At 45.6% G+C, this 72,089-nt stretch overlaps 2 protein-coding genes across 8 annotated transcripts in view; both read right to left on the bottom strand.

Annotated features, from left to right (window-relative positions):
• LOC138788986 (beta-1,3-galactosyltransferase 2-like) overlaps positions 1-15,419 on the bottom strand; it is a 25,526-nt gene extending 10,107 nt beyond the window's left edge. The window contains exon 1 of one of the 2 annotated variants that reach the window (XM_069967456.1): positions 15,400-15,419. The gene's annotated coding sequence lies outside the window, so the exon portion shown is untranslated. Of the gene's footprint in view, positions 1-799; positions 910-15,399 lie in introns of those variants that run through there. The other variant, XM_069967455.1, reaches the window with a different exon arrangement.
• An 11,793-nt stretch (positions 15,420-27,212) lies between these two features.
• LOC138788985 (beta-1,3-galactosyltransferase 2-like) lies at positions 27,213-53,799 on the bottom strand. Of its 6 annotated transcripts, none has more exons than XM_069967450.1 (3): positions 53,707-53,799; positions 44,253-44,360; positions 27,213-28,367 (listed from the first exon to the last, which is right to left on the bottom strand). In XM_069967450.1, the coding sequence occupies exon 3, from the start codon at positions 28,313-28,315 to the stop codon at positions 27,227-27,229; it is 1,089 nt and encodes a 362-aa protein (XP_069823551.1). In that variant the 5' UTR covers positions 28,316-28,367; positions 44,253-44,360; positions 53,707-53,799; the 3' UTR covers positions 27,213-27,226. The 6 variants fall into 6 exon arrangements, 5 of the variants coding, with proteins under 5 accessions (XP_069823551.1, XP_069823553.1, XP_069823555.1 ...); XM_069967452.1 differs by lacking the exon at positions 53,707-53,799 and adding an exon at positions 53,550-53,669; XM_069967454.1 differs by lacking the exon at positions 53,707-53,799 and adding an exon at positions 53,555-53,669.
• Positions 53,800-72,089: the final 18,290 nt, after the last annotated feature.

Below are 72,089 nucleotides of genomic sequence, written 5' to 3'. Positions count from 1 at the left end.
CACTGTATAAGTCGGCATACTACTGTATATAATGCCTAAATAAAATGATATGCTGTATAAGTCGCCATACTATATAGTGCCCAAATAATATGATATGCTGTATAAGTCGCCTTACTATATAGTGCCCAAATAATATAATACACTGTATAAGTCATCATAATATATATATATATATATATATATATATATAATTCATTCACCTTTATGTATGAAAATACAAATGTGTAATACAAAACTTATTTTTTTATCTTTTTATTGTATCAATTTTTGTTCCATATTTTGTCATACTGTACTTTGTTCCATAAATCTGTAGACAGAACACAAACTGAACTGTTACAGAGTCCATAGGTTCTATTGTAATTTTTTTTATAAGAATTCTGTACAGAGTTCCCAGCAGTAATTCTCCTACAAATTCACCATTTGCACATCCAGCAAAATCTGCATCTACATGTTACTAAATTTAAAAGTTCACCAATTTTCCTTTTCTACCTGCTCTGTAGATGTTTACCGTACATATGATCTGCGTTATTAGGTTACATAGATTGTGTCTGTAATTGTGACTTGTATAACAGGTCACATTTTATCAGTAATCAATGCGAATATCTAGCTAATTCACCCAGACTCAGGTATACAGATATCTTTTGTACATCTTGAAAAGTCAATAGTGTTTATAGGCTCACCTGTATACAGCCCTATACATCTATTAAGTCTATGCTCATATGAAGTGTATACAGTCTCCGTCATTCCTCCTAATCAGCAGAAGTATGATCATATAAAGAATATACTAAAGTTCACTTACCAGGATCTGAGCACTGCTCATACATTGAGCCAAAGTGAGTAAGACAGCAGGTAAGCCGAAATATAATAAGTGATGAAGGAACAGGAAGGTGGAGTTGTAACACCTGGAGCTGGTTAACAATTATTGTCAGCTCAGGAGATATTTAAAGTGTACTTGTCATATAAAAAACACCAGCAGATATATAGGAAATGCTTGCCTTATGTATGCTGTCTGATTTTAATAATACAGCTCCAGTGTCCCGTAGTGCTGCTCATGCTTCTGCTTGTCCCTTTAAGCTGGTGGGCCGAGCCTTTTTTTATAAATGACATTTGCCTTAAGCCAGAAGATCAGTTAGTTTATTCAGCTGCAGCAGTGCGCAGGGGCGTGTACAGGGGCGTGTACGGCTGCTGGCCAATCAGCATTCATCTACAATAGGCCCGCCTGTGCAGAGCAGAGGACAACTGACATCACTTCCTGCATTAAAGTGACACTGTTACATGCTCATCTGAACAGGCCCCTCTTTATCCAGAGCTAAGAGGGGGTTTCCTGTGCAAGGTCCATCAGTAATAACCAAATCATCAAATAAAAGTGAACGACATTCATTACTAGGTCCTGTTTGTTGTCTTCCACAGACTTCCAGACTCCCTTATTTGTTAGGGGAAAAAAATGACGTTTAAGTCTTGCAAATCTGTTAATATCCATTAATGTTTCAAGTAAATCAATTTTATTTTTAGGAACGAAACTTAGTCCTCTGGAAATTACATTGAAATGTTCTTTGATCAAGGGCAAAGAGGATAAATTAACACCGCTGTCACTTTGTGGCAGATTTACCAGGCTATTGTCTTTGGAGTTTGTTTGATCTAATTGTTTGATTTCCTTTTCATATAATTGTTCCCATAATTGTGGACAAGCACAGTGTGGTGTTTGTGCTTACACTTAGGCCTTTTTCCACACGTTCTGTGTTTCATAGACAATACGGATTTGGAAGGCCTGTAGTCGAATTTCCCCCCTGTTTCTCTGCTCCAAGCCAGTGGCGTAGCTACCATAGAGGCAGGGAAGGCGGTTGCTATGGGGCCCATGGAGGGAGGGGGCCCAGGGAAGATAAGAGCCTCCTTGTTTACTGCAGTCTGTAAGTGGCCCAGTGTTCTCTAACATGCTGCAAAACAAAAAAAGGGTTAATACAGAAGACAATTAGCTCTTTGCCTGACTACTCTGATAACCTCTGACCTCTCTTCTCTGAGTTCCTGCAGAGGTCAGGGGTTATCAGTGCAGGAGTAGCAAGAAGAGAGCTAATTGTCTTCTATATTAACCCTCTTTTGTGTTGCAGCATGTAAGAGAACACTGGATCACTTACACACTGCAGTAAATAAAGGGTTAAGCAAAAGGTAGTCTGCTCCTGCACCTATTATATAACCATAGGATTCTCCCTCCACAAGAGAATTTTTTTTTGCCCACATCACCGAGTATGTGTGTGTGTGTGTATATATATATATATATATATATATATATATATATATATATATATATATACACACACACACACACACACACACACACACGTGTGTAGGGCAGGGGGGGGGGGCATACAGTTTTTTGCGATAGGGCCCCATGAATCCTAGCTACGCCCCTGCTCCAAGCATTATTTTGGAGATGCTGCCGTGTGCAGGGGGAAGGGGGCAGGATTCCACTACAGGCCTTCCACATCTGTGTTTTACGTGAAAAGACGTACACTTACAGTACCCACACTAGTACAACCCAAATGCATGATTTAACCTCACATTATTTACATCCCTGAGCTGCAAACTATAACACGTGGGCTGCACCTTTACATACATTGAGGGTGCCTTCACACACACCGGATCCGCAGCAGATTTCACACTGCAAATTCCATGCTGCAAATTTGCAGCGAAATCCACTGCAGACCCAGTGCCTGTTCATCCCTATGGGAATACATACTCGCAGGGGAAATGACATCCGGCCTGAGCATACATCACCTGCTCCCTGCTCCAGCTTGCTCTGGGGGTTCTCAGCTGGACGTCCCGCTCAGCCAATCTGTGTCTGCGGTGGGGCAGTGCACTGATTGGCCGAGCAGAACGAGAAGATGCCAGGAACCCCCGAAGCAAGCCGGAGCAGGGAACAGGTGATGTATGCGCCGGCCGGTGGGAGGTTAACTTACATGTGGTGTACCCACCGTGCGGTATGATATCGGTGGGACGGACGGTCACTTGCTAGGTGTTGTAGTGTGACACCACTCCGGTGGTGGATGACCGAGATACAGACGGACTTTATTATGTTGTCACGTGACGCCAGTGCCTGGTGGGCACACAGGTGTGGTGGCACGCCTGCTTTTAGTTGATAAGGCCGGGTGTACCCTTTTCCCCTGTGGTCAGTGGCGCCGCAATGATGAGGCGACCTGAGTCGTCTGCCTCAGGCGGCGCCACCAGCTGTCTTCATGGGGGCGGCATGCAGTGGCAGATTATAATATGGGCGGTTCGGGCGGCCGCCCACATTATAATCCGCCACTGATTGTACCATGTACTGGAGACCCCCGCGACCGGACAGCATCTGTAATTAGATGCTGGGAGCGGGGGAGACTGTATTCATAAGCGCCGCGCTGTAATGAATCAGCCGCGCGGTGCTGTTACTACAGCGCGGTGCTTATGAATACAGTCTCCCCCGCTCCCAGCATCTAATTACAGATGCTGTCCGGGCGCGGGGGTCTCCGAAACCGGCATTCCACGTCCGTGATCCGTCAGGATCACGGAACGTGGGAATGTAGCCTTAGTCCCCCGGCTGATGTGCGGCTGCCGGGGGTGTCCCACCCTGTCCCCGGCAGAGCGCGCATCAGAGAGCTCCCCATGCGCCGGAAGTCACAGCCACAGGCGCACGGGGAGCTCTCTGATGCGCGCGCTGCCGGGGACAGGATGGGACACCCCCAGCAGCCGCACATCAGCCGGGACCAGACCAGAGAGGCTCGACAGGGGAACGGAGGGTAGGTGAGTTATGTGCTGTTTTTTGTTTTATCTGCTGTGCAGGGGGGGGGGGGGGGGGGGGGAACCATCTATAAGGGAGGGGGGAGAGGGAAGAGGGGGACCATCTATAAGGGAGGGGGGAGAGGGGGACCATCTATAAGGGGGGGGAAGAGGGGGACCATCTATAAGGGGGGGAAGAGGGGGACCATCTATAAGGGAGGGGGGAGAGGGGGACCATCTATAAGGGGGGTAAAGAGGGGGACCATCTATAAGGGAGGGGGGAAAGAGGGGGACCATCTATAAGGGGGGGACCATCTATAAGGGAGGGGGAAGAGGGGGACCATCTATAAGGGGGGGGAGAAGAGGGGGACCATCTATAAGGGGGGGGGGGGGAGAGGAGGACCATCTATAAGGGAGGGGGGAAAGAGGGGGACCATCTATAAGGGAGGGGGGAGAGGGGGACCATCTATAAGGGAGAGGGGACCATCTATTAAGGGGGGAAGAGGGGGACCATCTATAAGGGGGGGGGAAGAGGGGGACCATCTATAAGGGGGGGGGGAAGAGGGGGACCATCTATAAGGGGGAAAGAGGGGGACCATCTATAAGGGAGGGGAAAGAGGGGGACCATCTATAAGGGAGGGGGGAAGAGGGGGACCATCTCCTAAAAGATCAGCACCCTCCTCTCCTGACATCCTCTGTGCTGCTGGGACTTCTCCTATAGGATTAGCACCCTCCTCTCCTGACATCCTCTGTGCTGCTGGGACCTCTCCTATAGGATTAGCCCCCTCCTCTCCTGACATCCTCTGTGCTGCTGGGACCTCCCCTATAAGCTCAGCCCCCTCCTCTCCTGACATCCTCTGTGCAGCAAGGGACCAAACATTATGTTTATTGGGGACAGCAGTTGGGGGGGGCAGTAGTGGATTATAATGTGGGCGGATTGACAGGGGGGGGCCTCATTCTATAGTTCGCCTCGGGCAGCAGAGAGGCTAGAATCACCCCTGCCTGTGGTCAGTGTCCTGCCGGGTTGCTATCAAGTCCCTTGGGATAATGTCACAGATAATGTAGTGACGGATGGCCAGAGCGGTGTAATGACCCTCCCAGATAGTAGGGAATTGTTCTAAGGTTGCGGTGTATATGCTGTGCAGGTGGTGACGAATGACCACAGACTCTGAGATAACGCTGAGTTGGTTTACTACTTGTAAATGTGCAGCAGGTAATACAGAAGATCTTTGATATACACTTAACAAAAGTTCCAATACAGACTTGAACATAAGACAACCAGATCTGTGAGATAAGTGCTGAGTAGGAGATAGTTGTGTTGATAGAGTTGTGCTGAGGTAGAGTAGCAGAGAGGAGGATGCTGTGAGAGCCTCAACCCATGTAGAAATTTGCTCTGCTGGGATGTTGGAGGATACAATAAAAGAATACTTGTAGTAGAAGAAGAACACCTGTGCCTTTGTATTGACCTTTGATTTCAGTCTTCACACCACCTTATGCCCACTAGCGTTGGCCGAACCGTACTAATGGGTGACACAGGTCCCAGACCTTGTTACCTGGGTTGAGCGGAATGCTGAGCATTCCCTGCTGAAACCCACGCTGTGAGATGCAATTCATAGGCTTACTGCAACTTTGCTCCATCTGGATCAGTTCTTAGCTCTGTGGCTCTATAGTGGATACTGTCCTGCTCTGTGACTTCTCCTTGTCCACGGCATGGGTTGAGGTAATCTTTTGGCTGGTCCTCTCCTAAGAGGTTTAACACTGCATAGTGCTTTGTATGGGGACTTGGGAGAAAGTTGGTGACAGTGTGCGGTCCTGCGTCCTACCCATGCAGGGCACTGGCTAAGACTGAACTACCTGGACCTGGCAGAGGGCCGGGGCCCGGATAAGACTGCTGTGGAGAGCTCTCTAGCTTGCATCCTTTCTCCACACCGTCCCAAATGGAAAGCTCTTGCTTCTTCCCCACCCAAGGGACTAACTTCCTCTACAGCGTGTAGGGTGCACTGTGATTGGGTGAAAAGAGTGCAACAGAAGAGAAGAGAGAAGAGGGGATAGGAGAGAAGAAAGCAGAAATCCTACTGGTTCACTGATTCTGGTACATACAAACACAATAACCCTTTACGATCCTTCAGCTATTCAGCTTCCATACATCAATACATAATACAGTGACATCTACAGTCATGGCCAAAAGTTTTGAGAATGATACAAATATTAATTTTTAGAAAGTCTACTGCTTCAGTTTTTAAAATGGCAATTTGCATATACTCCAGAATGTTATAAAGAGTGATCAGCTTACCAGCAATTACTTGCAAAGTCAATATTTGCCTAGAAAATGAACTTTATCCCCCAAAACACATTTCAACATCATTGCAGCCCTGCCTTAAAAGGACCAGCTAACATCGTTTCAATGATTACTCCATTAACACAGGTGTGTGTGTCATGATTAAGTAAGAATGTCACCACTGGACACTGGTGCTGGTGCTTGGCATCATTGTTTCTCTTCTGTTAACCATGGTTATCTCTATAGAAACACGTGCAGTCATCATTGCACTGCACAAAAATGGCCTAACAGGGAAGAGTATCGCAGCTAGAAAGATTGCACCTCAGTCAGCAATCTATCGCATCATCAAGAACTTCAAGGAGAGAGGTTCCATTGTTGCCAAAAGGGCTCCAGGGCGCCCAAGAAAGACCAGCAAGCGCCAGGACCGTCTCTTAAAAATGTTTTGGCTGATCGGGCTACCAACAGTGCACAGCTTGCTCGGAAATGGCAGCAGGCAGGTGTGAGTGCATTTGCACATTTGCACTGTGCACTGTGAGGCGGGGACTCTTGGAGCAAGGCCTGGTCTCAAGGAGGGCAGCAAAGAAGCCACTTCTCTCCAGAAAAAACATCAGGGACAGACTGATATTCTGCAAAAGGTCCAGGGAGTGGACTGCTGAGGACTGGGGGAAAGTCATTTTCTCTGATGAATCCCCTTTCCGGTTGTTTGGGACATCAGGAAAACCGCTTATTCGGAGAAGACGAGGTGAGCGCTACCACCAGTCTTGTCTCATGCTAACTGTAAAGCATCCTGAAACCATTCATGTGTGGGGTTGCTTCTCAGCCAAGGGAATTGTCTCTCTCGCAGTCTTGCCTAAAAACACAGCCATGAAAAAAGGATGGTACCAGAATGTCCTCCAAGAGCAACTTCTCCCAACCGTCCAAGAGCAGTTTGGCCATCAACAATGCCTTTCTCAGCATGATGGAGCACCTTGCCATAAAGCAACTAAATGGCTTAGGGAACAAAACATAGAGATTTTGGGTCCATGGCCTGAAAACTCCCCAGATCTTAATCCCATTGAGAACTTGTGGTCAATCATCAAGAGACGGGTGGACAAACAAAAACCAACAAATTCTGGCAAAATGCAGGCATTGATTGTGCAAGAATGGACTGCTATCAGTCAGGATTTAGTCCAGAAGTTGATTGAGAGCAGCCAGGGAGAATTGCAGAGGTCCGGAAGAAGAAGGGTCAACACTGCAAATATTGACTTGCTGCATTAACTCATTCTAACTGTCAATATAAACTTTTGTTACTCATAATATGATTGCAATTATATTTCTGTATGTGATAAAAACATCTGACAATCACACATAAAAACCAGAGGGCAGCAGATCATGTGAAAATATAATATTTGTGTCATTCTCAAAACTTTTGGCCATGATTCTAATGGTCAACTCTTAAAGGAGAAGTCCGGCCAAAATTATTTTTTTTATATGTTATTACTTATGGAAAGTTATTAAATTTTCTAATGTACATTAATTATGGGAAATGCTCATATACTGCTATTTCCCTTAATTTAGTGTATCAGGAAGTGTTAGAATTATCTCTGAAGCAGTGACGTCACGACAAAAGGTGTAATTCCTATGGAGTGTCCAGCAGGGGGCGCTCTCTATATAGAAGTCAATGAGTACCATTGAGTTCTATATATAGTGCGCCCCTGCTGGACACTCCCTAGGAATTACAGTGTATGTAATGTAATGTTATGCACTGTACTTTTGTGACTTCATAAATACATTTATGGAATACTTTGGGGAGCAAGTATTCCAGCGGCCGGCCGGATAGTGAGGAGCAGCACTGGCGGCGGGGAATCAGCGGCGCGATAGTAAATTTGAAGCCGGGAGGAGGAGGGGGAGCGGCGGGGGGCATGAAAAGCAGCGCCTGTGTGAGCGGCGGTGGCGAAGCGGGCGGTGATAGGGATAGCAAAAGGTACTACTCCCCCATTATCTGCAGATAATGGGGAAGTAGTACTTTGTATATGTTCCCAGCACCCAGCAGGGAGGGGGGAGGTAGATGGCACCTCTCTCCATCCCTGCTCGGTGCCCAGCAAATGTATTCATTGAATACATTTATGGGATCACTTGCTCCCCAAAGTATTCCATAAATGTATTCATGAAGTCACAAAAGTACAGTGCATAACATTACATTACATACACTGTAATTCCTAGGGAGTATCCAGCAGGGGCGCACTATATATAGAAGTCAATGGTACTCATTGACTTCTATATAGAGAGCGCCCCCTGCTGGACACTCCATAGGAATTACACCTTTCGTCGTGACGTCACTGCTTCAGAGATAATTCTAACACTTCCTGATACACTAAATTAAGGGAAATAGCAGTATATGAGCATTTCCCATAATTAATGTACATTAGAAAATTAAATAACTTTCCATAAGTAATAACATATAAAAAAATAATTTTGGCCGGACTTCTCCTTTAATACTATTTTTACTACAATAAGACCACAAAAAGTACAGACTTTTGCGTAGGGTGTGAATAATAGTAACTCCCCTAGTGGGACACCGCATACATACTCGCGTATGTATTCTCATAGGGATGAACTGGCACTGGATCCACAGTGGATTTCGCAGTGTGAAATTCGCTGCAGATCCGGTGTGTGTGAAGGCAACCTTTAGCAGAGACTGAAACAGGTTTATTTTGAGCCGTATCCTGTCTTTCTAGCTGCTTCCGGTCCATAATTAAAAGTTTTTAAGCCAATCTATATCCAACATGGTGCCGGCCAAAAAACTACATCTCCCATCATGCAATGCTTATGCCTGATTGGTCCATGATGTAGCAGAGCTGATATCCACAAGATATAGTAGAGTTGAGGTAGTGAAGTTGCAGAGTTGAGAAAGCAAGATAGAGTTAAGGAAGCGACATAGCAGAGTTGAGGCAGCGACATAGAGTTGAGGTATTGAATAGCAGAGTTGAGGTAGGGAGATAGCAGAATTGCAGTTACATAGCAGAGTTGAGGCAGTTACATAGCAGAGTTGAGTAGTGAAATAGCAGAATTGAGGTAGTGAGAAAGCAGAGTTGAGGCAGTGAGAAAGCAGAGTTGAGGCAGTTACATAGCAGAGTTGAGGCAGTTACATAGCAGAGTTGAGGTAGTGAAATAGCAGAGTTGAGTTCTACCTCACTAACTCAACCCTGCTATTTCACTACCTTAACTCTTCTACCTCACTAAGAGTTGAGTTAGTGAGGTAGAAGAGTTCAGGCAGGGGGTCAAAGGGTTATTCGGGGGGGTGCTGTGTGAGGTGAGTGCTGGGGGGGAGATGCGTGGGGGAGATGCCATGGAAGAGCACCGGGGGAGGTTCACAGTGCGTGGGGGTGGGGTTTTAGTTCTGGGGGTGCCACAGTAGAGCGCTGGGGGGGATTGACAGTGCGGGGGGGCGGTTGCCGGGTGAGCGCTGGGGGACGAGGTCTCAGTTTAGGGGGTGCCGCAGGAGAGCACTGGGGGGGATTCACAGTGCGGGGGAGGTGTCGGGTGAGCAACGGGGGGAAGTAGCCAAAATAGTTACTTTAACATGTGACTTACCTGAAATCTTTGATTGGCCGTCTGTCAGGATCGGAAGGTACAAACACGACAAGACAGTGGGCCCTAGGTCTGTACCCACCCACTGTCCCTACCTGCTTGCCTCGATCGGCCCTAGGCGGCCGTGGACAACCACATAGACGTTCCCTACGCTGATTACGTGCACACAGAACGAGATGGACGAACATACATACAGTAAGAATAGTCTACAATCCGGGTCAAAACCAAAACAGGCAAAGTACAAAATCAGCAGGCAAAGGGATCGTCAAATAGTCAAGCAGAAGGTCAGATAACAAATCGAGTCAAACAGAGGGATTAGGAAAGAGGTTCGCAGGAATAGACAGGGAAGCAGGAGCCAGGAGTTAACCTAATTAACCAGCACTGAAACTCTGCCTTAGCTTTGCTTTATACTGAGCAAGAGCCCGGTCCGGATCCTCATTGGACCGGCGCTCTGATCCTCCAGGCTGCAGACAGGCAGAGAAACCAGTCAATCACAGAGTTCAGACAGGTGTAAAATCAAGTCCAGAAGCTCCTCAGCTTAACTCCTGCAAAGCCAGAAGCTGAGAAGCAATTGGGTGTGGCACACAAAAGCAAAACACCAGGCCCAGTTCAGACCAGGCTACTGCAGATTCCTGACAGTACCCCCCCTCTTATGAGGGGCCTCAGGACCCTTATTGAACGGACCTGGCTTAGACGGATTACGTGCAAGAAATTGTCGAACTAGGCGAGGAGCATGCATGTCCCTAGCAGCAACCCATGTACGTTCTTCCGGGCCGAAGCCCTTCCAATGGACCAGATACTGCAATGAGCCCTGTACCCAACAGGAGTTTAAAATCTTTTCAACCTTATATTCCAACTCACCCTGAATGATGAGCGGAGCAGGTGGAGGCGACAGGGTCACTGGTGGAACGTACCTTTTTAACAGAGCTTTATGGAGAACATTGTGAATATGGAGTGATACAGGCAATTTTAATCTAAAAGTCACAGGATTAATTATTTCTACAATGGTATAGGGACCAATATACTTGGGTGCTAGTTTGCCGGATTGTAAACTTCTTGGGCTTTAACTAAGCTCTGGTGAGCTTAGGCCCAAACTGTGCACAGTTTAGAGAACAGAGCTTCGGCTGAGGGGTTAACTGATTCCGCAGAGTGAGTGGAAGAGTACCTAGGGTTAAAACCATAGTTGCAAAAGAATGGTGACATTTTAATAGAACGTTGCTCCTGATTGTTTAATGCGAACTCTGCCAATGAAATAAAGTCTCTCCATTTATCCTGGGCATCAGCCACAAAACACCTTAGAAATTGCTCGAGAGATTGATTTATCCTCTCAGTCTGCCCATTAGTCTGCGGGTGGAAGGCAGGGGAGAAGGACAACGAGACACCCAATCTACCACAGAACTCCCTCCAGAACTTTGCCACAAACTGAACACCTCTGTCGGAGACAATGTTCTCTGGGACACCATGTAAACGTAGAATGTGGTTGATAAACAGTGTGGCTAGGGTACGAGCATTAGGGAGTTTACACAGAGGGATAAGATGGCACATCTTAGAAAACCTATCCACCACCACCCAAATTACCGTCTTCCCCTTGGACAGTGGTAGGTCTGTGATAAAATCCATAGAAATGTGTGTCCAAGGTCTCGTGGGCACTGGCAGAGGGTGTAACAGACCTTCCGGTGGCCTACGAGGGACCTTAGGATTGAGCACAAGTCTCACAAGCATCAACAAAATATTTCACGTCTCGAGCCCAGGACGGCCATCAGTAGTGGCGTGAGAGCAAATACTTAGTCCCCGCCACCCCCGGGTGACCAGCTAACACAGAACTATGAATATCCTCCAAGACCCAGAGGCGTAGATTTGGGGATACAAATAGGAGGGATTCTGGAGTATTACGGGGTGCCAGGGTCTGAGACTCCGCGATCTGCGTTACCAAGTCTGGTTGTAGGACTGACACAACAACACCGGGGCTCAGTATAGTATCAGGCTGGTTCCTAGGAGAACTCTCAATGTCAAAGCTGCACGACAAGGCGTCAGCTTTGATGTTTTTGGAACCAGGCCGATAAGTAATTTCGAAGTTGAACCAAGTGAAAAACAAGGCCCATCAAGCTTGACGTGGAGTGAGACATTTTGCACTGTCAAGGTATACCAGATTCTTATGGTCGGTAAGCACTACCACCTTTTGTTTAGCACCTTCTAGGAAATGCCTCCATTCATCAAAAGCCATCTTTATGGCTAGTAACTCCCGGTTGCCGATATCGTAGTTACACTCTGCTGGAGAGAACTTCCTAGAAAAAAATGCAACAGGACGGAGGTTAGTAAGAGCAGCTGACCCTTGAGATAAGACCGCTCCCACTCCTACCTCCGATGCGTCAACCTCCACAACAAAAGGACGCTCAAAGTCGGGTTGTGCCAGCACTGGAGCCTCTAAGAAACAACGCCGCAGTTTTTTGAATGCCTGAATAGCTTCCCAGGACCAGTTAACCAGATCCGCTCCCTTCTTAGTCAGATCCGTGAGGGGTTTAGCTATAAGGGAGAACCCCTTAATGAATTTCCTATAGTAATTTACGAATCCCAGAAATCTCTGCAGTACTTTGAGACTATTGGGTCGCTCCCAGTTTTCAATGGCCACTACTTTAAGCGGATCCATCCCAAACAAATTTGGGGTTATACGATACCCCAGAAATGAGACCTCCTGGATCCCGAACTGGCATTTCGACAATTTGGCATACAGATTATTCTGTCTTAGAAGCTCCATAACAGTCCGGACATGCCTAATATGAGAAGCCCAGTCAGGAGAAAAAATCAAAATGTCATCTAGATAAACAACAAGAAAATATCCTTGATGCTCACGAAAAATGTCATTTACAAAGTGTTGGAAAACCGCTGGGCCATTACATAACCCAAAGGGCATAACCAGAAATTCAAAATGGCCCTCTTGGGTTTTGAAGGCGGTCTTCCACTCATCCCCTTCCCGGATTCTGATTAAGTTATATGCTCCCCGTAAGTCCACCTTGGAAAACCATTTAGCTCCCACTATCTGGTTGAACAAATCCGGGATGAGGGGTAGCGGGTGCTGGTTCTTGACCGTAATTTTATTTAATTCTCTGTAGTCAATACAGGGCCGAAGCCCTCCGTCTTTTTTGCCTACAAAAAAGAACCCCTCCCCCTAAGGAGAGGAGGAAGGACAAATATGACCCTTACGAAGACTATCCTTTATATATTCCCGCATAGCCTTCCTCTCAGGACAGGACAGGTTAAAAATACGTCCAATAGGAAATTTGACACCGGGGAGTAAATCAATTGAACAGTCATACGGCCTATGAGGAGGTTATACCTCCACTGCCTTCTCGTCAAATACATCCGCATAATCTGACAGAAATTCTAGAATCTTCCCCTGCCCAGGGGACCACTCGGCAAGAGACACAGGAATACAATAGGAAATACATTCAGGATCCCACCTAACAAGCTCCCTGCCAGACCAATCAAACACAGGGTTATGTACCTCCAGCCAGGGTAATCCCAGAATCACATCAGAAGATAAATTATGCATAAGAAGAAAATCCAGATTTTCAACATGAACAGACCCCACCTTGACTTCTAGATGGGGGGTAATATACCGTACGTCCCCTTGGGCAAAGGGAGCAGAGTCAGCCCCAGTAATATTCACTGGGCACCTGAGCCGCAGGGGACATGCCTCTAAACCTGTCAACTGTCTGCAAGTCGGGAGAGTCAGGTGACAGGGAGAATGCCCATTCCTGAGGGGGCCCCTGGAGAAGGGACATAACTATGCCCACTCTCTGAGCCTCGTCTCCAGAGGAGCAAGGACGCAGCCTGAAAAACAGATTACAACCCTCTCGGAAGGTGCGGAAACTTCTCCTGTCCCCCTTGAATTTCTCTGGGAGCTGAACTGGAGGCTCAGGAGGTACCGGGGAGGTCATAGTAAACTGTCGGGGGGCCGTCTCCTGCTCTTGGACCCTTTCAGCCAGCTCCTGCACCATGGTGTTGAGCTGCTGCACGTGGTCCACTATGGCGGTCATGGCATCCATGGTGACCGTGAGGCAAAACCAGTTTGGCTGGTTAATCTGTCAGGATCGGAAGGTACAAACACGACAAGACAGTGGGCCCTAGGTCTGTACCCACCCACTGTCCCTACCTGCTTGCCTCGATCGGCCCTAGGCGGCCGTGGACAACCACATAGACGTTCCCTATGCTGATTACGTGCACACAGAACGAGACGGACGAACATACATACAGTAAGAATAGTCTACAAGCCGGGTCAAAACCAAAACAGGCAGCAAAGTACAAAATCAGCAGGCAAAGGGATCGTCAGAAGGTCAGATAACAAGTCGAGTCAAACAGAGGGATTAGGAAAGGGGTTCGCAGGAATAGACAGGGAAGCTGGAGCCAGGAGTTAACCTAAATAGCCAGCACTGGAACTCTGCCTTAGCTTTGCTTTATACTGAGCAAGAGCCCGGTCCGGATCCTCATTGGACCGGCGCTCTGATCCTCCAGGCTGCAGACAGGCAGAGAAACCAGTCAATCACAGAGACCAGACAGGTGTAAAATCAAGTCCAGAAGCTCCTCAGCTTAACTCCTGCAAAGCCAGAAGCTGAGAAGCAATCGGGTGTGGCACACAAAAGCAAAACACCAGGCCCAGTTCAGACCAGGCTACTGCAGATTCCTGACACCGTCTTTTGCTTTTTAACTTTTGAACACCTGTGTAGCTCTAGACATGATTGAGTGGGCATGCGCAAAACACGTCATCTAGCTACTGTGTAACCTCTAGTGCATTTTTATCCTTCGTGATGAAATAAAAGCCTAATTTTTAACCACATTTTTTGGACGTGCTGGATCCAAACCTTTTTTATCTCTCTACCTTGAATGTGGGCTGGAAACCTAGAAACCGTGCATCCTCTTCATGAAATTGGCCCTGGAGCTGAACGGTTGAGCCGACACACAATTCATTTTTCTTATTTAAATAAAGTTATAAGGGGAAATTTATCAAACTGGTGTGAATTAGTCTTAGAAGATTGTCTTAGTTGCCCCTACCAACCAATCAGAATCCACTTTACATTCCTCTCAGATTCTTTGAAAAATGAAAGGTAGAATCTGATTGGTTGCTAGGGGCAACTAAGACAATTCTACTTTACACCAGTTTGATAAATATCCCCCATAGTTTTTTTAATTAGTTTTTTAGGTTTTACTACCATGTTTCCCCCGAAAATAAGACAGTGCCTTATATTTTTTTTCTCAAAAACAGGCACTATGTCTTATTTTCAGGGGATGTCTTATATTTTCTCCCGCAACCTCCCCCAAATACTCACCCTGGGACCAAGAGCGCATCAGCAGCAGGAAGTGGCGGCAGGATGTGCATCAGGTATGCGGCTGGGCATGCGGCATGTGCATCAGGTATGCTGTGGGACATACGTCAAGTGTGCAGCGGGACATACGGAAACATGGGGAGGACGTGGGGGCCATGGACCAGTATGCCTGTGGTGCCGGCTATGAAGATCCACAAGGGGATTAGGTTCTGGGTGGCAACGGGTGGAGTCATCACATTCCAACACCCATAACTTTTTAATTTTTTTTTTCTTTGACAAAGCTGGGTGGGGATTGTTTTTTTTAACTTCCGGTACATACAACTTTTTCATTGCTCTCTTTCCTGCTTTGAGGCAGTTTAACAAAATACTGCAATGTGAATAAGCATCAATCTGCGTTTTGTGTGTCCCCATTGTAGAAACCTTTCACACATACAGTAATGGCAGAGGCGCTCACCAGCAGGTAACTACCATCTCACTCACACATTATACTCAGCTCATCTCTGTCCCGTCCCATGTGTGAGCAAAGCATTTCTTCTCCTCTGCTATTCTTGGATCTGGTGTATGCTTCTTTCCTCTTCCTTACAGCATCTTCTTTTGGCCCTAATATCCCTTTTGGTTAGAGTTTAGTTAGTATTTTGTCGATAATGTGAGCTAGTCAAATATTCTTACAATGTGATGGCCACTTTCATGAGCACCACCAGGGGGCAGTAGATACTATGCAGGTTCATGTGAGTAAGCCTCCTAGACGTGGGGACTGGCATTAAAAGTTACTAAAGCCCCAATTACACAGGGCGATGGAGAGAAGCAAACAAGCGCTGTCAGCGTTCTTTGCTCGCTGGCAGCACTATTACCACATCGGCAGCAAGCAGGTGAGTATGGGTGGGGGGGGGGCGCAGGGAGCTGCGGTGGGGCTGTCCGGGTGATCGCTTGATTGTCTGGGCAGCCCATAGCGTATAGCGGTGGTCTGCTGCCGCTGCTCCTATTCCCCGAAGCGGCGTCAGCCGATCGCTGCTATATTAGTTGTTTGTCTTTCAACATGTTGAAAGACAAATGACAGCAACGATCATCCGACATTAACGTCCGTAACGGCCGATAATCGTTTTGTATAATAGAGCCTTAAAGCAGGAAAGTATATTGGATCTTTCTATATATATTGTTTCTAGTGTGAATATTTATGTATTTTGCATTCTGTACATTTTTATGCTTCCATGTGGCTATGTATGTGTTTTCCATCACATGATGCAATGAAGAATATTCCTGGCCCCTTACTGGCCATTTATCATTGCATAGCATACATACAAAATCTGGGTTTAAACATTTGTGTTTGCTGAATCTTCTGGACATATATATATATATATATATATATATATATATATATATATATATATACATACATATATATATATATATATACATATATATATATATAAAATAAAATTTACATTTGTATCCTGCGCTCCCCACTGAAGTCAATGGTGAAATCCACTATATGATTGCCCTTGTGAATACAAACCATACACTGCCTATGTTCTGTAGTAAATCATGAATTACTCTTAAAAAAAAAAGACAAGAAAATGATGTTTTCTGCTAGAATAAGAAGCAGGATTACACTTTAGAATAACATGCAGTTTGGATAAAGAATCTCTTTTTTTCTTAGCCCCATCTTGTGGTGATATGTGGAATTGCACAGTTTTTAGCCATACTTGCATTGTACATTGTTTCACCTAGTGGTGCACTGTAACAAGAGTAACTATGCTACTCCAAAATAATCAAAAAAAATTAATTTCTCCATTTTTTTAAACAATAATCAGCTGTTTTATGTATATGGCTCCGGTGCATTCCTATGTTGATGCATTTGATGCTCCTTAATTACAAACTAGAAACAAACATTGTGTTAAATGGACTGGACAGGATTGAAAGAACATGTAGTGTGAAATGTAATGTTCAGACAATAATACATGTGCTTGGAGGTGAGCCCAGACAGTGGACGGGAGAAGGGTTTTTCCATGGAGGAAACTCCCCAACTAACTGGAAAAGTACAAAGGATGGTTGAGAGATCGTCAGTGGTTTATATTAGTAGAGTATTCTGAGCTTTGCCTTGCTTTAGATGTGTATTTTTAATTTAATAATTTTTTTTATGTATACTTTTTCCTCTTTATTTTTATTTATTTATTATCTATTTATTGTAATTTATTTATTTTATTTTTCTCTCTTCCTTCTAGCAGGGGGTAGAGTAATAAGATAATAAAAAAGGAGTTGGCTGGGGCTGCGACAGATCCCTTCTCAGGTAGGAACGGAGCTATATGGATGTTTGCTTCTGGAAATATATTAATGAATTAATACAGAAAATACCATTTTTATGTGTTTGGTATAAAATGAAAAATAAAGATTTACAAAATAAAATGTTCAGACAATCCTTATACATAGATCCACATAACCTGCATGCAAGTGATGGTGATTATAATTATGGTGACTAGATGATGATCCCTGATGATCCCACAATTAAGTGGGGAAACACGTTGGGACTGACTAATCTCCCTATCAGCTAGAAAGCCTTTATGTGGATTTTGTAACGTAAGCTGTAAGCAATGTAACAGCTCTACTTGTTTAGAAGGTCAGCCCCATATTGTAACGGCTGCACTTAATATACAACATAGTGTCATGTACGTGGAAAACATTAATGGGTGCAGAGAATCACGTTAAATGCTAACTTTTATTAGATATATGTTAAAACCAATCTTATATACAAATTCTACAACGATTCCCCATCCCTGTTCTACAACAAAACCACTTTAATGCAAATGTACCATCATCACTACTAAACATTTTCTTTTTACAGTACCTGCTCGGTGCCAGGATCCCAGTGGCTCAGTCCTTTTCTCAAAACACAGCCTGGTTCCAGCACTCGGCGCTGTTTTCGGCTTGAGAACTGGCCTGTCTCAGAGCACTGGGGGCAGGCCCAGTGTGAAAATAACCCCTCCCCTCAATGGAGGGCATCAGTGAGCGGAGGGGTTATCACAAGCTTTACAAAGTACAAGACTACAACTACAACTATCGTTAAAGAAAGTCCAACTCCAGAAATGGGGCTGATCGGTACAAGCTCACTAATACAAGGCTTTATGGTGGACTGTTTTGAGTCGTGCACAGCATATAGAGTCCACCTGCATTGATCTACAGGACTCTATTCTTTCCAATGTAGGTGATGACAGAATCTTTTCACATATTTTTCTAGTATATTCTTTGAATCTTTTGTGGTATATACAGTATTTGACCATGTTCACACGGCGTTAGACACCGGCCGTTCCATGACCCGGCCGGGTCACAGAACGGCCGGTGTCAGAGAAGATTATCCCAGACGGTACTGCGCGGCCGCATCCAAATTGCCCGCTGCACACAATGGAGTGTGCGGCTCCGGCTGAACGCTCCATTGTGTGCAGTGGGGAATTCGGAACTGGCAGGTTCTCTGCGGTGGCTATTCAATGAATAGCGGCCTTAGAAAACTGACATGTCAGTTTTTTGCGGTGCCGCTAGAAATCCCGGCCAGAGTATATACTTTGTGTCTAAACTCCATCCGGGATTCCATAGACGGCAGCGCTACGTAAGTTCCATAGTAATCACGGCAACAACGGCCGTGATTATTACGAAACTTACGAAGTGTGAACATAGCCTTTTCCTGCATATAAGACTACCTTTTAACCCAGGAAAATCTTTTCAAAAGTCAGGGGTCATCTTATAGGGCGGGTGCTAAAAAACTTTGGAACCGGACTGGAGAATCTGTGGTTGCCGCATACAGTGGGGGGAGCTCATAAATGTCTGCATCCCTGCCGTAAGAGGCGACCGTATGTATGAAGGGCAGGGTATAATAAAAAGAGAGACGGTAGAGTGGTGATGTGCCCAAAAACACACACCTCTTTCACCCGTCCGCCCACCCCTGTATCCCACTGGTATTTACTGCACCTCCTTCTCTGCCTCTCAGATCTTGCTGATGTCTGATGTTTTTTATAGATTTTTATTTGGTGTGTGCAGGGCTGATCCTGGGGTCTCTGCCGCCTAAGGGGAAACCTCAGGCGGCCGCCCCCTCACTAGCAGCCCCCCGCCCCCCACCCTGCCCCCGTCCGGATTAAGCCAAATACAACAACGCGCACCAGCCACCCCCCATAACCAACTACCACCACAACCTAACACCCCCCCCCCCCCCCCCCGCCGCTCTCCGGCCCTGCAGCCGCTCACCTGTCCTGCTGTCCCGTCGCCAACGCTCCATGCTGTCCCCAGCCGCGATCCCGCACCATCAGTCAGCAGCTGTCATCGCCACCGTCCCACCGCCAAGGCTCACCGCTGTCTCCCCGGCCCTGCAGCCGCTCACCTGTCCTGCCGCAGCCGCCCCGCCCCGCCGCCAACACTCACCGGTGTCCCCGCTCATTGCGGCCCCTGCTGACCCCGGCACTCACAACTCACTGGAGGGCGATGACAGCTGCTGATTGATGGCCCGGGAGCGCGGCGGGGGACAGTGGTGAGTGTTGGCGGCAGGACGGGATGGCTGCGGCAGGACAGGTGAGCGGCTGCAGGGCTGCTGTCATGGCAGAAGCGGCCCTGGGTGTGTGTTGGAAGAGAGGTAGTCTTATACAGCGGGTATATTCCAAACTCTATATTTTAACTGGAAAAGTTGGGGGTCGTCTTACATGCCCTATTGTCTTATACGCTGGAAAATACGGTAGCTATAGAAAGAAGACAAAGAAAATACTCTGGAAAACAATGGCAGTGACTACATTACCAAACGTTCATCAAATATTCCATCTTTGAGTCATGTTTATGAAAAAAATTCAATTTCAACTCAATTTCCTGTTTTTGGAATGGAAACGATTCATTCCTCGTGTTTTGTTCCATAAAGTATTTACATAGGCTGCTACCCGTCAGAGAATATAAAATGTTCTCGGAGACGGGTACACCACCAATTAACAACCTCCTCTAAGTTCTGACAGTGACGTCTACTGGCAAATCCACTTACTATAAAAGTCAAAAAGTTTTTCTGGCAATTGACAGAGTAGAAAAAAGTACAGGCAGAAGTGAGCGATGGAATAACGGATAGAGAAGAGGGTCTGGCGAAGTCCTGCCGGTCAGGCCACAACGAATACATAGGAGACGGGTGTAATGGAGGACAGAACTCACTAACTGGATGCTGTTGGTTTATTTCTGCAGTTAACAAGACCAAAACCTCACAAATAGGTAAATAATCAAGACTATTGCGGTGTGTACACGGAACGATTATCGTGCGAATTTGCATGATAACGATCGAATTCAAACGATAATCTTACGTGTAAACGCAGCAAACGATCGAACGACGAGCGAGAAATCATTTATTTTGATCTTACAACATGTTCTAAAATCGTCGTTCGTAAAAAAATTTGCAGATCGTTCCGTGTAAACAGTCGTTCACCGATTTTTCATATGTGCAAGATAGGCTTAAGCGATCGCAAAATGAATTTTCCGTACGATATATCGTACCGTCTAAACGCTGATTGTTATAAAAAAAAAAATTGTTACTTCGAAATCGTTAATCGTACGATCGGGCGAATTATCGCTCCGTGTAAACGCAGCATATGTCCAGTTGGTGAAGGAAGGACACAACCCACCCAAGGGTTTATCCCTTGTCATTACATTGACTTATAGGGCCACTTAATATGGTGGGTTTGGTGGTTTCCCTACAGGAGCTGCCCCTTGGCTGGGTCCTTCCCGGAGGGATATCTGGCTAGTCCTGTGTTTTGAGACTCTTCAATGAGGCTCCACGGACTCCTCTTTTGCATATTCATACAACCCACCAAGGGACATGCACCATTACGCCTAGGCTCATGTAGTCACTAGGCCATTGAAATGTATGGAGCGACTTTTACACAGGGGTTGGAATACTCCTTTAACAATACTTACTCTGACTAGGTCACCGTTACTGGTAGGGTACCACAGAGGGCAGTATTGGTGCCTCTTTTGCTTCTTTTTTTTTTTTTTTTACATATGTGTAGTATTGATCTAGTAGGTGGGTAAAAGAGGTACTTCAGCCAATGGTAAAAACTCCAGGAGGGGACATAATAAAGAAGATCTACTTGCTTATCCCTGTGCCCCTGTATATGGAACTACCTGCTCAGATCCAACTAAGTACTAAAGTACTAAATACTACTGTTAGGAGTGCTGGGGCACCCATTTGGAGCACTTCCTGGCCCGCTCCATTCATTATCATTAGAAAGGGGCAGATTGGTGCTAGAGGGTTGGGCACTAGAACAGTTCCGAGGAGGAAGGTACGACACATACCTTCCTCCTCGGCGTCTCCTGTCCAACAGGGACATATCGACAGGTTAGATTCGTCTCACCTTCGGATAGTTCCCCTTTAATCAATAAGATAAAATTCTTCACTACACATACAGTAATAGCCCTAAATAATAAGAAACAGCAAAAGTACTAACCAATTGCCCATGGTGGACCCATATCCTTATAAGAAGATGCATCTGGATGAAGGCTATGGATGCTTCCTACTCACCTTATATGACTAGTAAGAATTGAATTCTCTTAGTACTTTTACTGTTTCTTATTATTTAGGGCTATAACTGTATCTTATTGAAGAATTTTATCTTATTGATTAATTAGAAGTTATATTTCATGCAATTTGATGCTTTATACTCTTGTCAGTGAGTCTAACTACCTGCTCAGCCAGTCAGTGACTGCAGCAGTGTCCTGTCTCAGTCACTGATTGGCTGAGCAGGCAATTCTGGGTGGGGCTATGACATCACCAGATTGGGAGCATGAGGAGCCAAGTGGGGGACTGTTAGCAGTGATGCGGCACTGCAGAGGCATTTGGGCGGGAAAGTAGAGCTTCTTAGATTCTGGATTTTTCAACTTTGCCCAGAAAACCCCTTTAAAGAGTAAAATTTTTGCTGGTAATATTATGCTCTATACCAGGGGTAGCAAACCTTGGCTCTTCAGCTGTTGCAAAACTACAACTCCCATCATACCTGGACAGCCAAAGCTAAAGCTTTGGCTGTCCAGGCATGATGGGAGTTGCAGTTTTGCAACAGCTTGAGGGCCAAGGTTCCCTATCCCTGCTCTATACGATAATCAATACAGATGCAAATAATATATTACAGAGAGAACTAGAGATGATGGAGTTCTGGGTGGAGAAATGGCAGATGAAGTTTAATGTGAATAAATGTAAAGTTATGCCAAGTAAATAAATTCCACAATGATGTAAAGAATCAATAGAACCACCACAGTATAAGCTCAGCGTCAGGCAGCTGCTGCAAAGCAAACACATGATCTAACACTGATGTAAGAACAAATGAATGCATAGTACAAAGATTCTTCTCGTGAATGTTTTATACCTAGATAATAAGCAGACGGAAATTACGGGGAGGGCTAGGAATGTGGTTATATATAGCAAAAGGAAGGTTAATATATAATTTTTTATTAGATCTAAATACAATGTGTAAGCACAAAAAGGCTGTATAACTAAACAACTACAGCCAGGTTACTAAGTGAATTCGAAGTACTTCCAATACTTTATTTGAATCCGCTCTATTATTATAGAGAATAATGGCGACCATAATAATTTTGGGTAATAGCCTTTTTGTAAATGCACATTTAAAGGAGAAGTCTGTCGGGGAACTAAAAAATCATTACGGGCGGGGCACCTGCCCGATGCCCGCGCAAAGCCTCGTCCCACTCCTGGACCCCGCTGTCTGTCTTCTGAGCCCCCAGCCGGTTACGTCACAACCTGGCACACGGATGCCCGCTCAGCCAGTCAGTGACTGGGGTGGGACACTGCTGCAGTCACTGATTGGCTGAGCGGGCTAAATCCCGCCCTTTGGTAATGTACCAAAAACTGAGGAGAAGATTTCAGCCAGTGGGGTTCCGGGAGCTCTATGATGTGATGCAAAGTGAACTCTGGCAATGATAAGCATAGTGTGTTTTATAGTTCCCCCCCCCCCCACCCTCTGCCCGTAATGATTTTTTAGTTCCCCACCAGACTTCTCTTTTAATCATATCTAGTGATGAGCAAATAGTGAAATATTCGAATATTCGATATTCGTTCGAATATCTTCCTGATATTCGACTATTCCATCGAATATTCGATCCCATTAAAGTCTATGGGAACAAGTATTCGATTATTAAAAAACATCTATTCGACCACTTGGAGGTCACCAAGTCCACAATGACACCTCAGGAAATGATGCCAACACCACTGGAATGCAACTGGGACAGCAGGGGAAGCATCTAGCACCCCAAAATCGCAGTATAAACCGGCTCTTAACATTCGCTTACACATGAGTATAAACGTACGATATGTGTACGAGTTATGTACGTCTAAAACGTAGGAACGTACGAAGTTCGTGCGACGCTTTCATGACATCATTCATGCGACCATCGCAGTGTGCACAGCACAAGACTGAGGAAAAATGGCAGAGAGAGCTGCTCCATTTACTGTCCTCGTCCCTTTCTGACAGCTTTATACATTGTGTAACGTTAATTTACCAGCCGGTAATAAAATCACAAGTCAATGTTATACAGGTAAATTACCTGGTTATTAAAGGGTGTATGAATATTTTATAGGTAAAGCTGGACGGCTGTATTATGTAGCACGTGTCACTTGGTAAACAGAGTGCCTTATAGTAGCACAGCAGCCTGCTTGTACCACCCTGTGTATTTATGTATGATGTAGCAGCACGTATCACTGGATGAACACACATACTACTCTTTTTTTAAGATCTAGCGGTCTAGCACGTATCAGCAGCACAAAGCACTTGGTATATAGAGTGCCCTACAGTAGCACAGCAGCCTGCTTGCACTACTCTTTGACAAAGAGTCTTTGTATTAAATCTAGTTGCAAGGTTTTCATTGCCCTCTTAAGCCCTTCTAACTGCATCAGCGTCCTCAAGACACCCATACAGTTGAACAGCGCAGTTGACTGCCTAAGTGTGCAGCGTCTGCATATCTGTGCTACTTATATTTTTGGTCACAGGCAGCTTCTTGTCTGCCGCCACTAGAGGTGTCTCTTTCTCCAGGACGCACACGTGTAGGATGATGTCGCTTATTCAGTGAATGTGTGTCTTGGAGGTAGAGACAGTCCAAGCCTCTAGGCCAGGGGTGTCAAATTTCCAAAATTCTGTTGCAAAACTACAATTCATATCATGACTAGACAAACAAAGTCAAAGCTTTGGCTGTCCAGGCATGATGGAAATTAAAGTTTTGCAACAGTTGGAGGGCTGCAGTTTGACACCTGTACTCTAGTAGGTGCAGGATGATTAAAGGGGTTATCCAGTGCTACAAAAACATGGCCACTTTCTTTCAGAGACAACACGACTCTTGTCTCCAGTTCAGCTGCGGTTTGCAATTAAGCTCCATTCACTTCAATGGAACTGAGCAGCAAAACCCTGCCCAAGCTGGAGACAAGAGTGGTGCTGTCTCTGGAAGAAAGTGGCCATGTTTTTGTAGCGCTGGATAACCCCTTTAAGAGAACACTAATGACGCCGAGAAGCCGAGGCAAGTATGCTATTATTTTTCTCTTTATTAATCTTGGGGAAAACTACGTACTGGGAGATCAGTTAGATCAGTACTCGTGTACGAAGCCTGTGCAACTGGAACATTGTTAGCAATTCTCCCACATCCCTCTCCCAATCAGCCTTCTGCCATGTGCCTCCTATTACACAGAGAGATGCGTGGCAGGCAGCTGATGATTTTACCAACATGTTGATAGACCACGATCAGCGAATAACCGACCGATTGCTCACTCCTCGGTTGATCGTTGTCTTTATGACACGGGGTGATATCTGTCCATTTTGGAAGATATTCACTTTGGTAATAGGGCCTTAAAGGGGAAGCTGAATACTGGTGGCTATCTGTGGGAGGAAGCTACCTACTGGTGGTAGGTACAGGAAAACACCTACCTACTGGTGGCTATCTACATGGAGACCCCTACCTACTGGGGATTCTCTACAAGGAAACACCTACCCCACTGGGGGCTCTCTACAGGGAAGCACCTACATACTGGGGGCTTTCTACAGGGAGACCACTACCTACTGGGAGCTCTCTACAGGGAAGCACCTACTGTGGGCTTTCTACAAGGAGACCCCTACTTACTGGTGGCTATCTACATGGAAACACCTACCTACTGGGGGCTCTCTACAGGGAAACACCTACCTACTGGGGGATCTCTATAGGGAGACCATTACCTACTGGGAGCTCTCTACAGGGAAACACCTACTGTGGGCTCTCTACAAGGAGACCCCTACTTACTGGTGGCTATCCACAGGGAAACACCTACCTATTGGGGGTTCTTTACAGGGAAACACCTACCTACAGGGGGCTCTTTACAGGGAAACACCTACCTACTGGGGGATCTTTACAGGGAAACACCTACCTACAGGGGGATCTCTACAGGGAAACACCTACCTACTGGGGGCTCTCTACAGGGAAGCACCTACTTACTGGGGGCTCTCTACAGGGAGACCGCTATCTACTGTGGGCTCTCTATAGAGAAACACCAACTGTGGGCTCTCTACAAGGAGACCCCTACCTACGGGTGGCTATCCATAGGGAAACACCTACCTACTGGGGGCTCTCTTCAGGGAGACCCTTACCTACAGGGGGCGCTCTATAGGAAAACACCTACGTACTGGGTGCTCTCCACAAGGAAACACCTACCTAATGGGGGTTCTCTACAGGGAAACACCTACCTACTGGGGGCTCTCTACAGGGAAACACCTTCCTACTTTGGGCTCTCTACAGGGCAGGGAAACACCTACCTACTGGGGGCTATCTACAGGCAGAAACTACTCACTAAGGGCCTATCTACTGGGGTAACTTCCCACTGGGGGCTTTCTACTAGGTGCTACCTACTGAAGAATTCCTTTGTGGGGGCCTATATACAGGAAAAACAATCTACTACAGCACCTATATACAAGGGAAACTACAAACTGGGGCAAACTACATACTTGGAAGACCTGTCTACCTACTGGAGCAACCTATCTATTGGGGACCTACCTACCCCTTCCCACCACACATAACATGGTGCAAGTTAGTGAATATATACAGTATGTACAATGCACTGTACATATAATATATCACCTTGCACCTTGTTATATACTTAACAAAGATCCTTTGGGTGGAAACATTCCATTTTTGTACCAGATTATGAAGTAGACTTGCTTTACTATGGATGATGTTGGATGTCAAAGGGTGTTATAAGTTTCGATCCAAAAGAAGTGCTTGACTGAGAGCTTCTCTCCTTAATGAGAGGGTTCTGGCCACTAAGCTGACCGGAGTGTGCCTCACATTGGCACAATACAATTTCACCTTTCAAGTCAATGTGGTTCAAGGGATGAATATTAGTTTAAAATAATACTTTCCATGTTGTCAGTAAAGCTTGAATATCTTCCTTATATTCCTTATATCTTTATTGTGACAATGGTTGCTGGGCACCAATACACGATTGTCACAACAAAAATTTTACTACAGAGGCACTTAAGCTTTATTGTGAGCCCAGTGATAAAATGAGAATTCTTTCAACCAAATTTTTTATACTCCGAAGTGAAGTCTACAGATGGGTGTCATGGTAATAAGTCTATGCTAAAGGCCCTATTACATCAAGGGATTATCGTCCATAATTGGCCCATTATTGGCCGTTATGGCTGATAATCTCGTTGTGTAATAGCTACGGTAAAAGGCAACGATCACAATGTTGGCTGATCCTTGTCTTTCATGTTAAAAACTAGAACAATATCGATAGTCTGCCGGCCATTGCTCTGTGTCAGAGGAACGGTGGTAGCAGACCGCTGCTATCTCCTATGGGCTCCATGGACGACCTAAAGATTGGCCTGGCAGCCTAAGCCCAATCTCCCCCCCCCCCCCCCCCGAGCAGCCCCCAGCTCTTACGTGCTCACTGTCGGTTTGTGTAATAGCACTGGCAGCGAGCAGGGAACAAGGAGCAAGCGAGCGCTGATCTGCCAGGCCGGGGCTCGCTTGTTCCTCCAGATCGCCCTGTGTAATAGGTCTTTAACTCTATGAAGTCTCCCGCAGCAAGCCAGGGGAGGCAGCAATTGGTGGACTCCAACCAATGAACTTTTTCCAACCACTTTTGACTTTTCACGTGATTGGTTTGTAAGGAAAATTTCCTGCGACCTCTTAATACGTAAGACAATGGAAAGCCATCTAAAAAGTTCCTGATTAGTACTTGTATTTGTAACTCTTCTTACATATACAAAAACACCAGTATATTTCACACAGATAAAAAAATATATAAAAAAATTTTGAACTTATCTTAAGTTTTTTAGGCACACTCATGTTTATTTTTCTGCAAACTTTGCCAACACCTGATGAGTTCACTGGGCGTGAATTGGTGGGAAGTGACTATCTGGTTGTAATAGCAGTCGGAATATGAAACTTTCCAGTGGTTGAAATCAGAATCCCTAGGTGGCGGTACGGGCTTGACCCCCAGTGTCTCTAGACAAACCCCAAGGAATACATCTTCCAGGTGAAGGAGCTTGATACTTGAGGACACCCTAATAATCTTCATCACCAGGTCCCCGGAGAACACATAGCCCGTCCCCGAGCAAAAGTAAGGATAACGTTCTCCTGGATACAGTTCCGGTGCCATGTACCACTTACTCTCTTTATTACGATTGGGCAAGAAATCTCTCATTAGATATCCGGTGAAGTAATTTTTTCGAGGTGGTCGGTCCGGTGTTAGCAGTGAATGTATTAAATACTCCGTATTTACAAACATGTCGCTGTCTGTCTTCATGACGTAAGAAATTCGCGGACAGTAGGTCGCTATCCATTTCAAACCCATCAGAGTCTTCAGTGTCAAGTTGTTGTAGGTATCTAAGTAATCCTGCTGTACGATGTCGTGATACTTCCGACTCTCATCCATTAGGGCTTGCTCTACGTCTTTCGTAGATGTGGTGTCTTTCCCGATAAAAAATAACCTCAGGATCTGAATCCCCGGCACAAAGCTTTCGTTTCCCCAGGTCTGCCTGATGGCCTGACGCGCTTCGCTCTGCCCGGCTTGCACCGCTATGAGCAGGATAAGGAAGACTCTGTTCCCCTGACATTTGTTGGGTTCGTTTATGATATATTTATGTTGGTACATGTCCGGAAGCATACTGTCCGCTTCTTCAGCATGTTCTGACTTTGGAGACGTTTCGAGGTTCTCTCGCCCTCCTAAATCCATTCGTTGATCTTTCAAAGAATCGGTATTGACTAGTCTCTTTGTAAACCAGCCGTCATTGTTCACAGTCAACAACATGAAGAAGAGGAAAGCCACCGTCACCAATCCCGACATGAGGCCATGGAACACTAAGCGTTTGGTGTTCCCCTTCAGCAATGGACAGCAGCGGTGTCGTGCTCTCAGAATCATGGCGGAGACGTCAACTGGTTCTGGTTTTTACAGCGATGTCTGGAGACTTATTCTGAAAGCCACAAAGAAAAAGGAAAACTTGAGTATTGAACAAAATCAATTATTTATTATTATGGTGCAAAAAACATTTTCCCATAGGTCTTTATTAAAAACATCTTGCTCATTTTCTCTTCTCTAAATTTTTTTAGACAGCTGTCATTTAGCAGTTGATTTGAAATAATATATATATTATAAATAATAATATTTGGGTGCAAAATGATGGCCGTCCAGAAAAATGCTCATTTTGGTGTGGGGTTGTGTGGTCATGGCCTTAAAGGGGTTACCCAGCAAAAATCTTTTTCTTTCAAATCAACTGGTTTCAGAAAGTTATATAAATTTGTAATTTACTTTACCTTAGTACTCTAAATCTTAATATACTTATCAGTTGCTGTATGTCCTGCAGGAAATTTTGTTTTCTTTTCAGTCTGACACAGTGCTCTCTGCTGCCATCTCTGTCCATGGCAGGAACTGTCTAGAGCAGTAGCAAATCCCCATAGAAAAACCTCTCCTGCTCTTAACAGTTCCTGACATGGACAGAGGTGGCAGCAGAGAGCACTGTGTCAGACTGGAAAGAAAACAACATTTCCTGCAGGACATACGGCAGCTGATAAGTAGTGGAAGACTTGAGATTTTTAAATAGAAGTAAATTAAAAATCTATTCAACTTTCTGAAACCAGTGGATTTGAAAGAAAAAGATTTTCACTGGAGTACCCCTTTAAAGTGTCACTGTCGTTATAACTTTCAAAATCTGCAATTTACATTCATTATTTTTTTTTTTGTAGTTATCATGGAGAACACAGCACTTCCTGTTTTCTGTCGGCCAGAAAACAGGAAGTCCGTGTTTTCCAGGCCATCTGAGCGCTCACAGAGAGAATGACTCTCTGTACTGGCCGGAATTCCTGTATTTAGTCTGTTTTTTTTTAATCAGCACAAGTCAGAAAATCTGCCTTCAGGAGACTGGACCTGGATTTCTGGTAAGTACAGCTTTGTGTTACAGCATGTAACAACAACAAAAAAGTGCATGTATATTGCAAACTTGCTTTATATCACATCTACTGGTGATTTAGATTTTGAAAGTTGTAACGACAGAGACACTTTAAGCTGATTTATGGCCACGTAGTCATGAAACAGCTTAGAAATCCATTCAGCACATAACGTATCAGCAGTATATTAGATATAGCAGCAGTATGCAAGAGATAGAATGTGCCTGTATAACTATTACAATGAGGTCTGATTGTTACCTAAGTTACAGACAAACATCTAACTAAACCTTGTATACACATCCTCAATGGTGAGAAGAACTGAATAGTAAAGAAGAATGCGTCATTACTACCCAACCTTCTAATGGCTTCCTGCCCAGAAGTAATCCGGAATTCCCATGTATATGCAGGCCTGTATTTAGAGTTCATGCTGCCCTAGGCACCTTGCTTGCTGAGGCGCCCCCCCCCCTCCCCCCCGGCACTGGCTGGTTACATGCATGGTATATACCCTGGCACTTGTGTGCCGCTCTGCTTGATGCCCGCTATTCTCATCAAACAGACGTGATGGAGGAAGGAAGGAGGCCGGGGACGTCTTAGTTCGGGGGCCGCTTCTGTCCAGTGTGGGACTGGGGCACCTGGGGCCCACCAATATACAACCAGTGAGAAACGACATGCTGACCCACTCCTTTCCTGAATTCATCTGTATCTGTGACAAATCCCTACATTTATACAGCTCTCCGGCTATGCTGGGAGTTGTAGTCTCTGAGAGGACAACCCTGTAATAAATCACTGTGTGCAGAGTCTCCTGGAGGCTGCAATCTGTGGGTGACAACCATCAGCCCTGAAGGTCCAGCAATACATCTGTCTACGCTGTACTACAACTCCCAGCATATCCTGAGGGCTGCAGACTGTCAGCATATGCTGGGAGTTCTAGTTCCTGTAGCTGTTGTAGTTGGGTCCTAAACACTGGAGGCTTTGTGGGAGATCAGAATACAGAGATCTGTGGGGGCTCAGTGCAGGGAAGTGACCCCAGAACATCACTAAGATATAGGGGGAGATGTTTTTGTTCTATCCCCTATTAGTGATGTTCTGGGGTCTCTCCTCTACACTGAGCCCCCACAGATCTATGTATTCTTATATGCCACAAAGCATCCAGTGTATGATGCACCTAGGACCCAACTACAAGTGCTGCAAGTACTACAACTCCCAGCATATCCCGAGGGCTGCAGACTGTAAGTATATGCTGGGAGTTGTAGTGCCTGCAGCTGTTGTAGTTGGGTCCTAGGTGCATTATACACTGGATGCTGTGTGGCATATAATAATACAGAGATCTGTGGGGGCTCAGGGCAGGGAAGTGACCCCAGAATATCACTAATATGGTAAGGGGAGATGTTTTTGTTCTATCCCCAATTAGTGCTGTTCTGGGGTCACTTCCCTGCACTGAGCCCCCACTGATCTATACATTCTTATATGCCACCTAGGGCCCAACTACAACAGCTGCAGGCACTACAACTCCCAGCATGTACTGACAGTCTGCAGCCCTCAGCATATGCTGGGAGTTGTAGTGCCTGCAGCTGTTGTTGTTTGATTCTAGTTTAAAAGTTTACGCTAGTGTACTGTAGTGTACGCGGGGCTGTGTCAGTACACTACCGCAAACCATACACTGACCCATTTAGACCCCAATGGTACACAGGCTCTGCACACTATAGAATTGTTTACAGTGCAGTTACTTATGACTCACAGGTGACGTCTTCTCCCATTGCCGTTGCTCACTTTTTGCTTTCTTCTCCATCTGGCGCAACCATCATGAAGACTTCTCTGACCACAACTCGTCTGCAGGCGGGCAGCTGGGGGGAGGCTGAGGAAGGGAGGCAGCTGGGGGTGACTGGGGAAGGGAGGCAGCTGGGGGGAGACTGAGGAAGGGAGGCAGCTGGGGGGAGACTGAGGAAGGGAGGCAGCTGGGGGGGGCTGAGGAAGGGAGGCAGCTGGGGGTGACTGGGGAAGGGAGGCAGCTGGGGGGAGACTGAGGAAGGGAGGCAGCTGGGGGGGACTGGGGAAGGGAGGCAGCTGGGGGTGACTGGGGAAGGGAGGCAGCTGGGGGTGACTGGGGAAGGGAGGCAGCTGGGGGGGGCTGAGGAAGGGAGGCAGCTGGGGGGTGGGGCTGAGGAAGGGAGGCAGCTGGGGGGGGGGCTGAGGAAGGGAGGCAGATGGGGGTGACTGGGGAAGGGAGGCAGCTGGGGGTGACTGGGGAAGGGAGGCAGATGGGGGTGACTGGGGAAGGGAGGCAGCTGGGGGGGGCTGAGGAAGGGAGGCAGCTGGGGAAGGGAGGCAGCTGGGGGTGACTGGGGAAGGGAGGCAGATGGGGGTGACTGGGGAAGGGAGGCAGCTGGGGGTGACTGGGGAAGGGAGGCAGCTGGGGGGGGCTGAGGAAGGGAGGCAGCTGGGGGGGGCTGAGGAAGGGAGGCAGCTGGGGGGTGGGGCTGAGGAAGGGAGGCAGCTGGGGGGGGGGCTGAGGAAGGGAGGCAGCTGGGGGTGACTGGGGAAGGGAGGCAGCTGGGGGTGACTGGGGAAGGGAGGCAGCTGGGGGTGACTGGGGAAGGGAGGCAGCTGGGGGGGCTGAGGAAGGGAGGCAGCTGGGGGTGACTGGGGAAGGGAGGCAGCTGGGGGTGACTGGGGAAGGGAGGCAGCTGGGGGTGACTAGGAAAGGGAGGCAGCTGGGGGTGACTAGGAAAGGGAGGCAGCTGGGGGTGACTGGGGAAGGGAGGCAGCTGGGGGTGACAGGGGAAGGGAGGCAGCTGGGGGTGACTGGGGAAGGGAGGCAGCTGGGGGTGACTGGGGAAGGGAGGCAGCTGGGGGGGCTGAGGAAGGGAGGCAGCTGGGGGGGACTGGGGAAGGGAGGCAGCTGGGGGTGACTGGGGAAGGGAGGCAACTGGGGGTGACTGGGGAAGGGAGGCAGCTGGGGTGACTGGGGAAGGGAGGCAGCTGGGGGTGACTGGGGAAGGGAGGCAGCTGGGGGGGGGGCTGAGGAAGGGAGGCAGATGGGGGTGACTGGGGAAGGGAGGCAGCTGGGGGTGACTGGGGAAGGGAGGCAGATGGGGGTGACTGGGGAAGGGAGGCAGATGGGGGGGGCTGAGGAAGGGAGGCAGCTGGGGGGGGCTGAGGAAGGGAGGCAGCTGGGGGGTGGGGCTGAGGAAGGGAGGCAGCTGGGGGGGGCTGAGGAAGGGAGGCAGCTGGGGGTGACTGGGGAAGGGAGGCAGCTGGGGGTGACTGGGGAAGGGAGGCAGCTGGGGGTGACAGGGGAAGGGAGGCAGCTGGGGGTGACTGGGGAAGGGAGGCAGCTGGGGGGGCTGAGGAAGGGAGGCAGCTGGGGGGCTGAGGAAGGAAGGCAGCTGGGGGTGACAGGGGAAGGGAGACAGCTGGGGGGGGCTGAGGAAGGAAGGCAGCTGGGGGCTGGGGAAGGGAGGCAGCTGGGGGTGACTGGGGAAGGGAGGCAGTTGGGGGGGGGACTGGGGAAGGGAGGCAGCTGGGGGAGACAGGGGGGAAAAGCTGGGGTGACAGGGGGGGAGCAGCTGGGGTGACGGAAAGGGGAGCAGCTGGGGGTGGCAGGGGCAGGGCGAGAATCTGGGGAGGCAGGGGGAGCATCTGAGGGGGCAGGGGGAGCCGCTGGGGTGGCAGGGAGAGGATGGGGACAGCTGGGGTGACAGGGGAGAAGCTGGGGGGACAAGGGGAGAAGAGGGAGCAACTGGGAAGCAGAGGAGCAGCTGGGGGCACAGGCAGGGGGAGCAGATGGGGGCAGGGGGAGCAGATTGGGGCAGGGGGAGCAGATGGGGGCACAGGCAGGGGGAGCAGATGGGGGCAGGGGGAGCAGATGGGGGGCACAGGCAGGGGGAGCAGATGGGGGCAGGGGGGAGGCAGATGGGGGGCACAGGCAGGGGGAGCAGATTGGGGCAGGGGGAGCAGATGGGGGGCACAGGCAGGGGGAGCAGATGGGGGCAGGGGGAGCAGATGGGGGGCACAGGCAGGGGGAGCAGATGGGGGCAGGGGGGAGGCAGATGGGGGGCACAGGCGGGGGGAGCAGATTGGGGCAAGGGGAGCAGATGGGGGCAGGGGGAGCAGATGGGGGGCACAGGCAGGGGGAGCAGATGGGGGCAGGGGGGAGGCAGATGGGGGGCACAGGCAGGGGGAGCAGATGGGGGGCACAGGCAGGGGGAGCAGATGGGGGCAGGGGGGGCACAGGCAGGGGGAGCAGATGGGGGCAGGGGGGGGCAGATGGGGGGCACAGGCAGGGGGAGCAGATTGGGGCAGGGGGGGGCAGATGGGGGGCACAGGCAGGGGGAGCAGATTGGGGCAGGGGGAGCAGATGGGGGGCACAGGCAAGGGGAGCAGATGGGGGCAGGGGGAGCAGATGGGGGGCACAGGCAAGGGGAGCAGATGGGGGCAGGGGGAGCAGATGGGGGGCACAGGCAGGGGGAGGAGATGGGGGCAGGGGGGGCACAGGCAGGGGGAGCAGATGGGGGCAGGGGGAGCAGATGGGGGCAGGGGGGGCACAGGCAGGGGGAGCAGATGGGGGCAGGGGGAGCAGATGGGGGGCACAAGCAGGGGGAGCAGATGGGGGCACAGGCAGGGGGAGCAGATGGGGGCAGGGGGAGCAGATGGGGGCACAAGCAGGGGGAGCAGATGGGGGCACAGGCAGGGGGAGGAGCTGTGGGGGGGGGAGAGGGAACAGCCGGGGGCAGAGGCAGACCGGTCAGGTCCCCCCAAAGCAGCTTCGTGGCGTGCGGGGTGAGCTCCTTCCGGCACACGCTGCTTCTATCTCAGGCCGGCAGCTCACCCCTGCAGCCCCGCAGTGCCCGAACTTCTTCCTGCTGCAGCGCTCGTGACGTCATCGCGCCGAGCAGGAAGAAGTTCGGGCACCGCGGGCTGCAGGGGTGAGCTGCCGGCCTGAGATAGAAGCAGCGTGTGCCGGAAGGAGCTCACCCCGGATGCCCCGGGGCTGCACAACGGCGGCGGTGGCGGCAGCGGCGGTGTGGCCCCCCCCCCCCCCGGCCGCGGACAAGGCACCCGCGGTCCGGTACCTAGGGTGGCGAGGGTTAAAAATATTTTTTTTATTAAAAAAAATATATTTTGATCCCTGTAGGTGCCGCCCCCTGCAGGGCGCCGCCCTAGGCACCGGACCACGGGTGCCTAGTGGCAAATACGGCCCTGTGTATATGTAGGCAACATGGAAACCACATCAGCAGGAATATGCTTCAGTATACTCCACCCACTAGGTAGAAGCCTTTAACTCCATGTAATAGAGACAACGATCAGCCGATGAAACAATCATCGGCTGATCGTTGGTTCAGGTTTGGATGCGTGGGCGCCGATCACGCATCGCTATGTGTAATACAATGTGTGGCCGACGGCTGACTATTGCCCAAACACCTGACACCTTACCTCTCCCGGCTCCCAGTCTTCTCTCCTGTGCTCTGTAGCTTCCCAGTCCCGGCTGTTGCAGCATCTGAGCCGTCTGTCAGCTGACAGGCCGCTCAGAAGCTGAACCTGAATGAACTGCGAGCGAGGATGAGCTGCGTAATCTGCGGCTGGTGATCCACCCAGGTTCCGTAGTGTGCACATACCCTGCAGACTCTATATTAGGAGAATAAAGACTGGACTTGATGCAATGTTTTGTGTTAGTCGTAACGTATAGACATGGATGTCTTCTGTTCAGTTAGTGCTGGAAAAACAGAGTTTATTTTAGGCTGAGTTCACTCTCCGCTTGGAAGAATTGACATGTCTATTCTTCCGCGCGGAGAGAGGAGGCACGTGAGCCTCCCATAGACTGCCAGTATGACACGGAATTCCGCCAGTTTTACTCCATGTGAACTGGCCCTAACTTTTTCCAGCATACTGTTAGCATGATGTTTGCACTAGCACATTAGATATTCTTTATAGGCGTGTTCTATAACGGTTGAATATCATTTATCCCAGATGCAACGCTCCTGGAAAAGCTGTAACATGTTCGCACCTGCCTTGCATTCTTTTATTTGCTGTTTTGACCTGTTTCCCACGTCTTTACACCTAACCTGTAATCTTCTCCTACACAATGTACTTTCCCAAGCAGGTACTGTCTGGATCTATAACATCCAGCATGTCATCTGTGTATGTCTGGCTGGGTGCTGTACTAAGTCATGAACATGGCCTATGCAACCACCAAGAGTTCTGATCTAAAAAAGGTTTCTTTCCTTAAAGGGGTAATCCGGAGAGGAAAAAAAAATAGTTTTTAAATCAACTGGTGCCAGAAAGTTATATAGATTTGTAAATTACTGCTATTTAAAAATCTTGAGTCTTCCAGTACTTATTAGCCACTGTATTGGTGTATTCTTTCCAGTCTGACACAGTGCTCTCTGCTGCCACCTCTGTCCATGTCAGGAACTGTCCGGAGCAGCAGCAAATCCCCAAAGAAAACCTCTCTTGCTCTGGACAGTTCCTGACATGGACAGAGGTGGCAGCAGAGAGCACTGTGTCAGACTGTGATAATGTGACTGTTTCCTGAAAAGAGATAATCCTGAAGGTTTCATAGCAAAAAGATGAAAGGTTCAAAGCAACTTAATGGAAAATCCAAAGCAAACAGTATATAAGGCGGTTAGCTGTAACCAACTCCCTTGTGTATCTAATATCACTTATATTTCTTCTAGTCTGGTCGCACTTGTTACTTCCTACTGGATTTCGCCATGGATAAGTGTTTAGTAAATATTGGGAGTGGGAAATGATAAAAACACTGGTTACTATCTACAGCAACAAACCCCAGGTAATCCTGCTCTACTAGTCTGGCCTAAGGGGGAAATCCTCATATAACAGCTAGCTGGATTTATTTCTGTTGTTTCGTTGTACAAGTTTCCTATGGGAACGTCCCCTGCTGTTTATACATCCCCCGTGGACCATTTTGCTGATTTTATAGATCTGTTACTAAATTACTTCTATTATCCGTATATTTTTGTCTTTCTTGAATTGTCTTTAAATGAAATGCGATGAGAGGCAAACCTTGCTTTACTGACTATGTATATTGAAATCGGACGTTCTATTTGGACAACCCCTCTTCGTATATAAAGGTGGACTTATGTCCTTATAGCAGGGCCGATTATAGGCCAGGAGTGTGGGAGGAACATGATTATCGGCCAGGAGTGTGGGAGGAACGCAGCCAATACTCGGCCCGTGTAAAAGTGATAGTGATTGGCTGAAGATCAGACAAACTTATTATTGGCTCTTTTGATCGTGCTTTGAAATCCATTTTTATTGGCCACACATCTTCCTGTGTAAACAGGGTTTGTCTAGCCAAGAAAGATAAAGGAAAACTGACAGCACAGATATGTATATATGTGTGCTGTCAGTTTCCAGATCACAAGCAGCAGTCTATACTTACCAGCCACGCTGCTTGTGATCCAGCATCTGGTCCTCCAGCCGCAGCTATAACTTTAGTCTGCCACCTCCTCCTCCAGGGATGATTGATAGCCAGAGGAGGCGGGGCCTAATGATACAGCCGGCACGAGGACCGGAGAGCCACATACCGGATCACAAACGGCGTGGCTGCTTACTTTGCGATTCTCTTCTGAGCAACCTTTGAACAGGACTGGGATTTATATTATATATTTTACCTGGAGTGGCCTCCAGTATTCACCTGGCCATTAGTGTCACTGTTAGTCCTTAAAGGGGTTATCCATTGCTACAAAAACTGCCATTATTAGATTACTTTGACCCCACATTAAAGTGACAGTACCACCAGGCCCAGGCTGAAGCACTGGAGGCGGCCGACCCACCCTTAGTGGGAAGAAACCCCAGCCCCTCCATGACGTGACTCCATTAGAATCAATGGAACCCTATCACAGAGGGGCGGGGGTTTCCTCCCACTAAGGGTGGGTCGGCCGCCTCCAGTGCTTCAGCCTGGGCCTGGTCACTTTAAGGACCGTATCAGAAGCTGCTTCAATACAACTATGTGGTTTCTGGAACACAATCTCATAGAATGACCCCTTAACCTAAAATCACCTCAAAACCCAAAGTGCTTACTCATCCCAAACCTTTTATTGCGTTCCATCTATGCGTTCCAAGTGGAGCCTGAATGGCCTATAAGTCTCCACGCATCTTTCTGACAGTCTCACCAAGGACAGATATTATCTCTTTTGGTTCCATTGAGACAACCATAAAAAATGAGGATGTGGAGATGAATAACAAAACAAACAAACAAAAAAATCCTGCCTGGCTTCCTCCTTAAAGAGACTGTCAGTAGGATTATGGTGTCCTATCTCAGGGTAGGATAAACTAGTGACATAGAAGCTGAACAGAATGAGGTATGACTTATATTGTTCTGTAGAGCTGATCCAGAGATCTCCTCCTGAATAACATGGACAATAAGCAGTCCTCTCCATTATGTGCATGAGCCCAGAAGTCCTAGATCTTCATGAGAAGCAGAAAACTCCGCCCACCAGCTGCTGATTGGCAGTTATCTATCCATGCTGGGCATAGGCAGTCAACTGTCTATCAGCAGCTGGAGGGCGGGGGGAGGGGTGTGGCAAGAATTCTATTCTCCTGCATATTAGGAGAACGGCTGAACAGATGATGTAAGTGATACACCCATCTGTCACTAGTTTATGCTGCCTTCATTTAAGGCGTCATAAACCTAGTGATTCTCTTTAATGTCCAAACCGCCTGCATTCCTAGTAAACCGCCGCACAGCAATGCTATTCAAATCTTTGTGTTCCAGAAAAATGTTGTCTCTAAGCAATTTCTTTTCATTCCCATCCACTATAAGAGCTACGTCAGCCTCTCTAGTCCCCCTGGTAACTATATACAGTAACTATATACAGTCCCATACAATGTGCTATGTTATTACCGAGGAGGAAACGTTTGAAATCTTATACAGCCTCTTGTATGGTCTCTTAGTATTACTCACCTCTTGTTCTTGGCCTGTGCTATAACGGATCTGTGTAATCTGGCATCTCTCAATATGATCATCGGTTCCTCATCAATTTTTGAAAGGAAGTAGCCAAGTAGTGAAGTGCTGAAAATAAGGCGATATATAGATATAGTGATGATTCCTCTTTTACATGATTATAAATAGCGCACTTCTTCTTTTGGTAGTAGAAAAAATATACAACGTAGTTGATGAATCGCTATTGGTAATTATAACCTTGTCTTGGGTTATGGTCAGTGGTCCGTCCTTGGTATCTAATCATAGTTATAGCTGAGATGGCCAGGACTGCCGTCAGAAAATTAAGAGTTATCCAGAATTGGAAAAAAACAGCTACAGCACCACCCTTGCCCTCAGGTTGCGTGTGGTATTACAGCTCCATTCACTTCAATGGAACCGAGCTGCAATACCCAGACCTAAACTGAGGACAGGAGAGGCGCTGTTTATGGAACAAAGTGAGAGAGCAGTATATTACAGGACAGGTCCTCTCTCCAATGTAAGAGCAGTATATTACAGGGCAGGTGTGTTCTCCTATGTAAGAGCAGTATATTACAAGACATACAGGACACAGTATATTACAGGACAGGTCCTCTCTCCAATGTAAGAGCAGTATATTACAGGACAGGTGTGTTCTACTATATATTACAGACAGGTTGTCTCTCCTATGTAAGAGCAGTATATTGCAGGGCATACAGGACACAGTATATTACAAGTCAGGTCTCTTATATAAGAGCAGTATATTACAGGACAGGTCCTCTTTCCTATATTAGAGCAGTATATTACAGGACAGGTCCTCTCTCCTATATAAGAGCAGTATATTACAGGACAGGTGTGTTCTCCTATATAAGAGCAGTATATTACAGGACAGGTCCTCTCTCCTATATAAGAGCAGTATATTACAGGACAGGTGTGTTCTCCTATATAAGAGCAGTATATTACAGGACAGGTGTGTTCTCCTATATAAGAGCAGTATATTACAGGACAGGCGTGTTCTCCTATATAAGAGCAGTATATTACAGGACAGGTCCTCTCTCCTATATAAGAGCAGTATATTACAGGACAGGTCCTCTCTCCTATATAAGAGCAGTATATTACAGGACAGGTCCTCTCTCCTATGTAAGAGCAGTATATTACAGGACAGGTCCTCTCTCCTATGTAAGAGCAGTATATTACAGGACAGGTCCTCTCTCCTATATAAGAGCAGTATATTACAGGACAGGTCCTCTCTCCTATGTTAGAGCAGTATATTACAGGACAGGTCCTCTCTCCTATGTAAGAGCAGTATATTACAGGACAGGTCCTCTCTCCTATATAAGAGCAGTATATTACAGGACAGGTCCTCTCTCCTATGTAAGAGCAGTATATTACAGGACAGGTCCTCTCTCCTATGTAAGAGCAGTATATTACAGGACAGGTCCTCTCTCCTATATAAGAGCAGTATATTACAGGACAGGTCCTCTCTCCTATGTTAGAGCAGTATATTACAGGACAGGTCCTCTCTCCTATGTAAGAGCAGTATATTACAGGACAGGTCCTCTCTCCTATATAAGAGCAGTATATTACAGGACAGGTCCTCTCTCCTATGTAAGAGCAGTATATTACAGGACATACAGGACACAGTATATTACAGGACATACAGGACACAGTATATTACAGGACATACAGGACACAGTATATTACAGGACATACAGGACACAGTATATTACAGGACATACAGGACACAGTATATTACAGGACAGGTCATCTCTCCTACTGTATATAAGAGCAGTATATTACAGGACAGGTCATCTCTCCTATAAAGGAGCAGTATATTACATTCTAGTGAATATGAGATGCCACCATCTCAGTAATAAAAGAATAACGTTATCCAGCTAAATATGCCAGTTTAACTCTAGAGTTGACTTTCTTAAAGTGCCCGTACACCTAAGAATAAACATGATGAAAGTGAACGATTTCAACCAAAAAGGAACACTTGTATTAGCCAAACAACGACAGACGGTTATCATCTAAACAGGAGTCGGCCCTGTTGAAAATTTTTGGACCAAAGTTGGACAAAAGTTTGTTCCTTCACCGACAATCTTTTGGGAAAAAAATATTCTCAGAACGCTCCCAGACAGATCAGTTGTCCTTTGCCCAATGTCACTGATTATTTATGGGCTGTATGACCGACTTTACTGGCCAATATAGACTCCAATGTGCGGTATATGGCTGTGTCTATTAAATGATTTTTCTTCAGAGGATCGTTTTTTCAAGGAGCAACCTACTTTTATCTTAGAGGTGGCCAGGAACTCAACAACCATTAAACCAACCATCTGATGATTGATTGTTTGAGACACAGCCATACATATTTTAAGGATCTTTTACACATGCAGATCTTTGGTCGCCCGTGGTGTTAGACGAACACCAATCAGCGCTCATGGTACCTTTACAAGGTATGATTAATTGTGTCGCTGGGCCACACAAATGATTTCTGCATTGTTTGTGCGGCCATATAAATATATTGTTATCGGCCACACGTCATCTGTTAACACAGGGAGATGTACAGCCACTAACAATAAATTTTTGTCACTTTTACATCATATCGTCTGAATGAGCATGTAGGAACGCGTAAAAGGGCCAAACAATCTTTCAGGGAATATTCTAGTAAAATTCTAAGGCTAGTTTTCCTAAAAGAATATTCTAGTAAAATACTAAGGCTAGTTTTCCTAAAAGATCTTTCATTCAGGAACAATCTTTTGTCCAACTGTTGACTGAAAATTTCAAACATGGCCAATTTCTTTTCATCAGTTAGTTAAGGGGGTTCTCTGGTGGGAAAAAAACTGTTTTTAAATCAACTGGTGTCATAAAGTTATACAGATTTGTAAATTACTTCTATTTAAAAATCTCCAGTCTTCCAGTACTTATCAGCTGCTGTGTGTCCTGCAGGAAGTGGTGTATTCTGTCTAGTCTGGCACAGTGCTCTCTGCTGACACCTCTGTCTGTGTCAGGAACTGTCTAGAACAGTAGCAAATCCTGATCTTGACAGTTCCTGACACCAACAGAGGTGGCAGCAGAGAGCAGTGTGCCAGACAGGAAAGAATACATAATTTCCTGCAGGACATACGGCAGCATTTTTATAACCAGAGAACCCCTTTAAAGCAATCGTTTGTTGTCAAATTTTACCCGACAAACAATTATTTTGGTCTTAATCACCCACTTTCATTAACTTTAATCTATAGGTAGCCACACCCTGCAGGCAGTGATGAACAACATGTCAATTCTTGGAGCGGAGAGGCACGCGAAACATTCAATTGAAACAGATAGCAGGTGGGGTCCAAGAGGAGTCCGCGGGCGGGGGGTTCTGCTTGGAATTTCCGCCTCTTTTCCATAGTGTGAACAGGCCCTAAAGACTGCTTAAAAAAATATATGTACAAGTCCGGGTAAATGAAGGTCCCTGCTGAGGTCTCTGGGAGTGCAGTCTAGTTTATACCGGTTATGGAAACAATATACATAAGCGCAAAGGTCGAGCGGCTTCCCTATTAGAGATGCATCCGATAAGATTGTATATGTAACATATTTACAGAATAGTAATAGTCTTCAGGGTAACATGCCGCATCATGTACTTGTCATACGATGATCGCTTTAGGGTTAGAGTGCTCTTCCAACATAGATGAAAGAGAGACAGTGTTTACACAGGGTGGTGCTGCTAGTCCCTGCCGGTATAAGAGCCCCACAAGTTTTGCTTCTAATTACGGCTTCATCAGGGGTGATTTTCACTTTACACCATGTTTGATAAATCTCCCCCCTTGATGGTTGGCATTCACCAGTCCACCTGACACTTGGACTTGTTCGGTGCTATTGGACCCATTCATCTGGTTATATCCTAGGAACATGTCAAACTTTTTGATTGGTTAGGATCTGGGTGTTCTGACCCCCACCAATCGCTAGAGAGAGAAGAGCGTGTCAAGTGCATTCGCTCCATACTCTGTTCGCAGGACAGGAGACGGACTTTGATAGAAAGTTATTGGGCCTGTCTCCTGCCACATGCTTTTCCCTGCTCATTGGATTGATCAGTGGGGTCTGAACATGCAGACCACCACCAATCAGATTTTTCGACATGACCCTAAAGGTACTATTCCTCGAAGCGATTTTTCAATGATTACCGATAAACGATCCCAAACGACCACTATGGTGAACGACCTGAAATCATTTACCCAATTACACGGAACGATGATCGTTACTTATGATCGTTCTGCGGTCGTCCTGCCGTCGCTACTGCGAACAACAGAACGACGTCTTATTACATCAACGATAAAAATAGGTCCAAATTCTATCAAACAACCAACCAACCAACGATTTCTCGTTTAATCATTGTCGGCTATTACGCTAAACAATTATCGTTCAAATCCGAATGATCTAACGATTTTTCGAACGGTAATTAACCAGTGTAATAGGGCCCTAAGACATGTTGAAATATTTCTCTACATGACAGGTTTCCTTATTCTCACCCTATAAACTGATCAGATATTAGCAAGACTCAAGACCGCAATCCCACCCACTGGGTACATAGACACATGAAGCATATACATCTCCAGTATCATAAAATCCAGTTTTTTTTTTTAAAGTGTAACTGTCGTATTCCCCCCTCAGAAATCAATAGTCCAGGTGATTTTAAGAAACTTTGTAATTGGGTTTATTAGGCAAATATGCCATTATCTGCATTTAAAAAGCCTTTCCCCAGGCTCTTTCATCCACTGCTCATTATCAGGAAATCTAGACTCTTTTACATCAGTCGAGCATTTTCTACAAGCCCTGTCTGTTCTATGGAGAGGGGAGGGGGAGGAGGGAGATTAGTGGCTAGCAGAGAGCAGAGAACAAAAGATTACACAGTGGGAGCTGTGTGAAAGCCGGTATTCAGAGCTCAGAGAGGTCAGTGCTGACATCAGAGGAGATAGTCCGGTGATGTAGCTGTAAATTAACTCTTTGTTGTCCTGTTTTGGTGTCTCATCTCCCTCCACCCCTCCCCTCTCCATAGACAACCATGAAGACAGGGGGGAGAGCTTCAAACTGCTTTCTCATGATAAAAAATGCATTTTTCGGCTAATAAACCCAATTACAAAGTTTCTTAAAATCGTCTGTACTATTGATTTCTGCAAGAAAAAAAAAAATGTAAACAACACTTTAAGATGGTCGTTTGCATCCATTTATTTTTGGATACATCATTACCAAGACGAGAGGTTCTATAACTTTATTTTATTATTATTCATGTTGATGTAGGTTTGGGCATGTTATGCTCAGTGATTCCGCAATGGTGAATTAATAGCTGCTGATTTGCTTGTTATTTCTTAGCACGTAGGAGCATCCCTCTGGCCATGTTGCGTAATATTATTATGTACTGCCAGCTTGTGGTTTACTTGGTTGTGACTCGCAGTTTGAGTATTACAGCATGGTTTACAGACCAATTATCATATTTATGCTTAAAGAGTAGCTGTCATTGAAGGTAACTCTTGATATGTCATCAGGCCCGTCAAAGTTATCGATCACATCAGGTGTCACTGCTGAGACCCGCTGGGATCAGGAGATATGGACGGGGACAGAGTGCCATCCACTCCCTGGCTGTATCTCTGTAATGGCTAATTCCTGTCCGGTGTACATCCTGTAAAGGGCTTCCTAATCTTGTGTACACTCTAGCCAGGAATTCAGCCAACTCTATCTCCCTCCCACTAAACCTGTATTCTATAACCCCTCCCACATTGTAGGTAAAGAGAATTGGCTGAATTCCTGGCTAGAATGTACACAGGGACAGGAAGTTTGTTACAGGATGTGCACCAGACAAGTCTGTATCAGACCCCCTTTTTATACTCAACCCCCCTATAGTATTCAGATCCAGACCCCAGAAACAATGGACTCAACTACTGGTTATCTAGAGCGATTGGTTTATGATTATTACATTATTACTTTTTTCTGTATGACTTATGGATGATATATCACTTACACTATCTCTTCCGTCTTCTTTACCGATAGTCCCCCCGGTGATGGCCGATAGTCGCCCCTTATATCGCATCTTTCTTGTACCGCTGTGTGATCAGGCGAGTTGATGCGTCTGCAAATACAATCATCTGGTGAGTTCATCTCCTCTTGTATAACATATATGAATATTTCCTAAAATTACAGAAACTTACAAGGAGAGGAGGGATTCTTAAAGGGGTATTCCACTCAAACATAACTTTTCGTAAGTTGCTGCCCATGGTGAGACTAACTATTTATCCGATACTTGGTATTATCTATTCAGTTTCCTTCCTCTAGTTTTGAGCTGCTGCTTTCTCTCTGTCTCCCCCTCCTCCCCCTCCCTTCTGAGACAGCTGATGTAAACAAGTCCCTGGCAGGCTTTATTTGCAACTTTGTATCTTTGTTACTCTGAGGTCAAGTTGCTAATGACCACACTGTGATTATCCCTCCCAGCATTACAAAGTTGCAGATAGGGACTTGTTTACATCAGCCATGTCAGAAGGGGGAGGAGGGGGAGACAGAGAGATAGGCTCACACACAGATTTTTGTGTCTTCAGCAGAAAGCATTGGCTGAGAACTGGGGGTAGGAGACTGAATAGATAATAACAAGTATGGAAGGAGTTGTTAGTCTCACCATGGACAGCAACATATCAAAAGTTATTTTTGAGTGGAATACCCATTTAATTTTCTTTTGGTCTTTCCTTTATATGTTACAGCTTTATTTGTGAATTAGAGACACAATAGAAACATGTGGTGTAATGTTCATAGTGGATAGTGTTTCATCAGCCGCAGTGATAATAAGGAAGATGTATGTGTACATTACATGACTATTGCCAGAAACAGCACCTTCACGTTCCTGCACTGCGGATCATAACAAAACAATGGTGTTTGATGTGGTAAAGGAGCTAAGGAGGCTGTTGCAGCAACTATAACAGGGCCTGGTGGCTTAAAGGGGTACTCCAGTAAATAAAAATTCTTTCAAATCAACTGGTCCCAGAAACTGCCAGAGATTTGTAATTTACTTCTATTGAAAAAATCTCAAGTCTTTCAGTACTTATCAGCTGCTGCATGTCCTGCAGGAAGTGGTATTCTTTGTAGTCTAGAGAGCAGCAGAGGTTTTCTATGGGGATTTGCTCCTGCTCTGGATAGTTCCTGACATGGACAGAGGTGGCAGCAGAGAGCACTGTGTCACACTGGAAAGAATACATCACTTCCTGCAGGACATACAGCAAATGATAAGTGCTGGAAGACTGAAAATTTGTAATAGAAGTTATAGAGCTGTACTCAGCAGTCAAAGCTATAAATCAAGTCCTGGGGTGAGACCTAATACTTGTAGCCTGTACGCCTTTGTCCAGCCTCTTCTCCCCCTCTATAAAATTCTATTAGCAGCATGTAACCGATCCCTCAGTGAGATGATAGTCCATCTAGAAGGACTAGAGCAGTTTTAGGGAATTTCCTCTGGCAGGAGCAGGATAGGAATCTGATAAGAGAGGAATGACCCATTTTTTACACTGCAAACTTTCAGAATTTTTTTTCGCTTTTACTAGTTGTTTATGCAATGTGAATTTTTTTTTTTATGTCCTTTCTGTTTGCTTGTCCTTTTATGTGTAATCCGTTTCTATTGACATCAACAAGGAAAATGTTACAACGATGATATGACTGACATGGAAACGGTAATGTATAACATGGGAGAAAGTAGAAGACGTTATATATACTATAGCTATATATATCCAAGCCTGACCCCTGCTTGTAGAGCAGAGTGGTGGTTGGTATTCTGGGTGATTTTAGCCTCAGATAATTACAATGAAAATATGGATGGCCTCATACTCACATAGCTATGAAAGCAGGTTTAGATGAGGTTTGTGGCTCACAGTTTCCTTTTAAGGCTATGTTCACACTACGTAAAAGTATGGCCGTTGTTGTTATCGGCAATAACGGCCGTACTTTACACGTGTGTGCACATTGCCTTTGCTACTATGGGATCCCGGCAGGAGCGTATACACATCGTATGCGCTCCGGCCGGGATCCTGCAGGGGGCCGCAAAGAACTGACATGTCAGTTTTCTGCAGCCGCAATTCAATGAATTGCGGCCGTAGAAAACCCTGTCAGTTCACACAGTAAGGCTATGTTCACACTACCTAAAATAACGGCCATTGTCCTCGCCGCAAAACTATGGCCGTTGTTTTGAGATTCCCTATAATGACTGCAATGCAATGTAACTACGGCCGTTGAATTCACAGTACGTATTAGATAACGGCCGTTGTCTATACGGCCCCGTGAAAAATGAACATGTCAATTATTTCCGGCCGGTAATACTGCAACAACGGCCATGGATTTCAATGCAGCTGCGAACGTAAAACTTATATCTGTCGAATTAAACTTGATTTTGATGTAAAAAATTTTTGGTTGCAAAAGTTATATTACGTAGTGTGAACATAGCCTAAAGCTGTGTAGTGTGAACATAGCCTTAACCAGGGATGGGGAACCTCCGTCTCTCCAGCTGTTGCAAAACTACAACAGCTGGAGGGCCGAAGGTTCCCCATCCCTGGTTTAAACCCTTTGAACGGTCAGTTCACACTTAGACCCCCCCATCCACCATCAGATCAGAGCAGGGAGAAGAGCTCAGCTATGCACTTCACTCCATAGATCTCTGCCTTTTCCATGTAGCTGTAGAAGATTGTCTTCAAATCTTCATTGTAAATGTATGTAGATGGAGACCAAAGCAAGCCGGAAAGTGAAGTGCCTAGCAGTGCACTTCTCCTGGCTCTACTGATATTAGATCAGGACCCTATCAGGTCCACCTGACAGGTGGAAAATTCTTCCCATACACAGTAGATTAATATACGTGGGCTTTGCTGACAACCTAATGTGTATGAGGAAGAAGAAGGAGCCCAACTGATACAAGGACTGGACGTTGGATTATGACGCATGATATCGGGTTTGCTCACCAGGGTGATAAGCCGCTGCCAGAATGAGAAACAAGGAAACTGTTATAGGATTTGGTTTCTTTGGTTTTTCAAGTTTAAAGGGGTACTCCAGCGAAAATCTTTTTTTTTTTTTTTTTAATTCAACTAGTATCAGAAAATTATATAGATTTGTAATTTACTTCTATTAAAAATATCAAGTCTTTCCATACTTATTAGCTGCTGTATGTCCTGCAGGAAATGTTTTATTTTCAGTCTGACACAGTGCTCTCTGCTGACATCTCTGGCTGAGACAGGAACTCTGTGTTGGTTTTCTATGAATTCCCATAGAAAATCTCTCCTGCTCTGGACAGTTCCTATCTCGGCCAGAGGTGTCAGCAGAGAGCACTGTGTCAGACTGAAAATAAAACGACATTTCCTGCTGGACATACAGCAGCTGATAAGTATGGGAACACATGAGAGTTTTTAATAGAAGTAAATTACAAATCTATATAACTTTCTGATATCAGTTGATTTGAAAGAAAAAAGATTTTCTCTGGACAACCCCTTTAAAGGCTAAAGTAAAATTCATCAAAACTGCACTATGTGAACCTGGCCTACAATGATGCATGGCCACTAGTGCTAGTCTCTATGTTTAAAGGGGTACTCCAGAGAAAATATTTTTCTTTCAAATCAACTAGTGTTAGAAAGTTAAATAGATTTGTACTTCTATTTAAAAATCTCAGGTCTTCCCCTACTTATCAGCTGCTGTATGTCCTGCAGGAGGTGTTTTTTTTTTCAGTCTGACACAGTGCTCTCTGCTGCCACCTCTTTCCATGTCAGGAACTGTCCAGAGCAGTAGAGGTTTTCTATGGGGATTTCCTACTGTTCTGGACAGTTCCTGACATGGACAGAGGTGGCAGCAGAGGGCACTGTGTCAGACTGGAAAGAATACAACACTTCCTGCAGGACATACAGCAGCTGATAAGTACTGGAAGACTTGAGATTTTTAAATAGAAGTAGCTTACAAATCTATAAAACTTTCTGAAACCAGTTGATCTAAAAAAAAAAAAATCAGAGAACCCCTTTAATTTTTTTATGTTAATCAATATTTTGGAGAACTGACATTTTGCTAGTTACTTTTTGTTATCCGGTAACATTATACTGTAGGATGTATTAGATGCCATAAGCAATAGTGTATACTGAGTCAGGAAATAACTTTTTTTTTAACTCTTTTCACTATGAAAAACCAGATGAACACAGCTTAGTGCGGGCAGTCACCACCATGCTGTCATATCGGCCTATGCAAATATTTTGTGGGTGGTTGCTGATATGAGAGATAGATTCATGTGCATGGATGGAGCAAACAATCTCCACCCAGGGCGATGTTCACACAGAGTATTTTGGGGCTCAGAAATATCATTGTAAATACAGGCAGAGTCTCAAAATTTCAAGTTTTTTTTTTTTTTTTTGTTTTTTTTGCGTTTTGCAGCGTTTTATGGCACATTATCTGCCAAAGATTTGAAGCCAAAACTAGGAATGGATTTGAAAAGAGGAGAAATCTCAGTCTTTCCTTTATGACTTGATCTCTCTTTATAGTCTGTTTCTGGCTTTGGCTTCAAATCTTTGGCAGATAATCTTTCTGTGTAAATGGACCTTAAGCTCCATTAACCCCTTCTCTTCACATCAGCTGATGTATACACCAGTATGGCTGATGTAAAGGGGTTAACAACAATATTTGATGCTGTTTTTTTTCTTTCTTTTTTTTTTTTTTTTTTTTTTTATTCAAGATGTCGTTTCTTAAAGGGAACCTGTCACCAAGAAAATTCTATCTAATCTATCACCATCATGTTATAGAGCAGGAAGAACTGAGCAGATTGATATATAACTTTGTGGGAAAAGATTCAGTATAAATTGAAACATGTTGATGACATTCCTGATCATTCTGTGGTAAGGAGTCCAGTGGGCGGGGTCACTCAATGGACAGGACTCTTTAGCATGGAAAGATCAGAGATTTCAATCAGTAAGTTACAAGTTATACTGAATTTTGTCCCATAAATATATATATGTATATCAATCCGCTCAGTTCCTCCTGCTCCATAACCTGATATCGATAGCTTAGGTAGCATTTCTATGGTGACAGGTTCCCTTTAAAGGGCAACTCCAGCTAAATCTTTTTCTTTCAAATCCACTGGTTCCAGAAAATGCAAGATATTTGTAATTTACTTCTAGTAAAAAATCTCAAGTCTTCCAGTACTTATCAGCTGCTGTATGTCATAGACATAGATATGCAGGACATACAGCAGCTGATAAGTACTGGAAGACTTGAGAATTTTTAATAGAAGTAAATTACAAATATCCGGATATCTGGCACTTTCTGGCACCAGCTGATTTGAGAGATTTTTTTTTTCCGCAGGAGTTGCCCTTTAAGCCAACATCAGAAATGAATACAGCAGGAAGAAGTACTTAGAATAAAAAAACTCAAAATGCACAGCAATGTTCCAAAAACCTCCTTTTATGGGTAGGTTGTAGAAATGCAATATTGGAAACTGCAATGCAACCTGATGTGTTTTCGCCGTAAGGAGATATCATACTGCGGACTGTTAGACTAGGGAGCGTTTACAGTGTAATTTGGGCGTTTACGGTGTAATAGGAAATGCTGATAGCCTATAATCATCCTGCAAATCCATCCGGGGAAGAGGATTAACGGAAAATAGACCTGAGGAATAGTTCTGTGCCAAAGCTCTATAAATTAGAACCCGACTTCCTGCATCACTGCATGATAAACTGTGCATGAAAATACCCTTTAAATGTGTCACATGATGCTACAAATTGTGAAACACGTCGAGGGCTTCTATGTATCTCAGATAAAGGCATAGAAACATAGGGGGAGATTTATCAAACATGGTGTAAAGTGAAACTGGCTCAGTTGCCCCTAGCAACCAATCAGATTCCGCTTTTCATTTTCCAAAGAGTCTGTGAGGAATGAAAGGTAGAATCTGATTGGTTGCTAGGGGGTTGCATCTTCCTCCTTTTTGAGTCACAGTTTCAGGGCTTTCTTGCAGGTCTCGTTCTGGAGGGGAGAACAATAAAGTGTATTGCATAGGATAATGGCTGCCGATCCCTATTAAAGGGGTGAAAATTGTGATTTACTTTAATCTGCAGTCTTACAGTACTCATCGGCTGCTGTATGTCCTGCAGGAAGTGATGTATTCTTTCCAGTCTGACACAGTGCTCTGCTGTCACCTCTGTCCATGTCAGGAACTGTCCAGAGCAGTAGCAAATCCCCATAGAAAACCTCTCCTGCTCTGGACAGTTCCTGACATGGACAGAGATGGCAGTAGAGAGCACTGTGTCAGACTGGAAAGAATACATCACTTCCTGCAGGACATACAGCAGCTGATAAGTACCGGAACATTGAGTTTTTTAAATAGAAGTAAATTACAAATCTTTATAACTTTCTGGAACCAGTTAATTTGAAAGAAAAAGATTCTCACCGGAGTACCCCTTTAATAGGGATTGGCAGCCATTACCCTATGCAGTACACTTTATTGTGAGACCTGCATAAAGCTCTGAAACCGTGTCTCAAAAAAGAGGAAGCTGCAGCACACCCCCTATAGTAGCAGTATACAGTCACCGGAGCAGAAAGACAGGTGGTTTTATGTATTTTTGGTTCACTATTTTGTGGGTTTATTTGGTTTATTATTAGAGGGGGGCCGAAGTGGCCGGTTAATGGTGCGTTCACACCTACAGGATCTGCAGCAGATTTTCTGCAGCAGATTTTATTTAAATAACTGAACACAACATCAAATCTGCTGCAGATCTGCTGCAGATCCTGTAGGTGTGAACGCACCCTAAAAGGGATTTTTATTGGTATACTTCATCAGTGAATTTATATTGGAAATTATCTGAGGTATTTAGTTCTGGTCTATGTTGTAGGCTATACATGGAACAACCTTCCAGCAGATGATATCTACAATAACTGAATGGTATATACATATATCTATCCTAAGATAATAAGAAGGGAAATACTAAGAGGGCGGACTACATGGACCAGGAAGGCTTTTACTGCGGACACTACTCTATATTTCTATTCCATCCACCAAACCCCTGATGAATATTCGAGTATGGGGGGGGGGGCAGTACCTGCTCAGTGATGACGCAGGGATCTCGGTGGTGCAGTCCTTTTTTCAAAACGGTTTCAGGTTCCCGAAGCCTCGACCCGGCTCGGAGCACTGGGGGCGGGCCCAACATCCGCCGGTGTGACCATAACCCCTCCCCTCGGCGACACATTTCAATTAGAAACAAGCAGGGACGTGTCACCGAGGGGAGAGGTTATGGTCACACCGGGGACGTTGGGCCTGCCCCCAGTGCTCCGAGCCGGGTCGTGTACAAGCAGAAAACCCATTGGCATTTTGAAAAATAGTCCGGGATTTACGCACCGGTGTCGAGCAGGTACCGTAAAAAAAAAAAAAATTTCGGTACCTGTGATTTTTTTAGAAGGAATAATTTTCAGTTTTGTAACACATATAGGAAAATAATAAAGAACATTGGGGGAAATTTATCAAACTGGTGCAAAATAGAATTGTCTTAGTTGCCTCTAGCAACCAATCAGATTCCACCTCTCATTCCTCACAGACTTTTTGGAAAATGAAAGGTGGAATCTGATTGGTTGCTAGGGGCAACTGAGCCAGTTTCCCTTTACACCATGTTTGATAAATCTACCCCATTGTATACACTCCGTCTGGGATCCCTAGCGGCGCCACAAGAAACTGACATGTCAATTCAGTGAATAACGGCTGCAGAAAAACCTGTCAGTACACACAATGGAGCGTGCGGCTCCAGCCGCACGCTTCATTGTGTGCAGCGGGGGAATCCGGATGCGGGCACACGCGGATGTGTCCGCATCTGAATTCAGCAGTAGTAAAGATCATCCGGGATGATCTTCATAGACACCGGCCGTTCCGTAACCTGGTCGGGTCACGGAACGGCCGGTCTCTTACTATGTGTGAGGCTATGTTGCCACACAGTATTTTAGGTCAGTATTTTGCAACCAAAACCAGGAGTGGATTGATAACACAGAAAGGCTATGTTCACACACTGTTTAAATGACGGCCATCCACTCAATTTTAAGACAAATAACGTCCGTTATCTTAAAAAAAAAGGCAGTTGTTTCGAAATAACAGCTGTTATTTGCCATTAAATGACTCAATTTCAACAGTGTGTGAACAGAGCCTTTTTGTGTTTTTAATCCACTCCTGGTTTTGGTGGCAAAATACTGACCAAAATACTGAGTGTGCACATTTTATGGGTGGAATTTTCAGCGCTGAAATTTTGCCGCTTTTGCTCTGTATGAACTGGCCCTTACTGTTCAGCTGCTGGTATTATTTCGTCAGCCGCTGCCTACTGTATGTTCTTATTTCGGGCTTATATTATAATAATATGAATTTATGCACCTGCACTTTATTTGTGGTATTAGATTATGCAGTTAAAGCATAAAATATATAGCATTTTAATTCATTTTTTTGTTACTGTGTGTTTTTCATTTTTAAATGTTTTTTTTTTTAATTTATATTATCAGGTTCTAATAAAGATATATTTTTGGACTGCTATATGTTCATTGTCGTTCTTTGTAGGAGTATATGTGCGTGTACTGTAAGAGTACTGTGACTGTACTTATAGAATTTCCATGGATTTTTATAAATGTTATTCAGATGAAGGGGACGCTTCAGTGTGAACATGACCCTATAGCCAAAGCAGTGTCATTGTCCCATTCTGAGTGAATAGTAATAGTATCTAATAAATAGAATAGTAAATTCTCATCTACTTGTTGTCACTGTAAGTTTTTTTTTTCTTCATAGATCGATAAGAGGAAGAGTCATTGATATTATAGCTATAAAGTGACGTCTTCCCACATAATATACAGACATTCAGTATCCAGGACCCTTAGTGTAAGGATTGATGCTGCTGACCTGTCTAGAGAAGAAACCGCATGCGGTTCTGGAGAGGATGAGACATGATCGCTTCCTTTATGTATCACAATCGCAGCTAAATTTTGTCAAACTCATCGATATATCCATAATACATGAAGCCATGGAAGTAGCTGCCCCCCATCACTTATGCCCACTGCCAGCTTCACCCCTCTTTCCAGCAAACTGTGTAACCCCTCCTGCCCCTCACCCCCCTGCCCTCCGCACCCACCCTCACCCCCCTGCCCTCCGCACCCACCCTCACCCCCCTGCACCCACCCTCACCCCCCTGCCCTCCGCACCCACCTCACCCCCCTGCCCTCCGCACCCACCTCACCCCCCTGCCCTCCGCACCCACCCTCACCCCCCTGCCCTCCGCACCCACCTCACCCCCCTGCCCTCCGCACCCACCTCACCCCCGTGCTCCCGGTAGCCGGCTTCTTGCTTCTGTAGTAACCGTTTCCCTGAATGACATATAATGCAGCCGGTCCCCCGGTGCCCCTCCTGGCAGGCGGCTGGCAGTGCCCGTCCCATCTCTGGAATGTTGTCGCCTGGCAGCGCCACTTACCCGCAGCTGCTGTACCCGTGTGTGCGCCATCTGGGCGCCTTCTCCTCCTCTCCCTGGCATGTACAGCTCTCTGCCCTCAGCTATAAACCTCCTCACCCTCCTCCTAACCACACCCGGCAGCTGGAAAATATACCCGGGACCCTGCGCCCAGATACAGATACAGGCGGCTCCCACCCCGTGTATATAAGACTACAGCTACTACAGTGGCATCATGCCAGCCCTGCCACCTCCGGAGCTGTCCATCCCTGGGGGGAAAGAGTGCACACAGCCATGTATATATATACTGTATATACTGCACACACTGATGTATATATATACTGTATATACTGCACACACTGATGTATATATATATATATATATATATACTGTATATACTGCACACACTGATGTATATATATACTGTATATACTGCACACAGTGATGTATATATATATACTGTATATACTGCACACAGTCATGTATATATATATACTGTATATACTGCACACACTGATGTATATATATATATACTGTATATACTGCACACAGTGATGTATATATGTGTACTGTATATACTGCACACAGTGATGTATATGTAAGTACTGTATATAATGCACACAGTGATGTATATATGTGTACTGTATATACTGCACACAGTGATGTATATGTAAGTACTGTATATACTGCACACAGTGATGTATATGTAAGTACTGTATATACTGCACACAGTGATGTATATGTAAGTACTGTATATACTGCACACAGTGATGTATATGTATGTACTGTATATACTGCACACATGTATGTGCAGCACATTGTCTGCACCACAATCCCAAGCCTATAGGATTAGTGCAGGTATATACTAATATATACATATTACAGGTATACAGGTATATACTAATACATACATATTACAGGTACTGTATATACTAATATATACATATTACAGCTCTGTACAACCTCTGCTGATGTAACGGCATGGTCTCACATAGATGGAACCAAGCACAATATACTGTTTGCCATGATTTTGTAATTGATGGTTTAAAGGGGTAGTCTGTCCAATACATTTTTTTGGGTGGGGGGAAAGAGGGGCCATCTATGAGGGTGGGGGGGGGGGGAAAGGGGACCATCTATAAGGGAGGGAGGAAGGGGACCATCTATAAGGGAGGGGGGGAAAGGGGACCATCTATAAGGGAGGGGGGGAAGGGGACCATCTATAAGGGAGGGGGGGAAGGGGACCATCTATAAGGGAGGGGGGGGGAAGGGGAAATATATATAAGGCAGGGGGGGGGAAGGGGACCATCTATAAGGGAGGGGGGGGGGAAGGGGACCATCTATAATGGAGGGGGGGGGGGGAAGGGGACCATCTATAAGGGAGGGGGGGGAAGGGGACCATCTATAAGGGAGGGGGGGGGAAGGGGACCATCTATAAGGGAGGGGGGGAAGGGGACCATCTATAAGGGGGGGGGGAAGGGGACCATCTATAAGGGAGGGGGGGGGAAGGGGACCATCTATAAGGGAGGGGGGGGGGGAAGGGGACCATCTATAAGGGAGGGGGGGGAGAGGGGACCATCCATAAGGGAGGGTGAGGAGAGAGGGGGCATCTATAAGGGAGGGGGGAGAGGGGGCCATCTATATGGAGGGGGGAGAGGGGGCCATCTATAAGGGAGGGGGTAGAGGGGGCCATCTATTTGGGGGGGGCAACATAGGGGGAGAGGGAATACACAGAGGGGGGCATATATTATTAGGAGGTCACATAGAGTCAGGGCTACCCACTAAATGAGGGTGTAAAGGGGACAGTACAGATGTGCAGTGTGTAGAGAGATGGAGATGGTGTCAGAGTGTGGAGCCTAATATGTCTGTCTGGCAGATTCTGTGGATTCGTGGCTCGGAGAAGTTCTCATAACGGCCCAGGACAGATGGAGAAGAAGATGAAAAGGGAAGAACTCCGATCAGAGAAGACGTCTCCTGTGAGTCACCTGATATAACTGCACTGTAATGTATATGGTGTATAGAGCCTGTGTAGAGCTGGGACCACCTCTATATGACTGGATGAGGTGAGTTAGTATACTGGATTTGGTCAGTAACAATATGGTGGTGATGGTAGTGGTTGTGGTGTGGCGGTAATGTTTCCTTCCTATATACTGGTATTACTGGTAATATTGGTCTCAGTATACAGGATTTGGTCGGTAACAGTATGGCGGTAATAGGTAATATCTGTCTTGGTGTGTGTGTGTGTGTGTATATATATATATATATATATATATATATATATATATATATATATATATATATATACATACATACAGTGGTACCTTGGTTTAAGAGTAACTTCGTTTAAGAGTGTTTTGGTTTAAGAGCTCACAGTTTTTCAAAATTGTGACTTGGTTTAAGAGCATTGCTTTGGTTTAAGAACTTCCTGTATTGGGTGGGAGCGCGAGTGGAGAAGGGGCATGGCCTGCATAGCGGGGTCTACAGCACTGTACTCTAAACACCTTCCAAATCATAGCAGATCCCCTTCAGGCTGGGGCTTACATCAGGGGACAGGACTGTGTGTGGGGGGGGGTAATCTCTCCATAGCTGTAACCCCTCTCTCCCCGGGCAGAGAGTGCTGCATGTATGTGCCCACATCTGTACTGCTCATTCCTTCCTGCTCCCTGCAGTCTCTGTCAGCCCTTGTGTTTCCCATCCTCTCCATTACTGTACAGTACAGAATAATAAATATATTTGGGGTGTGGAACCAATTGTCTGCATTTACATGATTTCTTATAGGAAAATTTGCTTTGGTTTAAGAGTGGATTTGGATTACAAGCACGGTCCTGGAACGAATTATGCTCATAATCCAAGGCACCACTGTGTATGTATATATATATATATTGTGGACATGTCACAGGAAAAGTGCTCGAGGGGAGGTACATCTCACCCAGACTACTGCTTATGGGGAGATGGTAAATCTGGAAGAGACCTGTCACTCAGCAGTGATATGCTGCTGAGTTGTTCTTTAAATTTTCCGGGCCGGATTTACTGGAATGGTGGGTAGGTTGGTAGTGGGACCTGCCATTCCCTCCCCCTCGATCCAGTGTGGGTTTTGGGATCAGGTGAGCTATGATCCCAATCAGCCTGAGAAGGCAAAAGCTCTGGTCAGTCTGAAAGGGATTGCTCTCAGCCAGGGGTGAACAGCTTGCATGCTGTATCTCCTGGGAGCAACGAATACTGCCGCCGCTGGGGCCTATTCATACCCTGTGATACTGCCTACTGAAGAGTTAGACAGGAGACCTGTGTTAGTAAGTGCCCAGACGGGCAAGGACCTTTTTGTTTTGTTTTGTTCTGAAAAGCATGGTATTGCTACATTTCTGTTGAGGACTGTTTATGCAGCTAATAAACACCCCGCTGTTTTTATAAGTCCAAGTTTGCTGTCTGAACTGTGTCCAAACACACCATCCCCTGGGAAGATCCCTACAATATATATATATATATATATATACACACACACACACACACACACAACAATAGCATCACTTGGTCGTGAAAGGAGGGGGGGGGGGGGGGGGTCCCAAGTTGGCCTCTCGCACCAGGGCCCAGGAGACATTAGCTACGCCCCTGACTCTGGCATTCATTCTGCTGCAATGGGCGGGATCAGAGATAACTCAGATCCTGGCCAGTCACCCACATAGATACTGTGGTCAACAAGAATTGCAGGATCTAAGGGGGGCCGGGAATTGGGGCCCCTCTTCAGGTTTAAATAAAGGCCCTTAGTACTTCTATTACGGTAGGCTATGCCTTAATCAGAACTTAAAAGGGTATTCCGGAGAGTCATTTAATTTTTTTTTTGTATACTGGTGCTTTGGCAGAGAAGAAAAATAATTATTAAACTTTTTAACTTCCTCGAAGTTAAATGAATAAAAAAATAAAAAGACAAAACATTAAACATAAAACCAAACATAAAAGTCCTAAACACAAAATCATCCTATATAACCCATACAGTGAACATCATAGAAATTAACTATGAAGAATTAAAGGGGTACTCCAGAGAAACATTTTTTTTTTTCTTTCAGATCACCTGCTTAAGGAAAGTTATACAGATTTGTAAATTACTCTCCAGTCTTCTAGTACTTATCAGCTGCTGTATGCCCTGCAGGAAGTGGTGTATTCTTTCCGGTCTGACACGGTGCTCTTTGCTGTCACCTCTGTCCATATCAGGAACTGTCCAGAGCAGGAGATGTTTTTTTAATGGGGTTTGCTACTACTCTGGACAGTTCCTGACATAGACAGAGGTGGCAGCAGAAAGCACTGTGTCAGACTGGACAGAAAAGATGCAGAACATACAGCAGCTGATAAGTACTGGAAATCTCTTACTGGAAAGTTTTAAATAGAAGTTATTTACTAATCTGTATAACTTTTTTTTCGCTGGAGTCCCCCTTTAACAATGTAAGGTTTGCTGGTGTGAAAAAAAATAACAAAAAAATAAATAAATAAAATATATATATAGATTTTTTTAAACTTTTTATCTCTGCCTTCAAGCAGAGTGTGTGAGTGTGTGAGTGTGTGTACTTTTTAATGTGTGTATATATATATATATATATATATATATATACACACATTAAAAAGTACACACACTCACACACTCACACACTCTGCTTGAAGGCAGAGATAAAAATTTTAAAAAAATCTGAAAAAGTGCCAAGTTCCCTCACCAGTTGCGACCTTTCACATAACCTCTATTCAATAAACTGCTAAGAAAGTTTTCTGACAGACGGGTTTCTCTTTTTTTTTCTGTGCTTGAAAATTTCAAAAAAATAAAATGAAATAAAAAAAATCACAATGTGAGTTGTTCAGAATGAGAACAGCTTACCAGAAGCAGCTGAGATGTGCAAACACCAGCAAGGCTGGGTTCACACAGCGTTTTTGCAATCCGTTCTCTTCATCTGTTTTTTGAAAAAAAAAAAAAAAAAAAAAAACGGATAAAAAACGGATTGCAAAAACGGATGCATTTGTGTGCATCCGTTTTGATCCGTTTTTCCATTGACTTCCATTATAAAAAAAAGGGATCAAAACAGATCCGTTTTTTTTTGACAGACACAAAAACGTTGCTGACACTATTTTTTTTTGTCCGTAAAAAAAAAAAAACGGATCCGTTAAACGTATACTAAAAACGCAGTGTGAACCCAGCCTTATATTGGTCAGTATACCGTGCCCTACAAACAGTGTGTAGATGAGATCACATGTATTTTGCTGGTCCTGTAATCTCCTGCAGATTTTCTGTGCAATAATTCCATGCAGAAAATCTGCATCTGGTGTGCATGACCTGCTATGTGCCACCAATACTGTGCCCTGGGGGTAACTACTATGGGAGAGAGTTAAAGTGCCAGTACTACTATATCCCAGAGACATGGATATCCATGGATACCCCAACTTCTGTCAGCATGAGGAATGTAACACCAAGCAGGTCAGCGTACTTCATGACAGGTACCCTTTAAATTGTTAGACAGACTCCCTTTAAATAGCCATTTTAATGATGTATTTCTTGGACAGCGATTATATTACTTATACAGAGTTCCGGGCCAGTATTATAAAGCTTTCACAATCTCCATAAAACCACAGTCAGCTTATAAGTGACACCATCAGGATGAGTAAACATTGGCTATCGTCTCGCTATCCTGCATATACAGCACACAAGTCAAGCTTTTAAAATTTTATAACTTCTCTAAACCCATTTCATCTGTTCTCTTTGTTATCCACGATTTATCCAGATGACTTTCTTGTTATTGTGGTTTACTGGATGACTGAGCAGAACTACTACCCTAAAAATACATTGACATTACAAACAGTACTAGGACCAGCTCCAGGTTTTTGAGGGCCCTTGAGCGGGCCCCTCATCCATCCACTATGCACCCTTCATCCACACACTTTGCACAATCACTTGAGACACCACAAACATACACAAACACAAAATTGACACAGACCCTGACTGACAGACTTACACTGACAGTGTCAGTCAATCAGTGCAAGCTAGTCAGTTGATATCAGTGTCAGTGTAGCATGTGCTGTGTGCAGGAGACGGGCTACAAAAATGGTGGAGGGTGTCAGGAATAAAACATATCAGGAAAGACTTAAAGCGTAACTGTCATTTCAGGGTCATTTTTCTGAAAACATTAAATATCAACAGTACAAGCGATTTTAAGAAACTCTGTAATGGGTTTTATGTACTAAAAGAGTTTCCTTCTGTACAGAAAAAGCAATCTCCCAGCCTCCCCCCTCACATCAGAAGAAGCAGGATTTCTGTCTCCATTATGTGGCTATGGAGAGGGGAGGGGCTGTTAGGAGTGACTGAGCACGGAGCAGTCCTGCACAGCACAACACCCTGCAATCTTCTCTCAGTAAGTTCATAGATAAGCACTGACCTTTCTGACACCTGAATTTAGCGTTTTAGGTGCCCAGAGAGTCTACAAACAGCTGACCTTCATGTCACCTCTTCCTGCTCCCTCATCTCCCTCAGCCCCTCCCCCCTCCATAGGCTTACAATGGAGATGTAATGAAGACGTGTTTGCCTGATAATGCACAGATAAGAAGTCAGGGGGGGGGGGGGCTGGGAGATTGCTTCTTGAGTACAGAAGGAGGCTTTTTTGGCTGATGAAACCTATTACAGAGTTTCTTAAAATCGCTTATACTACTGATTTCTGCAATAAAAAAAAACATGACAGTTACGCTTTAAGGACTTGAGTCTGTATAGTCTGTAGGAAAGAAGGGAAAGGGAGGACATGATCGAAACCTTTAAATATATTAAAGGACTAAATTAGGTTCAAGAGGAAAGTGTTTTTAGAAAAAAAGTAAAAAAATAAGAACAAGAGGACACAGTGAGAGGTTAGTTGGGGGAAAAATCAGAAGCGACGTGCGAAAATATTACTTTACTCAGTAGATGCTTGGAACAAACTTCCAGCAGATGTGGTTGGTAATTCTACAGTAACAGACGAACTCACTCTACGATCTAAACTACCCTCCCCTCATTCATAAAATTTTCCAAAACTACTCTATCCTGTCCAGACAATTCCCCTCTTACTAAAGCATACTGACGTAAACAAGATCATATCTCTATTTAACAAGTTCATCAGGCAAAACAGAAAAGTGCGTGTCGCCTACTCTACACTGTGTCTCCCGGCACATGCAGCGGGTGTTAAATTACCAAACATAAGACTATACAACTTGGCGGCCCTGTTCCGACATGTGAGAGACTGGATTTTAAACACCAGCTATTTCTCTAACCTGAGCCTAGAGTCTGAAATAGCGGCCCCTTGGGCCCTTCCGGCTCTTCTCCATGCGACTTATAAGAAACTCCATGGCACCTACGACATTGCGTGCTGCTCAGGGACACAGTGGCTGCATGGAGAGCCATCCGTAAGCTCTATCATCTTCCATATAAATTGTCGAAATTTTTCCCTCTCTGGCATAACCCTGCCTTTCCACAAGGCGACAATAACCCCTTTTTCCAGACGTGGAAAACCAAGCAAATACGTCCTATAGAACACCTATTAGACCCTTTAGCGGGAGCATACGTGCCCTGGCAAACCCTCTCAAACAGACATAGTCTCCCCGCCACACAGCAGTGGCAATGCCTACAAGTCTGCAGCTATAGTACAGCTAGAGTTAAGACCCTCCCTCAGGCAGAAAAACCAGGCCAATTTGACCAATTATTAGCCCCTTCTGATGTCCACCTCTCCCTTTTGTACATATACTCCCTCCTCGTCGAACAAACATCCCAGGGCCTTGTAGATAAAATTATGGGACGCTGGACAACTAGTTTGTCGGGGGAGGATATAGATAAAAAAATCCTTCAAGGATTATCTTATGTAAAATCAGCTACCCCAAATGAACACGTACGTGAATCACACCTGAAGTTGATCCACAAAGCTATTTATGCTTTTAACTTTCGAAATCACGCCCTCTCCACTCCTTATACGCCCCACTGTCCTAAATGTAAACTCCCGCCAGCGGACCTGTTCTATGCTATATGGTCCTGCCCGGATACTCAGTCATATTGGAGACGGGTACGAGACCTCATAGCCCATATATATGGCATTATAACCTACATATGGACCCGTTAAGTATATTATTCCACTACATTCCTTACTCCCCTGATGGAGAATCTACGGACAGCCTAGTAGCACACAAAGGGGTCCACTTAACCCTTCTATTGGCTCTGCGGAGTATTTTGCGACAGTGGCTGCAATCAACTCTCCCCCCAATAGAAGAGCTTATTAGGGCTCTCAAAGAAACGCTACACTGGGAACTACTCCACACTCTGAAAACAAAAGAATCTTCTACGAAACATTTTTTCAGGAAGTGGAGAAGATTTGTGGAAATTGCACAAATTCACAATACTTATGCATCACTTCAGACTCACCGTACCCTGGGAGTCTTGAAACTCTGATGTAACACTTACCTAGTCATAGTAAGAGGTCGATCGGTCTCATCTCATCTCATTTTGTCTCAGTCCGTCTCAGGTTTTATTTTCTGTGGGGTTTTTTTCCACATGGGACATCCCACCTGTTCTTACCTTTTCAATGTTTCTGGGTCACATTGTATTTCCATGATGTCTGATTATTTCTAAAGAATGTGTTTGCACAATCTCTCCCTTTTGATTGCCTGAGACGTTGGACGAAGTGTGCACTGTATGTTGGTACATGGTCATTACCTCACCAGACTCATTTATTACGAGTCGCTCATAGCAGAACTTTATGCTTTATACTTATATGGGAACGTTTTTCTAGTTTTGATGATTTTTTTAGGGTATTTCAGGACAACCTATTTCTATGACTGGAGCATGACGATGTTCCCCTTTTCATGCCACTGTTTAGATAAATGCAGTTGATATGTAATCAGCCTGTGATTCCTGTTTTTTTTTTTTTTTAATTTATATTTATTTATGAAAAATTTCCATAATTATACCAAATACAAAAAAAGACATTTCAGCAAGCATAACTGCCTACCCGCATAACAAAAATTTTTAATACATAACCCCCCCCCCCCCCACCCTCCCTGGACAGAAAGAGTGAAAAAAAAAAAAAAAAATTTAAATATACTATCCCTCCTGGACCCATTTTCCCCAAAAACACTGAAATTTATAAGCGCCATTATTTTTCCTTACATACCAAACTCGTTCATAAGACATGATTTTATTAACCAGATTAATCCATTCTGAGGCTGAGGGAGGAGTAGCTGTTATCCAATTTCTAAGAATAACTAACCTAGCGTAAAAAAGCGCCCTTATGATTAATTTCTCATGTCTCTTGATACCACTAGAGTCCCCCAGGATTAGAGTAAGCGGATCCCTGGGAATCTTCAATTGAAGCCTGCGGTCAAGTGTATCGCAGACGTCCTTCCAATACTCCCCAACGCTGTGACAAGACCAAAGCAAATGCACAATATCAGCATTTTCCAATTCACATTTGGGACATTGAGCTTTTTCTGAAATACCTATTCTACCCCATTGTCTAGGGGAGTAATAAACACAATGTAACAATTTAAACTGAATAAATTTATGGGCTTCACAAAGGGATACCCTATTTAGATTCCCAAGGATCCGCTCACGCCCCTCCTCACCTATATCACCCAAGAAGCCGCTCCACCTGGACCAACATTTGTCTGTCGCTTTGCAGGGAACCTCCATAATCAGGGATTTATATATGAATGAAAGGGACTTCTTGCCTGCCGGATCAGCAACCAAATTATTAAACAAAACCGAACTACAAATTTTAAAACCGAGTGCCTCCCCAGAGTGAATTTTTGCAAATTCTAATTGTTTATAGAAAAACCAGTGAGAAGTGTCCAAACCATATATCTCCTTAACCCCTTCGGGACCAGGCTAATTTTCGTTTTTGCATTTTCGTTTTTTCCTCCTTGTGTTAAAAAGGCCATAGCACTTGCATTTTTCCACCTAGAGACCCACATGAGCCCTTATTTTTTGCGTCACTAATTGTACTTTGCAATGACAGGCTGAATTTTTGCATAAAGTACACTGCGAAACCAGAAAAAAATTCAAAGTGTGGTGAAATTGAAAAAAAAAACGCATTTCTTTTATTTGGGGGGACTGTGTTTTTACGCCATTCGCCCTGGGGTAAAACTGACTTGTTATATATGTTCCTCAAGTCGTTACGATTAAAACGATATATAACATGTATAACTTATATTGTATCTGATGGCCTGTAAAAAATTCAAACCATTGTTTACAAATATACGTCCCTTAAAATCGCTCTATTCCCAGGCTTATAGCGCTTTTATCCTTTGGTCTATGGGGCTGTGTGAGGTGTCATTTTTTGCGCCATGATGTGTTCTTTCTATCGGTACCTTGATTGCGCATATACGACTTTTTGATCGCTTTTTATTACATTTTTTCTGGATTTGATGCGACCAAAAATGCGCAATTTTGCACTTTGGGATTTTTTTGCGCTGACGCAGTTTACCGTGCGAGATCAGGAATGTGATTAATTAATAGTTCAGGCGATTACACACGCGGGGATAGCAAACATGTTTATTTATTTGTTTATTTATTTACTTTTATTTATAACCTGGGAAAAGGGGGGTGATTCTGACTTTTATTAGGGGAGGGGGATTTTTACTTATAACAATACTTTTTTTTTTACTTTTACACTTATACTAGAAGCCCCCCTGGGGGACTTCTAGTATAAGTGCTTTGATCTCTCATAGAGATCTCTGCAGCATAGATATGCTGCAGAGATCCATGAGATAGGCACTCGTTTGCTTTCGGCTGCTGCAGCCGGAAGTAAACGAGTGCCGAGCCGGGGACGGCGCCATCTTGGAGCGGTCCCCGGCCGGCTTCAGAAACGGAGATCGCTCCACCGGGACAACGTCCCGGAGGAGCGATCTCCGCCACTAGACACCAGGGATAAGCTGAATCCGGTAATCGGATGCAGCTGTCATGTTTGACAGCTGCATCTGATTACTGTATTAGCGGGCACGGCGATCGGACCGTGCCCGCTAATACCTATGGTCCCGGGCTACAAGCGGCACCCGGGACCCCCGCGGTTCAGAGCGGGGTCGCCGCGCGGCCCCGCTCTGAACGCCCGCACCCGCGCGAGGACGTACCGTTACGTCCTCGTGCGGGAAGGGGTTAAGTACCTGAAACTTAATAAGTGATCCATTTTCAAATATCTGGCCAACCCGAGTAATGCCTTTCCCTATCCAAAAAGAAGAACTAGGGATATTAAGAAAAGAGTGCAAAAAAGAGTTATTCCAAATAGGAGTGAGATAAGTGCTCTCCACTATCCCACATATATTTTTAATATATACCCAAACCTTATTAATAAGCAAACAAAATTGGATCCTTTTAAAGGTTCCTTCCAACAGATTTCCCGACTCCAACAACTCAAACCAGTTATCGTGTTTACTCAAAAACAATAATTGTGCAAACACCACATAATTAGTTCCCCTAAGAATACGTGAGAGATGTGCAGCAACAAAATAAAGTCGAAGATTCGGCATGCCAAAGCCACCCCTACAACTTGGAGCGGCGAAGGCAGAATACTTCAGCCTAACCCGCTTCCTGCCCCATATCAAACTCCCAAGCTTCACTTCGATCCGACGGATCCAGGCGTTGCTAATCCAGATTGGAGCGGCTCCAAAGAAGAACAGCCGCTGAGGTAAAACTACCAATTTTATGATTGCAGCTCTATCAACCATGGTAAGCGGGAGCCTGGTCCAGATTTTAATACGCTTGTCTAGATTCCGCTCAAATGGTGACAGATTGGCAGGCCCAAATTTCCCTGGATCTCTAGTGATAAGCACCCCTAGGTACTCTAATGCATCCGATTTTTTAAGAATCCTAACTTTCCCTATGGGGTCTTCTATTTCTTCATCTAATGGGAACAGGCAAGACTTCCCCCAATTAATCTCCAAACCTGAAAAGCGACCATAATCCTCTAAGGCGGAGACAAACCCCGGAAGAGCTCTCACCGGCTCTCTCATGAACAACAGAACATCATCCGCATAAAGTAGGATTTTGCTCGAGTCGCCACCAAGGCCAAAGCCCTGGAATTCCGCATGTCGTCTTACCCATTCCGCTAGAGGCTCCATATAGACTGCAAATAGTAAAGGGGAGAGAGGACACCCTTGACGGGTTCCTCTAGACAAGCTGAAAGAACGGGAAAGAGAGCCGTTAATAATCAATCTAGCCAAGGGGTCAGAGTACAGCAACTTGACCCAGTCTAAAAAGGAACCACTAACCTCCATTTTTTCAAGAACTGACCAAAGAAAACCCCACTCCACCCTGTCAAACGCCTTAGTAGCATCGAGTGACAGGATGGAGCGGGGCCCAGGACCGTCCGACTGAATGGCAGCGAATACCTTTAAGATGTTATCATGAACAGTTTTGTGCGGCATAAAGCCTCCCTGTTCTTCCCCAATAATGCTAGTAATAACGGAGTTTAACCTCCGAGCCAGAATCTTAGCTAGTAATTTAACGTCAGTATTAAGGAGAGATATTGGGCGATAAGATGATATCTCAACAGGATCCTTTCCCCTTTTTTTAATTAATACTATGTGAGCTTCTCTCATAGACTGAGGTAGCCTCCCTCCCTTCAAGGATTCATTAAAAACATCCAGAAGAATGGGCAAGACGACACCAGATAATTCCCTATAGAACTGTAACGGCAGTCCATCCGAACCAGGGGAGGAATTGCCTACAAAAGAGCCGAGCGCCTCACCGAGCTCCGCCAGGGTAATATCTCCGCACAGAGCCTCCTTCTGCTCCGAGGATAAAACTGGTAAGTCCAGCTTGCTCAAAAATAATGATTGCTCCTCAGTATTAGGGGAGGCCTCCGACTGATAGAGTTTGGAAAAAAAGGAGACAATCTCATCCTCAATCTCCAAATCGGTATTTACCATTACCCCTCCCTGCGTTTTCAATGCTCTGAGGGGGGTCTTCTCTAAATTACCCTTAAGAATATTCGCCAGGATCTTATTGGGTTTTCCCCCTGCAGTAAAGTTACTCTGGCCCTGGAAAAAAATTCTATGCTGGGCTTTTTCTCTCAGAAGAGTCTCATAGTTCTTTTGGGCAGTTTGTAACGCCAACCAGGACTCCTGTGAGTCATTTTGCTCATACCGTAATTTTTTCATCTCTACCTCCTCCAACGCAACCTGTTCCTTTTTTCTAAAATCTCTCTTCTTAACCAGGATATTTCTAAAGAAAATACCTCTCATGTATGCTTTCAGCGCGTCCCAGGCAATTATAACCGGAGTGGATGTCTTATTGACAGACCAGAACCATGATATTTCACTACAGAACTCTTTATTTTTATCAAGAACACTAAACCAGTGTGGGTTCATCCGAAATGGACTGCGGGTCCTTTCATTTGTATCAAATTCGACCTCCAGTAAAATCGAAGAGTGATCCGACACTGACCTAGGTTCCGATTTAATTTTCTTTATAAAAGGAACAGAGTTCTCCTCACAGATAACCAAGTCTATCCTAGAGGCCGCTTGGTGAGAAGTACTAAAACAGGTAAAGCCCGTAATCGCAGGGTACAGCCTGCGCCATGCGTCGACCCAACCCGCCTCGGAGCAAAACCTCCTGAGAGGGGTGGGGCCAAGGCCACAGCCAGTCGACCGCCCTCTGCGGTCCCTCTGGGAGTCCCATACACAATTATAATCCCCCATTGAGTAGAGTGCAGTATATTCCTTGTTATTCGCAAACCTAATCAACGCTTCCAATACTGCCGTTCTAAAGGGAGGAGCAATATAAATAAAAGACAAAATCACCGCCACCCCATTTAACTTGCCATAAAGAAAAATATAACGGCCCTCCGAGTCAATTTTCTTACAAGTCAGCTCAAAATCAATCGCTTTATGAACATAGACTGAGACGCCAGAGGAAAAGGAGGACAAGGTAGAGTGAAGTTCGTATTTAGCCCATCTTTTACAAATAACTTCCGCGTCCTTTGATATGTGAGTCTCTATCAGGGCTACTATTGCTGGTAAATGCCTTGTGATTACTCCCCAAATTGCATATTTCTTCACCCTGTCCGCCATTCCCCTGACGTTCCATGTCAAAATTCTAACCGGAGCCATTTAGAGCCAAAAAAAAAAAAAAAAAAAAAAAAAAAAAAAAAACACCCCCCCCCTTCTGTCCAGGTCCCTCCCCCCCCCCAACCCCCCCCCCCCCCCGTTGTTGCCAACAGTAGCAGCAACTCATCCTACACCTATACCAACCCGTCCCTCCCCCCCCCCCCCAACATCCCCCTCCTATGCATCAATTTAAAACATATCAACATTAAGTGAGATCCGGGCTGAAATTGCCAAATAACCTAACACTCAATGCCCTCTGCCTCTATCCACCTATCCACCTCCGCAGAAGAAGCGAAAAAGTGAACAGAGTTCTTATACACCACCCGGAGCCGGGCTGGAAATAACAGGGAAAAAGGGAGAGCAGCCTTAGATAGCCGTTTTTTAACCTCTCTATAAGAGGCTCTCTTAACCTGCGTTCCCCTAGAAAAATCAGGATAAAAAGAAATTTTAGCATCATTCCAAAGAATATCCCCCTTTGTTCTAGCAAGCTTCAGGAGAGCGTCTCTGTCAGAGGAACAAAGGACCTTAATAAGCATAGTTCGAGGGGGCGCCCCAGGAATGGGTTTTTTCCCAGGGATCCTATGAGCTCGCTCTAAACCAAACAGGGGGGAGAAGGAGTCTGCCCCAAATAAGTCCAGCAACCATTTATGGCAAAAAACCACCGGGGATTGCCCTTCCTCCCCCTCTGGAAGACCAACAATACGGACATTAGATCTGCGAGAACGGTCCTCCAAATCAGTTAACTTGTCTTTCAGCCCCAAATTATCTTTCTTTAGTAGGTTCATCTCCTTTTGAACCAGAGCCATAGAGCTTTCCAAGGGTGAGATTTGTTTTTCCATTGCTCCCATTTTATCACGGATATTGGAGAGGTCCTGCCGGACCAGCATTATATCAGATGAAACAGTCCCCACTTGGGTAGTTAGGAGAGATATAGCTTGGCTGCATTTGGATATCTCTGACAAGATCTCTTTTAAAACTCCTGGATCTACCCCTCCTCCAAACCCCGTCTCTCCCCCGGGAATTTCAGAATGTACAGCAGAAACTTCCCCGGCAGAAATATTAAGAGATGAATCCAGCTTATTAAACCCCGGGGATTTCAAATATTTCCCAATCTTGGGGGGTGAGATAGGATCCTTGGCCGCCATCCCTTTGCCTGCTTTCTTACTCTGGGCTTTGGTAGCCATTGGGAGAGGACACCAGGGGTATTCGCTTATCAACCCGCGTACAGTTATTATACTTCCCAGATGTACCAGGGATGCAGGGCAGCAACCCCTCTGGCTACAATCCAGCCACGAGTAGACTTGCCGGTCCCCCAGGAGACGAATATAGCAGTTAGAAGCCAAGATGCAGCCACAGAGCAACACTCCGTCCTTTCAACAAAGGGGAACCTTTAGAGGGCAAACCAAAGGGTAGCAAGGTTAGCACTCAGGGGGCATAAGCATAGTAAAGTCAGGTCATTGTCCATTGAAACTGAAACCCCCTTATCACCAGGGATCCAGCCCCGGAGATGTCCACAGCAACAGCAGAGATAGGGTAGAGGCACAGTACCTTAATTGCAGGGCACAGGGGTCAAGCAGGAGACAAGAAGACGAGAAGTGAGCTCCAGGGGCCGCACATACCACAGCACATCCAGCGCTTTGAACGCGGACCGAGCGTGCAGCCCATCCCCCGCTTTCATAGGCTCCCGGCAGTCAGCTGACAGGAATCCCCGGCCGCGTCACTACACATGACCGCCGGCCAGATCCGAAGCCACGAGCGCCCCCGATAGGAGCCGAATCGGCACCGGAGACGTCCGCAGCAAGACCCCATCCAGAGAGGGCCACCCTGGAGCCGGACCATCACATTCCGCCGGGGTCCGGGGCGCAGGTCCCGCAAACCGGACGCCCGGCACCTGGCCGCATGGAGGAGAGAGGTAGGAGGCGGGGAGGAGGAGGAGCGGCGCGGCACCTACGTCATGCCGCCGGCGTCCCGCGTCTGTGCCGTCGTGATTCCTGTTTAAATGCTGTTGCTATACTGCAATAAAATGTTTATTTAAAAAAAAAAAAAAAAAGTCTACAGTAACAGAATGTAAACCTGCCTGGGATAAACATATATCTATCCTAAGATAATAGGAAGTGAAATAAACTACCGCAGGCGAGGGGAACACCTGTTCGCGCTGTTAGACTGGAGGCAACCAAGCAACCGCGCCCCCCCTTGGGGCTAGACCCCATAACTTATTTCTTATTACAACCAATGGCTATTAGCCCAAAATAAAACTCAAAGTTTTGACCTTTTGTATGCGTGGGGGTAGGCCACAGCTTGTTTATTTTTAACTAAAAACTTATAACCATCAAATTAGCGGAAAGGGAAGACCTTGCATGACCTCTTCAGGGCGAGGTCACCAGCATGCCAGGCCACCGCTCCAGCGGTGGGCATGTCCTAGTTGTTCAGACGGGTGGCCTCGCCGACTCCTCACGTTCCTCTTGGCAAGGTCATTCCCAGCGCAAGCTGTGACAACAATACAATAACATACATTAAACAATCAAGAGCAACAGCAACAGGGAGGAAGGGTGGGCAAGTTCTCAACAGCCTGACACGCTTCCGGATGTCCCCTTAAATATCCTCCTACCGACACTCCCCCCGGCCAATCCGCACTATTACCCAGCCCCTAGGGGAGGCCTATTCCCTCCCCCTGGTACAGCCAGTCAAAGCACCTACGCTTAGGCAGCGCCGCTACTCCAAGAATTGTCTTTTTCAAGTATCTCAAGTCCTGCCGGTCTACACAAGAACTTTTATGAAAGCGGTTGGAGAAGTGCGATTCGCCAACGTACCCTTCTGCCTGTTGCTGGTTCCTTTCTGGCTTATGTCGAGGAGCCAGCTCTGCCCAGTCGTTCAAACCGTCTCCCCTCCTGATAGTCCCCCTAGCCTCAACTACAAGTCTTCTTTCTCTTCAAGTAACTACCAGAGACTTTCTTAAACTCTGAGGTACCTCCTCTAACACTTAAAGGGAACTTGCTGTCAACCACTATTCTTAAGCGCAAAATGCACTGTGTATACTTGGTCATTGAAAACTACAATGCTGTTCCTTTGAGAAACTTCCTTTAAGTAAACAATTTTCACTCTTTATTTTGGACTGTGCCTTTCTCAATTGCACTACCACACAAAAAGAATACCAGGAACAACCCTTTAAGGGCTTGTGTTGGGACCTAGAGCGTGCTACTACCACTCCGAGCCCTGTGACAAGTGCCGCAGCGGTAATGTACCATCAGTACTAGCAAGTAACAAGGACCTCTGGGTTACCACCTTAGCAGCAGTACAGTGCTTAGTGTAACCCCTTCACCTCTTCCTGCTGCTGTTTTTCCTTTTTGTTGATATAGTACCTTGCAAAGCTAGTGCATCAGTAACCACCTTCTGCCCAATTCATTTTTACCAGGACTAGATCATGGTATAATAGAGTGCAATTTATACTGAGCAGTGACTGGGCAGGTAGCTCATTGAGGGAGTACCTGTCTGTGGATTACTTGCAAACAGCCTTGCTCTGGTATTACCCTCGAAATAACAGCAGTGAGAGCACGAAGGTCACCCTGATGCCACCTCCTTATCATTAGCTTATAACTGGTTATCTACACAAACCACCAGGTATGTACACTGTGGAAGGTAAGTAACCCTTTGTATTAAACCATTATACTGTATTTAACCCCTACATGACCAAAGGTCGATCGATGCACGGATGTCCAGGTCACACTGAAGCATGGTCCTCCTCCGCATCTTCTAAGAGTCATAACGCTTTTATTGTTTCACCTACAGGGCTGGTTGGTACGTAATTTTTTTGCGCCATGATCTATAGTTTTTATTGTTGTAAATGGGAGTTTTTGATCGCTTTTTATTATTTTTTTATATATAATTTTATTATTTTTTATGATATATAATTTTTTAAAAGTCATCAATCCGGGTAGTTTTTATTTTCCTTCTTTTTTTTACACTGTTCACTGTGAAATATTTTAATAGATCGGACAATTCTTCACGCTACCATACCAAGCAGGTGTAGATTTGGATCATGATTTACCTCTGCGAGCAAGCGTAAATCATGATAAATGAGGCGCGGGAGTAGGCCACGCCTCCTCCCCTCCTTATCACGCCCCTTCAAGCTCCGCCAGCCCGCCCATCGGGTGAGCAGGGCGTAGGGGAGGCGTATGCCAGGGAGAAGGGGCGAATCTGCACCTTCTACCTTGCGTACTCCTCGGGTGTATGTTTCATAAATGTCCCCCAATATATATATATATTTTTATTTTAATACATTTTTTATTTATAAAATGGGAAAGGTGGTGATGTAAACTTTTATTGGGGGA

Source organism: Dendropsophus ebraccatus, chromosome 4, assembly GCF_027789765.1.
Source record: "Dendropsophus ebraccatus isolate aDenEbr1 chromosome 4, aDenEbr1.pat, whole genome shotgun sequence".
In the NCBI taxonomy this organism is placed as follows: Eukaryota; Metazoa; Chordata; class Amphibia; order Anura; family Hylidae; genus Dendropsophus; species Dendropsophus ebraccatus.
This window is presented reverse-complemented; position numbering and strand designations above follow the sequence as displayed.

What these genes read in the sequence shown, in the direction of transcription:
- LOC138788985 (XM_069967450.1), bottom strand. Translation starts at nt 28,315, where the DNA reads ATGATTCTGAGAGCACGACACCGCTGCTGTCCATTGCTGAAGGGGAAC.